Raw genomic sequence first — 60948 nt, 5'->3', positions numbered from 1 at the left:
GGGAAAAAATATTCCCATCAATTGCTGCTCTTATTTTTTGAATATTACAAGCGGCTATATTACTGTAAGTTGATTACTGCCTTGAATAAGCCTGATTTGTTTCTGTGTTTTATAATATGGCTTAAACATTGTTATACGATTGGTTTGGTGAAAGCGCTGTTGACTTCAACAGTAAATAAGCCTGGTAAACTAAAACATGGCAGTTGGGTTTCTTTAAAACAATAGATTTCTCTGTTTCGTCTTGCAGATATTGCGGTTCTTCAAAATAAAAACGGATCTGAACAAGAAAAGATTGCCATCAAAATACTCAATCCGGAACAAAAGCTGTTCGTCTTCTATTGTGAAAAGAAGCCCCTTTGTCAGAACCGCAAAATACAAAACAAAATACACTGTACGGCCCAAAAACGTTCACCAGCAAAGGGAAGTATTATCTGGCCAGAGGCACATGTTGAAAAAGTAATGGTTTATAAGTTTTTTGTCAGCTTTGTAAGCACCCTCGCAATTGGTTTTTTGTTATTGCTATCTGCGGAATGTGGTACTAGACGCAACTTTAAAAGAGTAAGTTGATCATGTCTGGGCAATATTACTTCAAAATGTAAGCGAATAATGAACGTCTACAAAATAGGTGATATGCATCGAAATTTTGCAAGCTTTAGGGAATTTTAGCTGCATTAACTAAAATTTTTAAAACCTATTTTTGCATGCAAGTCACGTTTTTGTGTCGTCGACATGTTTTATTTTATTGTTTATTATGGTTTCTAACATACTCAATGTTGAATAAGAACAGGGTTGAGAGCATATACAGTCACTGTTCTTCACAGCAATAACATGTTAGGGGTATGTGCTTGCTCGTAGCATAGTGTGAGCTTTCATTTGAAAGAGTGGCGTTCGTAGTAAACAGGTGGTTCGTATAGTTAGGCTCCACTCCCGAGTAGCGGACCACTTAATCCCTATTCTCTAAATGTTTTTTTTTATTCCTTCACGTACCGGACGTCTCTATGCATCCATGAGACGTACGTTAGGTTTCGCAAATGAAATTCGTTTTAAGTTGTGAAAAACACCTCGTTCTTAACAGCGGCAGTATAGTGCAGTAAGTTGGTGCGGTCCTTTGTGGTCCATCCGGTTATATCTTAATCCAGTCTAGTGAAATCAAGTATTGTTTCTTCATTTTCGGGAAAATACGGCAAGTGCGAAAAAACAGGTCGAGGACGATCGTTTTCTTGGTATGTTCCCCTCCATGATAACGAATGTAAATTGCCCCAGGAAACCATGCTGTGCACAATATACACTAGATTATAGGCGCTTTCAGCAATACTTCGCAACTTCTTCAGCAATAGTCGTAAAAAAAACGAGTAAACAGAAAGACCATATCTGATTAGTGTCAGCCCCTTTGTTGGCAGGAATTCACCCGATTTGATCGCGGCCAAGAAAAGAGCAGTCGGGGTAATATAAATCGTGTACTTATATATCTACATTCTATTGCGTATTTTCGCAAATTTAGGAAAAATAATATTCAGATATATTGGATAAGTGTGGAAGGTTGCAATTTGACAACTCACTTTAATAAGTCTGAGTTCGAGGAATGAACCATTTTTTATAGACATGACAATTTGTTGAAGTTGATAGAAGCCACGATTTACTTTCTTAGATTGAGGCCCATTTTTTCCACACATCAAATACATTCAATACCTTATTTTGTTGTCTCTCCGGAACCTCTCAGTGTGACTACACATGAAATGTAATGGGGTAGTATAGACGTAACAAAACATTGTCGATCAACACGTACAATACCGTCTGGTAAACAGTAAACGGTCAACCACCTTTTATGATGCTGTGAGCTAGTCACCAATGGTGACTGCTTTTAAGCGAAAATTTGTATACCTTACGCGGATGAGAAAGATCCGCTCAATCCATATTGCTGCACCAAACTAATTACTATAAAAGCCTGATCTTTGTATTGGAGCCCATACTAGTGCCCTAATTAAAGCCCCTATTTCCAGGGTACCTGTTAAAACAGGTACTCTTTCCTACAGAAAAATAGGCACAGAGCACGACTTTTAGAAATTGAAAAATAAAATAATACTGTTACCTAAAAATAGCGGATATGCATGGCCAGTCTAAAATATATTTTATTAAGGCTGTAATAAAGGGCAAGAAAAAGGCGCTTGGCCATGGACCATATTTACCGAAAGGTTATGAAAGATGTGCCAGCTGTTTTCTTTGGACACACCTTTCAACTGTGTAAAATATATTCGCTCATGTGAATCAGGATTGTTCAAGCGCCAATCCACGCGGCTTTTTCTTACTTCTCTAGCAGGTTGTACTATGTACGTACAAAAATGTAGTTCCCTACATATTGTGGAATAGTTTTTTCCTCGCTAACACGACCTTTTTTGTAAGAAATGCATCCATAGCGCGGATATACATTCATTCTGTATTGTTTGTGCCAGCGATCCGGGAGGAAGTCCGATTAATGCTGGTCGTTCACACGTGGTAGGAGTATTGCTAAACGCGGGTTACATGAAACACATTAGAGGGGAGTTATTAGGGGAGTTGAGGCAGGGAACTTATGCAACGTAGGTAATAGCGGGTTAAAAAATGCAATTATTCGTCTGCAAGCGGTCTGTTAAAATACCCTAATATAGGAGGTATTGGAGGGCTTGCAAAAACTACCGGAAGGAGTAACAAAGTTGCTTTCTTCTGTGGTGATTGACGCCGCCTGCTAGCTAGACATTTGCCGATAGATGCTGCCATCGAGGCGCTGGATTCAAGGAGAGGGTCACCACAGGAGTGCACAAGGACTTAAGTGTCAAGCATCGCATGGAGGCCCATTATTGGAGACCAGGGACGTAGTCATCAAATCCTCAGCTATTGTTAGCAAAATGTATAAAAATACTGAATGAAAAGAATACTTGACCAAGATAGTGTGAACTGGTAACTTCCACTTAAAATAAACAAAAATGTATATATAGGAAAAACGTCATCGAAACAAAGTTAGTTGAGATACTTTTCACTGTAATTCTACATCGCACGCTTAACGTTATTCGAATGATACATTTCAATTACTAATGAACAAATGTGACGCAAAAAGGCCCAGGAACGCTTTCATACAATTCCAATGAAAAAAGAACAAAATACAATTCTGACAGAAGAAATTACTTTGATATTCTGCGATTTGAATCTGCCGGAGGCACCGAGAGTTGCTTCTATTAGGTCACAGCGTCGAGCTTCAATTCTAAATTCGAGTGTGTTTGAAACACCGTTGATAGAGCCGTGGCAATCTAGCTCGCCATGACGAAATCACATGAACCAAACACGGTGGCAATTATTACCGGGCGAAAAGCTTGTAGAGCATCGTAATAAAGTGTCCAAGTTGCAGGAGTGCACACTCTGGATATTCTCAGTAAAAGTTCGAGTGTCTGGTAGCGATAAAAATAAAAAAGGGCAATTATTGGTTGATTGAGCCTTGAACCAAGCCCTTCCAGAACGCTAGGACACCGCAACAGTATAAAGCATCACTTTCTTTTCTTCGTAGCATAAAAAAATGCTGTCAAATGTAACTACACTACGAGGACTTTGGATAGTCTAGGAGAAAAGAGAGTATACAAAATTGAGCAAATCCCAAATAAAGAAACACTGAGCAAAAGCGTTCAGAAGGGGGCACTAGTCACGTCTTTGGTATGTAAAATAAACTCCCTATGTACAAGCCCACAGTTTCTCGGAAAAACGACTTTGTTTGTGTAGGTTGCTGCCAATGCCTATTGCCTATTCCACTGTAGCCAGATAATGTAGACCAGTTAGAGCAAGTGCCTTAGACAGCGTTTCAGCAGCGGACCCAAATTAAAAAAGAATTAGGAAGGGCATTATATCCATTTGTTGCGTGAGTGTGGGGAAAAAATCCCAGAATAAACAGCATTTCTGTGAACTGCAAAACTCAGATCTGTTATCACTAAACGTCAACTGAGACGAGACCTGCCGAATAAGCGGTAAGAATCCACTACGTTGCATCCAAGTTTTTACAGGCGTCGTAACGGTGTGTGAATAAAGAAAAAAATACATTTTGAGAATACTTTTTCAGATACTCTCTGAGGACGTCCTTGTATTGAAGATGCAATTACGGCTGAGTATTGGGTAAAATTGTCCGTAAATATTAAAGATCACCTATGAGCTACAGATAAGTTGAGCGAACTTTGGCTCCTGAAAGAACCTTAAAATTCACCAATGTCGAGAAGTGGTCAGAAATCCGGCGTAGACAGATGAGGCTTCGCCGAAATAAATACCACAGCGTTACTTCACTTATTCACTATTTTCGCCTGAATAGAAAAATTCATTTAGTTTAGGAGCATTGAAGATTAGAGAAAAACAATGTGGGGAAGCCAGTGCAAGGCAGCGCCCCTTTCTCTTTCACATCGTAATGGGAAGTACTGCGAAATAAAGGCGGCAACGCACTAGTCGCAAACAGCAAAAGATTCGCGGACACGGCCAAGCTGAGTGAACGGTTTACGATAAGAAACGGAGTGAGAGCCTGATTTAATTTCATTGATTATGGGGTTTTAACCCATCGACGCAACGCAGGCGATGATGTTCGCCGTAGTGGAAGGCTCCGGATTAATTTTGACCACCTGGGGATCTTTAACGTGCGCCGAAGTCTCGTACACATGGGCGTTTTGGCTTTTCGCCTCCATCAGAAAAGCGGCCGCCGCGGCCGCGAATCGAACCCGCGACCTCGTTTTCAGCAGCACAACGCCTTAGCCACTGAGCCTCCGCGGCGTGTAAGAGCCTGTTTTCTTACCCACTGACCTACAAGCCCAAGAGGAGGCAGGCAAGACAGGTGGTGCAGTCATCGAGCACATCTTCGTTCTCAATTGATGCCACATTATAGCGCCCCGCGACCTCTCGCGCCGCTGTGTGCTCAGTACGCGGCACATGTAGCGGCCGTGTGCGGGCCTTGGACGTGGGCTAGGGGATATAAAAATTAAAGAAAACTCGTACCGACGTATAGCCTCTCACTTACTTGTCTGTACTGCCGATGTCGTCGCCTCCGTCGGAGGAACAGAGACGAACGAGAAGTGAGATTGTCTTACACAGGCTTTGAGTTTCGTTTAATTTTATAAAAAAGTTTCCACTGATGTACCTCACCAATACAACTTAAACAACTATCGTTCATGAATCATGCATTGATATATTCTATGCTACGAATAGCTCTGTGAAGTGATGGAGAGTGTAATTATGCGCGTTTCACTTGTCGCAGGTTGAACTTTGTGTATAACCATGTGTGTGAATTTAGGGGACGTCACGCGGGTGATTGTTGTGGGTGTCGTGTACAGCTTCATCTTCCAACTACCTTCACGGGGAGATTTTTGCGCATTGTTTTCACGTATACGGAGTGTTTGATGTCCAAAGCTAGCACGTTTTGCCGGAAATACCTCGGCGCAGCAATGGTGCCCTTCAAAACATTTGATTATGGCACGCACTCGAACTTGGCGCGCAACGGAGCGGTTAGTTTGCTGTTCGCCACGTTTTCAACAAAAAGCCCTCTTTCATCAAAGCCCGGTAGAGGTGGGAATAGGTGTGCGTGCAAGATGCGTGTGGTTTCAGAATCGTTTTTGTTGGGTTTGTAAACGACGGTTACAAGCAATTCTTGGATGCGGAGTATTTCTAACGCTAGGAAGCCAGAGGGGTCTTTTATTTGGCAAGCGAGTACAGCGCACGCTTGTCTGTCAATGCCTTGAACGCTCGGCCACACCCCTATGCGGGTTGCTCAGAAAAAACCGATACGATAGTGAGGCACTCTACCAAAACCTTAGTTGTCTTCACTTCATTTCGCGGATTGCGGGTAGCATAGGCCAATAAGTGTTTCAGCGCGTTAGTTTTTGGACAAGGATAACAGCAATGCCCAAATCACTGCCTTCAGTGTGAGTTTCGGTTTTCGCGTTTTCGTGAAAATTTGCGGGCACAACAAGGTTTCGGCGGAGTTGTTGCAGCTCATAAAATGCTTCCTCATGGGCATCTTCCGAGGAGAAAATGCTGCTATACTTTGCAAATCGGGAGTGGCTCTGCTATCCACGCAAAAAACAGAAAGTACGCCCATAGCATGAGGAACGACGCAGGAGCTTCACCTTGTTCCGCATTCAAAATTTCGCTACTGCAGAAATGTTTGCCGTATCAGTCAAGTCTGCAATTTTTTTTTCCCGTAATTTTCAAATGTGTAGATTCACCGTCGTTGAAGTGGAAGGTTTGCGCCTGCAGTGTAAGCCCTAACATCAGGATGGCCTTCATGATAGACTCTGAGTCTGCAAGATGTTTTCCAAAATTCTACTTGAACACTAGAACGTTGTCGAGGTAGATCAAGCAGGTGTGTCAGTTTAAACCGGCAAGAACAGCTTAGGATCAGCCTTCTGTCGGTGTCTCTCCTTCACTATTTGCAAGTAGGAGGTATAGATTAGCTAGCTAACCCAGCTATTATGCAGCAATATTTTTAAAAAGAGCAGTGTAGTTACCTAAACAAAACCTAGGACATAATGTTTGTGGTGCAGTGGAGTAACGGCCAGTATTTTTTGCAATGAGCTTAAATTTATTATTTCTAATCATTTATCTGAATCAAGAAGTACTGTCCTAGTCTCATCAAAGTGTCAACGAGACACTTATCGGTACCCACTGGTGAAATCTCACTACGGTATTTTCTTCGACGAAACATATTTGTACTCAGTTATTCTGACTAATAGAAGACCCCGCGAATTATAAAAAAATATTACGTGAGGGTGCTGCGGCCCGCATCATAAACCAGCGTCCTCAAGAAAGCTGATCGAAAGCGCATACTTTGCCTGTTTGACGTCTGAAAAGACCGCACCCCACCTGGAAAAGAGCTTGCAGGAAAAAGCAACAACCGCAAGTTTTTCGGACGTGGGACAAATAAGGCAAAAACTCGATAGCAATACCTTCTTAATTTTTTTCTTCAGTTCATTCCAGCTAACTCCGACGCAGCTTGTTTGAGAGCACTGCTTTATGATCAGGACCGCAGCACCACAACGAGTTATTTTGCATGTACCGAGCAGGTTTCTTATAGGTCAAAATAAATGAGTAAGAAATTACTTCGTCGATGAAAATACCGAGCTTAGATTCCTTACGTGGGTACCTACAAGTGTCTCAATGACACTTGAGTGATTATGAGACTACTTCACGAGTTCGATAATTATTTATGATTGTGTCATTTTAAAAAAACACTTTCAGGCTGCTACTCAAAGGACCCTAGAAACGTTATACGCGTGGTTTTCTTCGAGTAACACCCTTGTTTGTTTGATCCACTTGATCCATCCCAGCTGCGACACACTGTATATTGAATAGCAGTACATCCCGTGGCAGAGGTGATAAAAGGCGTCGTCAATAGTTCGTAGGGGGTGCCAGTCATTTGTTTTGTGATTTTGGTGAGTTGTTCGAACTCAACGCAAAACCTCCGTGTGCTGTTTTGTTTCTTCACAATCACAACTGGGAGAGAACAGAGCCTTCACAGCTCGTGTGAATACACCCGGGTAGGTGTGTTACGCCGATTTCGAGCTCTATATTCGATGATGATTCGTTGCTCGGCCAAGGAATGTGTCTTAACTTGTAATTCGGCGAAAAACATTCGCTGTACCCCCGCACCAAGCCATTAACCTTCTTGTTTTTATTGCGGTAGCACCATCTTCACATCCACTAGGAGAGAAGTCTTGAAGCCTTCACACGGCACGTTTTTAAAGTCAGCGACAGCGAATACTTCAAGTGCTTCTAGAATTTGCCTTTGTTTAAATGCTCACTGTCCTCCCTAAATTTTTTTAGTGCAAAACTGCTATTTCTTCACTCAGCTAAGCTTGAATATGCAAGGCGAAGTCATGGCTTTGGCTGGTTGTCTTGTTGTCTGTTGATTAACCTTTGATTTAGGTGTTATTATTATAGTTTAGTATAAAACGATTGTATACTTAAGGTATGACTGCTGCGCCTTTTGTCGTGGCCCAAGTATGCCTTCTAGTTTGGGAGCCGAACTGCTCGCTCGGCCTTAGTGTCCGATGCTAGGTTCACTCCTTTGGCATTCCGTACAATCTCCAGTAAAGCAGCTTGCAGGGTTGTAACAGGCCAGACGCCGCTTGCCGATGACGGCTGAAAGCCTCCGGCTTTCGCCCCGTGCTCATAGCAGAGAGCCTGGTGTCGCTTTCCTCCATCGCGACAAGCTCGCACTGAGTAGGCAAGCGAAGCGCTATAGTAAGCCACGGCCGCGGAGAGTGACGTTGTCAGCTGGCGATACAGCTGGATCGGCAGAATGCGAAAAGCTGCCGCTTTTCAATATGTGTTGAATCACAATATGTGTTGCCAATACATTGGCGCAGCTGCGGTCAAATTGAAGGGCAATTTGATGGAGAAGGTGATGGGTGTCTCGACTAGGTTAGTAAAGCTTTCCTTCAAGATATGCAATTTTTCACTGCTTCAAACGTGCAATGCCTCTTGCGACGGAGCCAACGTGGTTGCGAAGCAAGCTGCATTGACTCCTTACGGAAGTAAGGAAGGAAGCAATTTTTACTGCGAAAGGATGTCCCGAAGCCGCAGGAGAAATGGAAGTGAGGTAATGGCGGTACTAGCAACGGTACCTTTACAGTCTACGGCTTTCATTCGGTTTGCAGAGGAAGGCCCTACAACAGTATTATGGGCAATCTTTTGACTTCACACGTTGTTTGGGAAACAGTTTCTTCGGAGGAACTAATAGTCTTCTCCTGAAATCAATTATAGCATCATCTTTGGGGAAAATTGTACTATAAAAATTACGTCGCTGAATCAGTCAGAAATATTACGAATGCAGCAGAGAAAGTAGTGCCGTTTTTTTTTAGGCACGATTTACTCGTTACATTATGGGCTGAAGAGATGGCTTTATGGTGTGGGTATGTGCGAACAATCGCCAGGTTTCGTTCCAGTTCCAGTTTTCTTTCGTTCAGGGGTACTACGTAAAACCCGTGGATGGAAAACAGTAGATTGAACGTCACTGTTTTTGAATTGCATATTTGTGTAGGCATCGTATTTCTTCAGCGGCCCCCTCACAGTTGATTGAGGGCATAATCTTTGTGGTACAGCTGAGTTCGTGGGTCACGTCACGTAGACGACGTGGCTTGTATTTATCGCCGTGATTGGGCCTGATAGCCACTCTAGCGCTGGGCGTCCGGGCGCTGCAAGCGGTGGTGCTATTCACTGAGCCGCTACCGTGTGCGTGTGCGCGTGGAGTTTGGTGCAGTGCGGGGAAACTTTTTTCGCTTTGCGCGAAAGCCACGCTCCTTTCACGCTTGGAGGCGGGTCGTAGTGGTGGGCTCCGGATTAATTTTAACCACATGGGGATCTTTAACGTGCGCAGAAATCTCGTACACACGGGCGCTTTTGCTTTTCGTATCCATCAGAAAACCGGCCTCCGCGGCCGGGAATCGAACGCGCGATCTCGTGCTCAGAAAGCCACGTTCCTGGAACAAGCTACGTTAAGCGGAATCGTGTCTGTTGCAAGGACGTTTGGAGGGGACTGTTTATGCTTGTGGCATTTGCAAAATGCGGAACAACCAGACTTTATTGAGGACGTGTTAAGGCGTGACTGTGCATGAAGACGGCGCCTCAGACGCAGCGTGCGCTGCATATCACGGGACCGGGAAAGTTCGTTTGGGCGTCTGTAAGTTGTTCGGGTCCTGTGCAAAACCCTCAAAGCAACACAACAATGGCCCTTTGTGAGCAAAACTTCCACCCTCTTGCTGTTTTTGTCAGTCGACAATGGGGACTGAACAAAGCGCGCTTCTCTTCCCGTGAACTCCACCCGGTATTTGTGTTGTATATCGTTCGCCATGCGGGGAAACTAGTTAGCGTTTTCTCTTGGCGCTCTCTTGTGAAGAACAAAGCAGCTAATCTGCTTGCCGGTCATCCACCACGCTCCGACTGCATGGCGGAAACGACAGAGATTAGAATGGCACGCCCTCACAAATGTAGTACGGGCCATGAATCCTGTGTAGGTAAGGTAGCGCTGATCTGTTCAAGAGCTCTGCACCTTGGTTGTTGTGAGGGAAGTGTTACTCAATATGAGACGCGCGCTTAAGGCCAGCGGGGTGGTTCATCAATGCAGGAACCTCAAATGTACATGTGTTTGTAGGGGCAGGCACGGTAGATGTGACCACCTCCTCTGGCGTTGCAGCACAGCGGACGACAATCAGGCCTTGGTCATATGTGTGCCTTCTCTGGGGTTACGTTTCGCGCGGCATTTCGTAGCACGCTCGGAAGGGGATGGAGGTAGTGCGCTGATTCCTGCCTACAAAATGCAGCAGGGTTCTTACAGGGACAACCAGGCGTGTGGGTCAGCGCCTCAGACTGCGTAGGTGTTTTCATTAGGGTAGATATCATTCGAGCTTGTTGAAGGTCTTCTCGAATAACCTCTGTGAATAAAGCGACTTGGGCCAGCGGCGTCGTCAAGAACAGTTTCCGCAGTTTTTTACGCACATCGTCGCAGACCATTCCACGCAGTGTATCCGTTGCAACAACAACTTCGTCACAAGATTCGGAGTAAAGTGCAAATTTGCCGGTGGTGCGATTTTGAGCAGTTCCCCGGAGTGTTATCGATTGCAGCGGTACCTAAGAGGAATATTTGGACGCTTTTTAAGTGCGAATACACTTTATAAGCGACCCTGAATTCCGTTGACCGCCGTCCGTCCACATAGCAACAGCTGCGGGTGCGCGCGCTCCTCGTCTTCCTTGGCAACGGGGGGAGATGGGCGCGCGCTGCCTGGCCGCTGACATGGCACATACCCACGTGGGGGATTGGCCAGAAATCTCCTCGTCTTCCTTGGCAACGGGGGGAGATGGGCGCGCGCTGCCTGGCCGCTGACATGGCACATACCCACGTGGGGGATTGGCCAGGAATCGGGCGTGAGAAGGGCTAATGCACCCGCTTAAAGGAGTACTGACACGAAATTTCAAAGCTGAGATCCGTTCTAGCAATCAAGTACAACGACAACACAAATAGGTGTCTGTGCATGGCACATACCCACGTGGGGGATTGGCCAGGAATCGGGCGTGAGAAGGGCTAATGCACCCGCTTAAAGGAGTACTGACACGCAATTTCAAAGCTGAGATCCGCTCTAGCAATCAAGTACAACGACAACACAAATAGGTGTCTGTGAATAAATGCACCTTTCTTTCTTTGTAGTTGTGTGTGTGTGTGTGTGTGTGATCTCTCCATCGCGAACATTACCGAACCGCGCAAATTGAACTCCTGCATTCGCACTTTCACATTCTTCACCTCGGGGAAATGCGGGGAAATGTTTTCGCGCATCAAACACCGCAGCTCAGGCAGAGGGGCCAAATCGAAAGAACGCGTGGCGTGGGCCGACGTAGCCAGCCCACAGGTACCAGAGCAGAAGGCAGTGCCTAAACAAGTGGCGAGTCCACCACAATCCAGCCCGGAGATGCTCAAGCTCAGGAACGAGAATGAGCGCCTGAAGAAGCGTATTGCTGATCAGGACGCACGAATGTTGGAAATGAACAGGAAGCTGGATATGCTCCTCGTTAACCAGCGGAGAGCACAAGCACCCGTGATTGAAGTAAAGACCAAGTCGCCGGCTGAGGAGACGACGGAGGAGGAGGTCCCGATGGATGGGCCCGGACCACGGGTCAAGAGGCGAGCTATCGAAACGCGAATGATCGACAGGAGAATCCAAAGAGTGGAGGAACGACTCGACAAGATTGAAGAGCGCTTTGAAAGATTCGAGGAGTCAACGAACCCAAGGCTGGCGGCGCTGGAAGCCACGACGGCCGACATCGTTGTCCCCCTCACCAAGTTCGAGCAGATGTTCCAGGCGATGCAGGGGACGCTGGTGCAGATGCAAGCGGCTATCGCGAGACTGAGCACAGGAGCACAATATCCAGAACCTAACCTACGACCAGTATGGCCAGGGCAGCAATAGCCCCCAGGTGAGAGCTCGTGGTTTTGCAATAGAATTCGAACGGACTGCAAGGCAAAAGGGCATCACTACAACAGTACATTGGGCAACTCACCCGACGGTCGGATGTTATATTACGGCAACAGACGCACAGCGAGGCTCCCCCGAACATGGCGGGGTACCGCTCGTGCGCCAGCCCACCCAGCACGTGAGCGATTGGGAAGAGAACGGGGTAGGGAGTGTGTACCCTGGTGAAGAAGGGGATCACCTACTTCGGGCACGCACTACTGAGCAATAGCGCCATCGAGTACCGAGCGGTCGAGATTGTCACGGGTAGGAGAAGGAAAGAGAGCACGTTCGTGATCAACATCTACAGCAATCCGAAGCACTACCAGCAAAAGTTCAGGACCCTCGTGCACAAGGTGAACCAGTTGGCTGGAGACAACGGCGCACTGATGTGCGGAGACTTCAACGCTGCACACACCGCGTGGGGGTACCCGAAGACGACGGCGAAGGGGCGAAGCCTGTTCGCGGAGACCACGGACGCTGGATACCAGTTGCTCAACGTCCCGGCGGCATACACGAGGCACGGCACGTCGGTACAGCGGGACACCAACCCCGACCTGGCGTTTTGCAAGACGGCCGGCGCAAGAGCCGGGGTGCAATGGCGGAATACGGACGAGACGCTAGGCAGCGACCATTGCATCTTGGAGATCGTCGTACCGCTGAAATCCAGGGCGCCGGCACCCAGAGCGCAGTGCATTCCGGATGGGAACGCGTATCGCGAGGTCCTGGGCGGGATCCCAGAACGGATTGACGATATTGACAAGTAGACGCAGGCCCTCAACGAGGCGGCGCGAATGGCCACCACGGAAGTCGAGCTGGGCGACACGGCCACTCAGGCCGACAGTCGGCTCGCGCACCTCCTCGAAGCGAGGAATTCCGTACGCGACAGGTGGAAGCAACAACGACACAATCGCATGCTCCGAAAGAGGGTGGCTCAGCTTATTCGGGAGATGAAGAAACATAGCGCCGTACTCTGAAGACAGCAGGGGAACGCCGTCTGTCAGGAGGCTGACGGTCAGATACACAAGAGTCGCACCTGGCAGCTGCTGCGCCACTTGCTGGACGAGACCAAGACCAAGGGGACGCAGCACCACGTCGTCGCCCGTACACTGCAAAAGGCGAAGCAAGAGCTCAGTGAGTCGGAGGTCCGCCGACGCCTGAACAACAAATACCTCCCGTCCACCCCGCCGGACCACCTCCCGTACTACGCGGGCACGGACAACGCCCGCCTCGACGAGGACATCGAATAGTGGGAAGTCCGCGCGGTGCTCCAGCCGATCAACTGCAGGTTGGCGGCGGATCCGACAAGGTGACGAACAAGCCTCTCCGCAACCTCAACGACGCGGCCGTCACGGCGCTGACGTGATACTACAACGAGTGCTGGCGTGCAACAACAACGAACATTTATTTAAAGGCAAGTGCGTGCCGGCAAGTTGCTCAAGAAATGGAAGGAGGTGAGGATGGTGCTTGTTCCGAAGCCGGGGAAGCCACCGCACATCGAGAACCTGAGGCCGATCTCGCTAACGTCCTGTGTGGGCAAAGTGTTGGAGCACGTGCTACTCAATCGGTGGCAGTCGTACCTCGAGGAGGAAGGGCTGTACCCGGACACGATGCTGGGTTTCCGAGCCAAGTTGAGCACCCAAGACGCCATGTTATTGATCAAGCACGAGGTGATTGACCAACCGACTCGCTCCATGGACAACCGTATAGTGCTGGGCTTGGAAGTACAAAGTGCGTTTGACCGGGTTCACCATTCGGCAATACTTGAGCAAGTGTCCCGTCTGAACATGGGACGGCGAACGTTTGCATACATCAGGGACTTCCTCACCGAACGAACGACGACGATCGTGGCCGGGGACATGGATCTCCCCAACAAGACAATGGGCAGCGTGGGTACACCGCAGGGGTCGGTGTATCACCCATACTCTTCAACATGGTGATGATCGGGGTGGCCGAGGGACTCGAAGGCCTCCCGAACGTCAAATACACCATCTACGCCGACGACATAACGCTCTGGGTGACGGGAGGTAATGACGGCCACATCAAGGCTGCGTTGCAACGAGCGACCGACGAGATCGAGGATCAATTGAGATGAACGGGGCTGGTGTGCTCGCCGGCAAAGTCAGAGCTCCTGATCATCCCGCGGCGCAGGAGGAGCAGGAGCGGAGCAACCGAGCCGGACCTCAATTCGAAGACGAATGACGGGATGGCCATCCCGCACGTCAAATCACTACGAGTGCGGGGCCTGCACATTGACGCACTCAGACACAACGAACTTACGATCAAGAAGCTGGATACCAAAGTGGCGATGGCCATTCGGCTCATCAGGAAGGTGTCCACCCGGCACTTTGGCATGAAGGAGGCAAGCCTCCTCAGGCTCGTGCAGTCGGTTGCGGTCATCGACGTGGCTTACGTTGCGGCGTTTCACGATTGGAAGGCGGCGGAGCGCCAGAAGTTAGACGCGATAATACGCAAAACGTACAAGGCAGCGCTAGGGCTGTATACGCACACGAACACAGAAAGACTCCTGGAGCTAGGGGTGCGCAATACGTTAAACAAAATTGCCGAAGCTCAGCGCACAGCGCAGCTAGCGAGATTAGCGCAGACGAGAATAGCACGCTCGATACGGAAAAGGATAGGCTATCGTGGACAGGGGTTGCAAGGTGAAGGGAGTCGGGCATCGCTGCCGTGTGGGTTGCTCCGCCAACTGCAGTTGCCGCCCATGCCCAAGCACATGCATCCCGACGTCAATCAAGAACGAAGGCTCGCGAGGGGAAAAGTTCTCACGGCGACGCATGCGTCGGACACCGGCGCCTACTACGTGGAAGTGGCCAAGTATCCAGACAGACCGGCCGGGTACGTACGCAGCGGTCGTGGTCACGGCTACCTCCGGGGAGCTGTACACGACGGGCAGCGTTCGGGCGCGGAGCTCGGATCAGGCCAAGGAGCTGGACATTGCGCTGGCGCTTGTGAACCCGAAGTGCTCTACAGTGATTAGTGATTCGCGAACGGCGATGATGAACTACGTTACAGACAACTTGTCCCCCAGCGCAGTGAGGGTGTGCGGGGCCCTACAATTCAGGCGGCTGCCGGTGACGGTGAAATGGTTCCCGCACACGTCGGCCCGGTCTGCACGGGCGAGAACCGCAACGAAGAGGCGTACCGAGCGGCGCGCGCACTCACCAGTCGCGGCGTAAGCTCGGACCCCCGACCTATGGGGACGGACGACGACGAGGTGATACCGCTCACCTTGTACAAAGATACTCTGAAATGGTATCGGGATAGCAGGCTGGTTTTTCCGCAACCCCCTCATAAGCTCACCAGGTAAGAAGCGGTAACGCTGCGACAGCTACAAGCGCACGCGGTTTGGATACCAGTGATAGCCAAGCACGTATGCCCGGAAGTCTATCCCAGTAACATGTGTGCGGTGTGTGAGAAGGAGAGAGCCAAGATGGCTCACATCCTGTTGAACTGTAACGTGAAAGAAGGTACTACAGAAACGTTACCACCGCACCTGGCCCGTGCGGTAGTTAGCAAGGACTACGACGCCCAGCGTAAGGCCATCCAGCAAGTGTTGGAAGCCCTCGAGTGTCAGCGGCCGAAAGCACTGTGTCCTCGGATGCTGGGTGTGAATAGGTAGCTGATGGCAAGGGACCGTCCAGCGGGACGTTAGGCCACGTCATATCTGCCGGACAAATAAAGACGTTTTCTCTCTGTCTCTCTTCTTTTCCGTCTAGTAAGCGGCGGCACGGGAACAAATTTCTTATCCAAAACCTTTTTGTAGTAGTATTGAGCGCTGATTTAGGGCAACAATTCTGGTTGTTCCTTTTTCGTGGTAGCTATTAAAAGTTTCGAGAATTCATATTTAGGTTGCGTACAGGTTATCAGTCAGATCTCGTAGTCTTTGAACTAGTGCCGGCTACATAAAAACACAGGCCGAAGAGTTTTTTCATCGTCCCACCTTTTGAAAACTTTCATGGGTTCCAGTGTCTCAAATACTTGTTCAGGGTCCTCGCCAGGTTATCTTCGGAACGCTTGTGATTAACGGAGCTAATGAAGCAGGGTGGAAGCAATGAATTTTCGCCCTATAGTGTTCATTGGCGGTATTTGTTTTTTGCACGAGACAACACCACGAATTGTTTCGGCATTTGGTAGCAAGATTACACTGGCTCACTGCTCCCAGAGTGCCTAGAAAGCTTAAACCACAACATATGCATAAAGGAAATATTAATATAGTCTTAAATTGCATCTCAACCAAATGTCACGTAGTGAAAAAAAAACAGAATCTTTTCAGGGAATAAAGTTTAGAAGAACTGCGAGTGGGGCTTGTTGATATGGGTTCATAATGGGAAACAGCGCAAAAAGAAAACTTGGACAAAAAAGACAACGGGACGAAGCGCTTCGTCCCGTTGTCTTTCTTGTCCAAATTTTGTTTTTGTGCTGTTTCCCATTATGAGTAAAGTTTCTTGCGGTGAACCTGTGCTCCACAAAAAAAAGTAACCATGCACAAGCATTCTAAGCAGTCACAGGAGTGACGTGAAGCGACAAACGTCGTCGAAATAAATGCCGGAAGGCTTTTTTATTCGCGGAATTATCGGCAGTGCTCTTTAAGGAACACATATTTTTGTGTGGACAAAATACATGAATAAAGAAGAAATTTCTGGCAAAGTGAACGAACGGAAGCACCCTTAACCTATCAAAACAAAGTTCACGGTACACCAAATAAAGAAGGACTAAAACGTGATTTGCTCAGAACACAAGATCAGAATGCCATTCGCAGAGCGGTTCAGGTCCCAATGCATGTAAAACTCAGGAGTCTTGGTTGGGGAACAAATGAACAGCAATAAATTGCAGAAATTAGCCATCATAAATATACTTGTCGGTAGCATTGAAAGAGTACCTTACCAGACAGCTACAAGCGAAATATAGTTGACGGCGTATTTTTGGGACGCGTACAGTTTTCGGACATGCTCGAGTATTCGGGGTTCTAGAGACAACCAGGACACACCTCATACACTCAATGTATTACGAAGCTCAAAATGTCCGGAAGGCTGGGTAGGGCTGTCCGATTTTTCGGACTATCCGAGCGTCAGCCGGACCGGCTCACAAGCATACTGAGGTGTTGTAGCGCCGTCTTGCTTGTTTTTTTCCTCCTATAGCGTTTAAACGGTGCCGGCCTTGCAAGATTCTTGTTGAATAGTGACTCAGTCAACCTTCACGGGGGTAGAGTAGTCTAGCATGTGTCTGGCACTGACCAGCTCATCAACAACCTTCGCACTGCAGGCGCTGAAATTTCCTCCACGGTCAGGCTCTCAGAGGTCCCAGACGTGGCCTAAGATTGAAACTGTGCGCTCGGCTCACGAATGAAGAACTCTTTGGAAAAGTGTTTGCGCAGTTCAAGATTGACGGTGACGACAAGTCAACTGCAGCAGCGCGACCGTGGCAAGCTGAGCTAATGCAAGTGGTCACAACTATATCGTCAGCTTACGGCGGCACAACTCTCGCTGAAATTCAGGTGGACCTGCTCGCACGGAAGCGAAGCATGGTTCCGGAGCGCATTCCTTACTTTTTCCTCCTACACACTCAATGGGTAGTAAAAAATTGAGCTTTTGGGGGTCCATTTCCTTTTCCGGACAGCCTGGTTTTCGGGACATTTTCACGTGCCCGCAAGGTTCCGAAGAATTGGCCGTTGACTGTTTGTGACTCTGTTTTTTTTTTCAAAAGGCTCAATAGGCTCAAGATTTCTGCAAAAAAACAAAACACAGTAATATAAAAGACAAATGGCCAAGATGTGTATGCATCAAAGCTAGCAAAATGGATGTTAAGCCTCTCGAAAGCTCAATAAACGGGAAACAAGCTGTTAAACAAAAAGGTTAACTAGCCCATGTTCCCGCCGCAGAAAAGGAGAAAAATATTTTACGACGCATTTGCTCACTACCCGTAAACTAAATGAACATTTCAGACATACCGTGAAAGGCTTGTATCCAGAGGCGATAGCAATGTAACACCTGAAAACACGAGGAAGCCTTATAACAAACCGGTACTACGTCCTACAACAAAAATGGCCGCGTATGCGCTCCTTCGGTTGCAAATGTCTACAAAAATGTATAGTCTTTGTCCACATTTGCCAAGTAAATGCCTACCTTTGCTTTCGCGCTCACCTCTCGTGCTTTTCATAATACTGCGTTCTTACCAAGGTAAACCCACTAATGTTTTGCTCAAGTAAATTTAAATTTACCGCGTTCCACTACTACGGGCCAGGGTTGTGGATGCCAGCGCTGTAGTACGGTTGAGACGAACGTCAATCGAGGCTACCTACTTAAACGTTTATAGAACCACGTTGCCCTACTCTACTTGCGCTCAAAGCAGAACTTGAAACCTATACTGGAACCCTTCGTTGCTGCTTCCGTGCGATTTCTGAAAAGCCACCAGGAACGCAGGCAGCAGCAGGCGAGGGTTTACTACAGTAGATGTAGTATATCATTTGCTATCGCTTAAACCAAGGCTCCATGAGGTGTTTCATAGACACCGCCAATATCACTTATGTATTGATGTTCTCCCATACCTTCACGTAATGTCTTTTTCTTGTTCAACATTGTTTACTAATATGAGCATTGACACCAGACATTGACGTTCCTATTAGTCTATGAGTATATAAGACAATTGCGCAGAGTTTGATCGACTTTGGCAGCGTGGCTGAATCGAGTCACAGACAGACAGACAGACAACCAGACAGACAGACAGACTGACAGACAGACAGACAGACAGACTGACAGACAGACAGACAGAGAGACAGACAGACAGACAGACAGACAGACAGACAGACAGATAGACAGAGAGACAGACAGACAGACAGACAGACAGACAGATAGACACACAGACAGACAGACACACAGACAGACAGACAGACAGACAGACAGACCAAAATTTCTGGGTTGAAGTATCGCAAGAAAGACTATGGTTTTTGAAATAAGGGCAGCTGCCGTTAAGGCCAAATTATTGGTTTAGCTCTGCCCCTCCCAGCCGCCACATTCGTTCTCAAAAAGCGGCGCTGCGGCTTTGAGACCGCGCTTCTTCCTGAGGGACGCTCTTCTGTCTCCCCATCTCCCTTTTTTTAGAAGACGCGGCTGTTGCAGCCCACATGGCCGGCCGAACTTGCTCTGACAGTTCTGTATGACAGGCAGGCACAGATCTTTTTGTGCGCCGGCTTTCACCACTCTCCCAAAGTGGACCAAGCTAGAACGCCATAGAACCTAGTACAACCGTCTTCGCGAACACGGCGTCTGTAGCTGAGCTTTTCTTTGCTTGGCACTTGAAAATCGCCCGCACGTGCACAGGCGAGGAGAAGAGTACGAGATAGATCACGCCACAAGCAATGGAAAAAGTGTTCTCCACGGTCCAGCAGTGCTGGCGTGCGTGATGATGTCATTATTCCGCCAGATCTTCCGGCGAACGCTGGCAGGCCCGTCATAAAATTAAATACCATCGCATTTATTTCCAAGTACGGGTTACAGAGACCTTAAGCCTAGTAGCTAACCTTAGCTAAACAAACAAGACTAGTGACAGTTTATACAATGATTTCGAATATCTAATAGATAGGGTGAACGCTCCATCCAGTGTTTCGATTAAAGCTTTGACGCCAACATATAGTAGAATGACGTAGCTAAAGACGGTGGAACAATTCTAATTTAAAAGACCTGGTGGGGGCGGAAGAAATCATCTACTAAGTGCAAGCCAAGCTAAAACTCTCGAAAGTAAAGCTGCACGCAAGAACTTTGGTTAATACTCCTGTGTGTCGTGGTTGGCAACGCAAACTGACCACTAATGCCCGGCATGTTGTTTGTATAAACGAAAATATTCAAAGGCTCTAATGACAGCTTTACAGAGTACATGACGCATCTCCTTTGTTTTACAGCTACCAACTGCCGGCCAGAATTCCACACTTCACAATTTAGCAGTATATTCGGCTAACTAGGGTAAAAACGTATTTCTACAAAATGCATATCTCATAAAAATTTGGGCTATTTTGGGTTAATGCTCAAGTAGCTTTGTGTATGCTATTTTTGGATGGCTAATGCTTTACATTAAATAAAGTTTCGCTTTAAAACATGGTTGTAACTTCCCAGCGCCAACGACATGATTTACGAAATGTGCAGGCTAGCATTTATAATATTTCAAACGTGTATACCTGCTCAATTCTAATTGTCCTTTAAATAATCTCCTTAATTCACTTTTTTTCAGTTTTATTCAAGAGCACCGTACGTGTGGACGTATCTAGGAGGTCCTGAAGACGAAGGAATTCGCTGCAAAGCAGATAGACTCACAGTAGCTTACAAAAATAAATTTGAATTTAGGAGAAGAGAAACAAAGGGTGCATGGAGGTAAGCAGTGGTTTTTAAACAGGCTTTTAAAGACCTAGTTTACGGTTTTTACAGGTGCGCTATCGTTTCAGTTGTACACAGCAGTTCACCGCAAAACTACGTAGACGCCGATCGCAGATGTTGATTTATATACGAGGTAAGATTAATTTTTTGCTTTCACGTATTTGTGTCTCATTCGAAATCTTTAGTGTAGGCCTTTATAATTCTGGTTTATTCAAGTTCCAACAAATATCTGTTCATTCATACATCACAATTCAATCAACACAATTTTCAAAAAAGGTCGAATATAAACACACGCATCTCCGAAGGCGATGGAAAACGCCGAACATAAACGAAGGTTTTATAATAACGAGAAGCATTTTATGCAAGCTAGCAAAGAATGTGCTATCCAGAACCGCTTGCTCGGGTTCTCGGGCGATTATAGGGCTATATATGCAACCGCTTAAACCATTAAAATAGTGGATGGCCAAAAAGCTAATTTGAGCAGTTATTGTGGACAAAACTGCGAACTATTACGTCAGCAATAAATCGGTTTGTGAGTACTACTGCAACTCTACTAGGGTCGCACGGAAAAAGTTAGCGGAATATGCCGAAATCTTACCTGACTCACCTATATTTCGCCTTTGCCACGAAAATATTCGGTCAACAGAAAGTGATATGCGTATGATTGCCGTGTTCATTAGGTTCGCTAAAGTGTATGTCAATACAACTCACTCTCTACTAACAGCAAAACAGCGCTAGTGCTTGAGGCTACATTTGCCGGCGCACACCTCACGACACATACACAAGAGAATTTCTTTGATTCTGCCATTCTACCCTCTAGAGCAAGCATTTTGCCTCATTCAGGTGCGTCGCGCAGTGCACTTGAATCATCGTAACAGTTAACTGAGGAAAGCGGTGTGCGATGTCCGTCACGTTCATTGTCGTATATTTTGGCTAATTTCTGGAGCAAAAATAATAGAAACAACATCTTGAGCAGCGTTGTAGGTTTGTGTGAAGCGGATATTTTCGCATTAAGAGAAACACGGCTAAGCGCGCGTATATGTGATTCTGAGGGGTTTTCTACCTAGACATATTTCAATGGGTATAGTTGCGATCGCGACGAAATGCAAGGTGGTGGCACTTTGCAGGCTGTTTCAGAACGTTTACAGTAGTTGTGCATGAATATTCCCACCAGACGTGGTTCGGTTTGGTGTTATATTTCGAAAATTAATATGAAACATATCTCTCGCGTTTCTTATTGTCCTGCTAATGCTGATGCCTCATTTCTTGACGACTTGCATGACAATTAACGATACTAAAACACGATACTCGATTTCCGCTGTAACATTGTTAGGCGACTTTAACTACCTGTCTATCGACTGGACGGTCGAGCATTCCGGCTGTACCACATATTCCTCCCCATTTCAGGCATTCTTGAAGTCTCGTAATGTTAAGGTTGACGGAAACCATAGCTAATCCTACAAGAGTACAAACACTTCTGCCAACGTTCTTGACCTAGTTTTAACGACAAATCCTGAACGTTTCAACGGCCTATCAGTTCTTCCATGTCATTCTCTATTGGATTTCTACTTGGACGCTAGTACTGTCAAGGCCCCCGCCAAATGTAAAATAATTTGATAACTTCAACCTTCAACTTTTCGCTTTTTTAGATGAGAATTTGCCTTACTTTGAGACACATTCTGTCCAAGATAAATGGAAAGCGTTTTCTAATAAAACGACGGAACTCAGGCGCATGTGCATTCCGCCCAAGGCAATATCAGAAAACCCGAAATCACCAAGGTGCAACGACTTCCTAAATGAGCTTTCCCCCCAAAACAAAAGATTATTTCGTGCGGCCAAACAACATTCGTCTGAGTACCAATGGAATGCTTTCCAAAGGGATGCTGATGCGTACATTCAGGCAATCCGCAATGCATACACAATTTTTTATGAACATGTTTCCGTCAATGCCCGCACTAAACCCTAAGGAGTTTTGGATTATTGCTAATAATAGACACAAATGAGGTTTCCTTGACTGATGCTCAAGCGACGGCTGTTTCACTCAACGATTGTGCCACTTTACTTATTACGTATATGTAAACATCTCTTCTGTGGCTCATTGTAGGTTCCGAGCTGTTTTATGAACTGGCTTCACTGTTATATTACCCATTACAATTATCCTGCCGGCATAGTTAAACAGTTAGATTCCTTGAAGTTGTCCTCTTCATGCGGTATTGACTGCATCAGTGTAAGACTTCTCAATGAAACAAAAAGGCTTCATGAAGTTTCAAATAAAAATTCTTTCATCAATTCCTAAATCCAGGTGGAAATAGAGATGACAGGCAAATGGCGAAGGTGGTCCCTATTCAAGAATCCGGCGCGAAGCATTCGCCTTTTAATAACCGACCAATTTTTCTTACAAGGGTCCCATGTACAATATTTTCAGATATAAGACTCCAACAACTTTTTTACACCGTGCCAACATGGACTCAGTCAAGAATTATTTTGACGTAATCCAACTAGTATATTTAGTATATTCTTTAGTATATTCCTTGCACATGTTGACCGACCGTCGATCTCAAGCCGGCTGAATTTTTTTACACTTCACCAAAGCTTTTGATAAAATAGTTGTTCACCTTTTGATAATAAAACTTTGAAGTATAAACATTGATTTGCCTTTGTAAACGTGGATTGAAAAACTCCTAAACAATCGATCTCAATGTCTATGTGTAAATGGTGTCGTTGTCCCTTGCCCCACTAACGTCAGGTGTGCCACAAGGCTCGGTCCTAAGACCTATACTCTTTTTAACATAGAACAGTAATAACTCCCCATGAAGTGTATCATCCTCTTTTGTTCATATATTCGCAGACGACTGCGTTGTCTATCGTAAAATGTTTGATAGTGCTAACGTCTCCCAGTTACGGGCTGATCTTAACAATATCGCCGAATGGTGTGCCACGTGGAAGATGAACCTTAGCGTAAATATATGTAGCGTCATACGCTGGTCCCGTACCAATTCTACCCCAGCTGATTACCTTCTTAACAATATCAGTGTGAAGCCAGTAGCCAGCGATAAATTTATCGGTGTATATAGCGCTTCCGATCTCAATCAGCAATGACACATTAAATGCATAATAACAACGCCAATCGCTCACTCGGCTACTTAAAATGGAACTTTCCTAAAAGCCTTCTTGCTACCAAATTATTTCTGTACAAGTCCTTGATTTACTCAAAACTCGAACATGCTACATGTCTGGAACCACATATTTGGAAAGTGATAAATTCTCTTCACTTAGTATCAAAAATTCTACACGGTTCCTTTTGTCGAACCGCACATCGCACTAGTACCTTAACGTCAAGAAAAAGGTTGTCTTTCCCTCCCTTGGTGTTGCGCAGCAAAATTTCTCCGCTATGCCCATCTCGTAAAATTTACCATCACCAAATATTCAGCCATGATTTTATCAGTCGCGTCTTCTACGTTTTATCCCGCCGAGTACAATGCTAGTAAGTCTATCTTACCACGTGTTATCACTATTCATTTTTTTCATTCAATCATACCACGCACGGCTGATGAGTGGAATTGCCTCCCCTCAGATTTGGTGTCAATTGTTGATAACGAATTCTTTCATGCTAAAATCAGAGATTTTATTCTTCAGCAGGATCTGTCATTTGTACTTATGATGCTTGTTCGCTGTAATATTTGCTATTCACTAGTACTTGTAATTGAACTTTTATGACCCTTGCGGTCTGTTTTCTGTGTCTATCTATTCACTGCAATTCCGACAGCGCCTACTTTTCTTTGGCGCTAACATGCAAAAGGAGTGTCAACATATTTGTCACTTCAAATGCACTGGGCCTTCTACTCATATCTTTTTCTTTCCCACACTCCTCTGCAATGTGACTGCGATCGAGGGCGAAATCGATGAAATGAAATAAAATCAAACACCAGTTATGCTGCGCCAACGTTTTCTTCGATGCAATCTTGTTCTCAATAGGTTTGCCCGATGCAGGTTTGGGCACGTTCGTAGAGCGAAACAGAACCGGAACCTTGGCGCAGACAAGCAGGTTTTCCGGGACTTTGTAAATTTAAACATCTGCACCGCCGGAGTATACTAACATGCGAAGCCATTTCCATAGCACGAGGCCAAACTGATGTTTCCATAGCTTTTCAATTGGCATTTCCATAGCACGAGGCCATAGCACGAGGCCAAATATCCCAAATTGAGAACTACGACATACATGTTGTAGAGGTGGTTGTGTTGCATTTTTTTGCCTCTCCCCCAGGCGCCATTTTCTGTAGAAGCGGCCAATAAAAAGCATTCGCCAACACATATGAACACGCGCACGCTCAATCGCCCGCACGGCCGCCAACCACCCCAAACAGACACACACGCACAGGCTCACACACACACGCACAGTCACACGCACACGTAAATACACACATACACATACACACACACGCACACGGCAACACGCGCATACACACACAAACCCAGACAAACACACACACGCACACGGCCAGCGTGCACACGCAAAGACAAACGCATCCACGTATACGCACTCCAACATGCCCATGCACGCACACACGCGCACGAACACGCGCGCACGTGCACATACACACACACGCATTCATGCATGCACACACCCACACACACGCACACACATGCACACACACGCGCACACATGCACAGACAGGCACAGCCGCATACACGCACACGCGCACGCACACACACACACACGCACACACACGCATTCACTCACTCACAAAAACGCAGACGCACGCAAGCAAGCAAGTACGCACGCACAAAAACAGAAGGTGTAACTTTTCGGAACACCTGAGGGTGCATTGAAAGGTAATGAAACGCACAGGCCTCAACGCCTCGCTTTATAAACGTGGTACGCTTCAATGAAGCATTGCGCCAAGTTTTTCATGGGGGTACGCAGGATAATGATGCACGACACACTTTATGTAAAGAGCTGAGCGGCAAAATTGAAGGAAACATAATACGGGGATTTGCGTCAAGATTCAAACCCAATAGCCGGAAAGCGGGAGTCCGGTGGGCACCTTCCGCTCAAAGACGATATTCGGCTATATTTATGTAAACGTGGACATACGCCTAGTGGCTCTTACATGGAAACGTGTGTTGGAGAAAAGTCTTGCGGCCTACAGCAGTTACTACAGCCCTGAAATGAGATAAGCAGGAGCGCATGTGAAATGTAGTAGGATACTTGAAGGGCTTACCTGGGGGAAACAAATTTGGAAGAGGGATGAAATAAACTTCGAAACACAAAGTCACATACCGTAGATAGCAATGAGTGAACTCATTCGCCCCATGGGAGGGAACCAGGAGTGAGATGGACATGGTAGTCAATGAAACAGCAAAGAAAGTTGAGGCCTTTATTGAATACGGAGGACTGGCAATGACAAGTGGTGAAGCCTCTCATACATAATCACAGCAAGATGACAAACCAGTGCAATTATAAATATTCAACCAGTCAAAACAGCTAACGGAAGCACATTCTGTCATTTCACCGCTGCGATGGAATCTGAAGCGTTTACCTAAATCATCAATAAATGTAAAGCCTGCCACAGAGCGGCGCTTCAGAAAAAATGCAAGAAAACAAAAAAAAAGCCATTTTACAAATTGTTAAAATTCTCCCGGTAAGTCAGGCAGCGGGAAGACGCATCCCAAAATTAGTTATTCGCTTAGTACAACGCAACCTCAGTCAGAGAAGGGTCCCGACCCGCACATGCGTAAATGTTTAACGCGTCTCGCGTCCAGAAGTGAAACCTATATGCACCCTGCCGTTTATAAAGAAAGAACTACAGTGAAAGTGAAATAAAGAGCAGCGTAATTTTACACTTCAGTTTCATGCTCAGGAGACACAGTCATTTGCCCCCAATGAATGCGTTTTTCATCTCTGGTCTCCCATAAGCAAGCAAACAAGCAAGCAAGCAAGCAAGCAAATAAACAAACAAAAAAACTGCAAATTTGGCATCAAACAAACAAATGCAGACTCACAAATGCCTCGCGCTATGCAGCGCTTTGTGTGGCAGCTTCAGATAAAAAAAAAGGCATACACATGAATATATAGCTCAAGAAAACAACTTGAGTTCATTTCCAAAACTGTGTACATCAAAGTGAATGCTGCACTGCTCCTAATATTACGCCCACTGGAGCGGCGTTTTCACCATGAAATTCTACGGGGGAATAACAGCGACGATATTTGCTTCAGGCCTTGCATGATTATTTTGGTCCCCAAGGTAGGCAGGTGCACCCATAAGGCCCCCAATATTTTTGTAACTTTTTCGCTACCAGCTGGAGTAGGGGCCAAGATACTTGCACCAAAAGTGCCGAGTGTTCTAAAAGATATAGCATACATCCAGCTGCATGCAGGTTTTGGAATAAACCATAGGAAAGCGTATTTTGTGCATTCACATTTTTTGGATGGAAGAAAAAATATTGGGAAACGTACACATATTTTTATCATCTAGGAATATACTTTTCTCGCAGAATATGCACACAGGAAATTCTAAAGATTACAACAGTTGCAGAATACTGAGCATGTACTGGGAATATTAGTCCATATGACATATCATAAATTAGCCGAATTTTGCCCTTTAGTGTTCAAAAAAGATATCTGACAAGGTGGAGGTTGTTCTCAAAAGACCACTGGTAAGAGAAATTGCAGTACCGATAGAAGAATTTATTTAAAGTGACGCTGTTTAGTGCCAACCCTATACATTTCAGCGTGAACTAAAACACGCTGTGGTGTAAAAGCAATATCACGCGAATGTTGTAAGCAGGGGCCGTTTCAGGAGGGGTTTATGGGCTCTTAGCTTTGTTTGCATTGAAGCGACAAGCGTTTTATAAAGCAATGCGTGCGTTATGTATATTTTTTCTTTGGTGCGCTAGCATATTTATAGGAACCTCATGCCGAATGAAGGGTCTAGCGGAGGGCGGTTTGAACGCTTTTTGTCGAGTTTACGCGAGAAAACAAGATAGACCTCGTTCCGCACGAACAAATTGACTTTTTTTTTCGCTTGAATTGTCTGTTGTATATGGCAGATAGTTGCAGCAGAAACACACGAGCTAGTTTACAGATATACGATCATAAATAAAGAGGGACAAAAAAGGCCACCATATAAGACATGATTAATGAATGCCAAACAAGTGCGGCAAGGTGTGCCGGTTCTTTAGTATCCATCATCTTAAGCGGGTAGCAAATATGGTTTGCAACACCGTAAACCTATGTGATGTTCCTTCTAGAATTCCTGTCGGTTTATCGAACGTTTCACGTATTGTAGTTCTTTGTTCCGCGACAAAAGCTCCCACGCATGTTCTTCAGAATGAGTTGTCACAATGTGTTTTTCTGTTCTCCTCCACTTACCACAATTTATCAATATTTGTTTTACCTATCACTTTTAAAAACCGACCTACCGTAAGCGTAGCACCCAGAAACATACAGTAGAAAAGGAGAAAGCAGGGCGCCGCTAACTCACTACACATTTTATAAAGATCCGCTGATGTACTCAAAAATATTAACAACGCACACGTGAGCTCCAACCAAAGTTTCTCGTGTGTCTTCAGGAAGCAAAAAGTTCCCCGGAGTGCTGTGCCATTTAAAACACTGGTCTAGAGCCAAATACACAAAATAACATTGACGCCGTTGGTACAAAGAGCACGCTATTTATACCTGCGGCAACATATCCTAGTTCTGCACGCTGAGGCCAAGCAATGTTTTTTTTAATTACCAGAACGTACTATTTCTTTTGGTTGTGCCCCAAAAAGCCCGTTATTACGATGAAGGTTCCATGATCCGATTCACTACAGTGAGAAGTTACTAGTTACTTCAACCTACAGTCTTTGCGCAGTAAATCAAAGTGGCGGAATTGTGAATGCCGCTTGTGGCAGCTGCATCACAACTATAATAGCGTAGTAATCTTATCCGTGAAAAAGGACACGATATTGTTTTAGGACGGAAAACTTAAGGTAATTACGTGTGCTGTCACTTTATTTAGCTTTTCCATTTCTTGGGAGAGTTGAAGTTAGGCTGTAGATTTGAAATTCCTTGCTTTCAGTGTACATTCATTTAAATAAGTAATTGTTTCTCATAGCTAAGTAATAACAAACGGAAAACGTTGATCGTTCTACAAACAAAAGATTCTTACCCAGATACACGCGAAAATAATATAGGTGTCTCCAAGCCTACATAAAAATTGAATTGGCATAATTGAGGATATGTTGTGAAGTGTGATACAGATAGCGTCTTGTTTGACGCGAAAGTACCTCAGTATTTCTATTTTAAATTGCGTAGTAGACAGAACGTACGATGATGATATGTTTCTCTTTCCTTGCGTGAACATCCCGTTTTATGGGTTATGGTATGTCAGGCTGTCGGCAATGTTATCACTATTCTAGCGCTGTTTGTCATAAGAAGCAGGTTTCCTTATTAGGTGTTACGTTTTGCCTGTGTGCACGGAAAAGTGAATGCTCTTCCCAGTGATTTCGATGAAACACAAACATACCTACAACATACAAGTGGAAAATTCCTAAGATTGTCGTGTGCAGCGCTCGACAGGAGCCTAAGGAGTATAACAAAAAGTTGGTTTACGGCTAATTTCAACCGGAAAGGCAAAATGTCATATTTTAGCTTGCACTATTCGTCCTAACAGCCTCGCCAGAACCTTGATGCTTCAGAGTTCCCTCTTTACCAACTATCCAGACCCCTTTGGAAAAACTCTTTCTCATCTTCTTTATAACGAACACGAAAGAAGTATATCGAGTGTAATGGGCAATATTTACTGTTGTTTTGCCGAAGTGCGGAACATTGAATTTCTTTTTTGTAGTAAGACATTGACCTTTTCCCAATAAAAAATGCTTGGACTGCATATTATTGAATGCTGGTAAATGGCTGACCAGCACAAAATAACAGCGTGTTTTTCTGCGGTGTATACACGATAGAGTTCTTAAAAAAAGCATGACATTGTTGTGGCTAAGTTGTTGTACTTCGGGAAGTTCCCCGTGGAGGGCTATCCTTGAGTGGTTCGTCCAGACATGTCGCCCTACATAATCCTGTAAGTGTTGTTTTGGTATCTATTATGCCACGATTGCTCATTGTCTGCCAACCATGTAGAACCAGTCGTGCCAGCCTCTAGTGTAGATAAAAAGAACTAATTTTGTATTAGCCATAGTACTTTTGTTCATTTACCACACAACTTATTTATGTCCCAGATATGCTCTTCGCCGAAGAGGAGATGGTATATATAAACGAGGACCGAGACTGTGGAGTATTTTTTACGGATTATTTTAATGGTAAGCGATTGCGATTGAAGCAAAAATTGTTTTCTGGATATCGCCTCTTTTGTGTGGACGATAAACATGTGGCCGAGTGGATACCTATGCGTTGCCGCACGAGTATTGCGTAAAAATAATGATTTAGGAACACATACATACAAGAATAAAGCTACAATTTCTGCAATGACCAAACATGAGTCATTGCGTGCCGCTACTGTAACAAGGCTAGCTTTGAAAAAATTGTATTTTTCCTTCAAAGACACAGACTGCCGCTTAAAAAAACTGCGTACCGAAGACCAGAAGTTTAAGAGATATGTTTGTTAAGTTGTCTGCGATCAAAACTAGACTGCCTTTTGTTTGATGGTATCTACGTTCCCATTAAGCATTCCATTTGCGAGCCGGATGATGATAATTCCCAAGCACAAGTAGTCATTCTTGAATACAACGTTTATGTTTCTCATGTTTTCAGTTTACGCAAAGGTGTGTGTTATCGGGCTTTATTTTTACAAAACTAACATGCCGACCTTTAATAAAATTCGTAATATTCAAATCGTCCTAAATAGTTGCGACATAATTCATTAGCTTGCAAGGGATAAAACATTTGGGGCAATCAAAGCGTTTATGTAGTTTAGCATGAAGCCGAAATTTTTAAAGAAGTAAACCGTTCTCGCCACCGCAAAAACCACCTCTCATTTTTTCTCGCATATCTGATTTCTGCGTAGAGAAAATCACCAGACACGAGCAGGCGTTTCTGCCGCAGTGTTAGATGGATGGAGTAATTTTCTTCCGTAAATTTTTGAATATGAAGCGCGGTAATGAGAATAAGTGACACTTCAAATGTATCCTGCTAATTACGCATTGCATATTTATTATTGTTATTGGTTTGTGCACATGTAGTCTTTTTTCCGTCGGTGCAACTTTGCACTTTAACGCATTGGAGATCACGGAAATGGCCGCAATGCGTATGCACAAATAACCCTCACTTGACCCACACAACCGACGAATGGCTCGGCCTCAGTTTTATCAGGGTAGTCATGCTAGCCTTACCTGTTGTCTTTATTATTCGCTGTAGCCTCACTCCTGCAACGCAGCTCGACTTTTCCGCCTTACAGTTGTTCGTGATTTGTATATTCGCAGCTTTGGTGCCGCCAGAATAGGTGTAGAAAAGGTTTGTTCGGGTTACCTCTATTGCTTTCAATATAAAAAAATGATGATGTCAAAGTTTTTAAATTTACAGCTGCACAGTAGCATTATTTAGAAAAAAAAGCCCCAGAAGCCCTCTAACACCAATGTCCTGCAAGGAGCTTTGGGTTTCCACCAATTAAAACAACGCAGAGAATCCAACACAGCTCGTCCGAGCCTATAGTTAAAAAGTGTCTACTCTGCTGCGAAGAAAAACCGGAAATATGATTGTAAAATAACGCGAAGGCTTCCGCGGGTTTATAAATTTTAAAATGTTGCGATTATATAACAGCAAAGCGCTATCGTTCTAACCAACTGCAAGAACAACGCACAATTTTTATTATTCACATTAGGCAGAAAAGAAAAGTAGCCGATTCTATTGTAAAACGCAAAGTGACTAGTTCATTGTCAGGGACCGGAAGTACTGTAATCTTTCTAGGTTCTCGATATTCTTCATTCTGAACACCGGGAAGGGTTTTAAAGTGTTTCGGCATGGCCGTAGTTTGTTCACCATTTTGTTGTGCGAAAGTACGGAGCCTAATAAGTGTGAATGCACTTCTTAAGCGAGCCTGAATCGTCCGCCGCCGTCGTCCGCATTGCAACAGCTGCGGGTGCGTGCGCTCCTCGTCTTCCTCCTCGTCTTCCCTAGAAACGGGGGGAGATGGGCGCATGCTACTCTCCTCCTCCTCTCTCCGCTCAGTGACTGCGGGTGTTGGGCGCCTCCTCTCCACTTCGGGCGGGAGAGCTCTCGCTCGCGTAGCGGGCGCTCCGCATTCCGACGCGTGAGGGCGCTCGTGTAGCCCTCGCCGTAACGGTGGGCGCTACTCTCCTGCTCCTCTCTCCGCTCAGTGACTGCGGGTGTTGGGGTCCTCCTCTCCACTCCAAGATCACGATATCCACCGTAATCGCGCAATCAACAACCGTACATTCGCACCTACACACTCTCCCCCTCGGGGTAGTGCGAGGGAATTTTTTCACGTTAGCCATCCGAGCGCGCCGTCTGGCTGCATGTCAGCACGTACCTCTTTTAGAATCTCCGTGATATCGTTCGTGTTAGTCGGTTAGTGCGATGTGGGGTACGCTTCACGCTACTGATGCGGCTTTTCCTTTGTTTGGGCATCGAGGGAAGTGGAATGCTCATGCCCAACATTGCTGGTGAAATCTTGACGTAGAGGCGGCTGATAAGAATCTTCTGATTTATCGGATGTGGCTGAAATATAACAGGCTGCTTAGAAGGGCACGGTGTGAGACTCCAGGTTGGAGGCCTCCAGTTAACCCTTGAGCTGCGCGTTCCCCTCTCGGAACTGGTAGAGTCAAGTGCGGCATAAGGAAGTTAGGACGTTACACTCTGTAAAATGAGGTCGCTTGTTTGGGAACGTGAAGTGAATGCTCGACTGTAACGGCATCAGGTGAGGACACGGCGTCTACGGCGTTGGCGCTCGGGTTGCCCTTTTAGCGCTCACGATGATGCCAGAACACGCCATCTTGCACTTTCGAATTGGTGCGAAGGAAAGAGGCAGTGCGGGCCAGACACGCGGATTCCACTGCTAGATGACCACCGTGCTTAATAGCCACGCAGTAAAGTGTTAGCTAGCAGGGTTGAGCTTCGGTATGTTCGCGCCCATATTTGCGATACACAAGGTAATGTGGCCAGTACTTCGCCATGGGTATGATGTCGGGGCACGCGGAGCAAACAATTTGCTTGGGCTAAGGCCACACCTGAACTTTAGCCTTGTATTGTTGACAACGTGTGGGGTCGTAGGAGAGGCGAAGGTTAGAACAGCTAGATTGGTTTTGCCTATCCGTTGTGCCGCCAGCACTTCAACTTGCTCGCAGCGAATTGTAAATGTCAGAAAGACGTAATGCGGATTCGTCGCCAATACCAAAACCTCCGGGAATTCCAACGATCAATTTCCATTGATGATTTTTGTAGTCTATGGGAAAAGCTTTGTAAATAACGAGGCATTTCAAAACTATGTAGCACAATTTGGAGCCTGTCCAGCAAGCCTGTCCCGCGAAAACCATCGTTGGTCATTTCCCTCTCTCGGACACATGCAAGAGGACGTTGAACATCGCCTTTTTACGACGTTTTTCCCTCACGCCTCTCTTTTACACCACACTCCGCAGCCGACCATTATGGTTCCGGACATGGATACCAATCTCGACGCCCAATTTACTATGCGGAATTTCAGGCAGCTCTTTAACAGCGCCAGCGTGATTCTGCCCCTTTCCTTGTTGTAACATGACAGCACCCGCGCAACTTTCATGAGTCTACTTTAATAAGTCCATGATGAACTTTAATGATTCTAAGAAAAATACTCACTGCACCTCGGGTGACGTTCCCGATGACCTCAATAATAACATAGTTCTCCCAATGACCAGGCCAATGAGCTTTGGGCTTAGTAACCATAGGACAAGTTCACTTACCCCGACCATCTGCGAACCTATTAATTGCAGAATCAACAAACGCGTTCTGTATTACTTGAAATACGTGCGTCCGTCGTTCCACTCGTCACACACCGCATTCCCTCCTCACTGAAGCAAACATGACAGCCTTTGGCTGCTCCGACGAGTTCTCGATAGCACATCATGGGCTAGCAGTTCGGATTACGTCCTCACTACTAACGTGCGAAGATATATGATAATGTTAGCCAAACGGCGATACTCGAAGAGCTCGCTGTGGCCTTCCGAAGGCGATGGCCAAAATTATGTCCGCAATTTCTATAAAAATGAAGCAACTTTTTTCACAGTACGAATTCAGGTTGGGGCACAAGAACCCTTTGTCTGGATAGCGGTGTTCCGTAGTTTTTTTTTGTATTTGAACCCTGTTCTCCTCACGTTGGCCAAGGCACATGTCACCTGCAACCTCAGAAAGGACACTTCGGCGCGTTTGTCTATCTACGCTGAATACCTCATAGTGGATTAAAGCCTGTGTATGAATCCAGTGATGACATGGCTATCGAATTGCCGACTGCAGCAAAAAGCCTCGCAACCACACTGCCAACTGTCGGCCTTGATCTGGCACCCGAAAAGACCGAATTTCGGGTGCCAGATCCGAATTTCGGGTGCCAGATTTGGATACCAGATTTCGGATGCCGGAATCATACTATCTACACCAGTGAAACACAGGCGACACGCCAGCCTCAAAATACGGCCATATTCGTCTTCTAGGTGTTCCCATTGCTAGCCACAACAGGGCTCGGCAATGAGTAACGCCGCTTCGCAAAAACCAGAAAACAAAGTTGCGCCTAATCTCTGGCATTTCTAACATTTTTGGCGGCGCTAACAAATCGGCGTGTCTCACCCTCTCAAGGCAGTATTTGTCGGCCGTACCACGAATGGCTCCCCGCTTAACACCTCTCTCCGAAACACAAAAAGCGCTTAGCTGTTTTTTAGTGGACCACGCTTCGTACGATCACTGCTTTTCAAAGGCATGTTCTACTTGACACTCTTGAGCGGGCTGTTTCTGTCCCTTAATAGGAAAGCTACTCGCTGAAGCCGTACAAAAACACGTTTTGGCGGTCCCCAACAATGCAAGATACTGCGCTTTGTTTCTGGGATGCACGCACACTTCCTGTACGTCCGTCCGCTCCACCTCCCCTCTACCCGTTGGGCACGCCCGCCAGTTTGTTTCTCCAAAACAATCCGAATATCCCGTTCGGGTCCTACGCCTCGTGAAAAGGCACTTCAAGGCCTCCGCTAGGCGAGGTTTTCGGGTGACGTGAATATAGTTAAAGATACCAACCTCTCCCCTTGACGCCACCAGTAGCCGCCACCAGTTGCTGCGAAATACCCTGGCATGGGGTTCCTGAGTTCGACCGGACCTGCACTGCTCCTTCGCACATCAATCTTCGGCAGCGGCAACAGCCAGTGGACGCACTGTCTAATCAAGTTTTGGTCGCATTTCAGTTTTGGTCGCATTTCAGCCGGAGAAGATCGTCATCAGCCCAGCTGACCAGATCGCGCACGTGGCCGAGTTCGAGCATGGAAATCCCCCTTCTGCCCAGGAACTGACGTAGCGCCGGAAGTGCTCCGTTGATGTTCTGCGACCACCGCAAGTGCCTATAAAAGGAGGACCCACACCGGACGACGCATTTGGCAGCGGCAACAGCCAGTGGACGCACTGTCTAATCAAGTTTTGGTCGCATTTCAGTTTTGGTCGCATTTCAGCCGGAGAAGATCGTCATCAGCCCAGCTGACCAGATCGCGCACGTGGCCGAGTTCGAGCATGGAAATCCCCCTTCTGCCCAGGAACTGACGTAGCGCCGGAAGTGCTCCGTTGATGTTCTGCGACCACCGCAAGTGCCTATAAAAGGAGGACCCACACCGGACGACGCATTTGGCAGCGGCAACAGCCAGTGGACGCACTGTCTAATCAAGTTGTGGTCGCATTTCAGGTTGGTTGGTGTCATTTCTTTTTTTTTTTTTTCTCACAAGACTGGATCCTTGCTGTTGCTGCTGCCAAATTGTGAAAAGTTGTGTCGCTGCTGTTTTTATTTTTATTTGTAGTCTTTTTATGTTTTTATTTTTCAGTTTTTAGTTTTATCCTGGTTGTTCAGTATTGTATAGCAATCAAATTTTTGTGTGGAAATGACAAAGAACGCTTCGCCAACAGATAGGGAAATTCGAAATGACCTGCGCGAGATGCGCAATGAGTTAAAGGCAATGAAAGAAGCAATGGACGAAGTGAAGGCGTTACTTCTTGTTGAGCGCAATGAACGAGAGGCTTTGAAAAAGGAAAATGACGGGCTGCGTGCGCAGTGCGCCAGTCAAAACTCCGTGATTCAGGAACTTCATAGGAGAGTTGTACAGTGTGAGCAGTATTCACGCAGGTCGAATTTGGAAATCCAAGGTCTTGTAGAAACCGAAGACGAAAATATCATTGAACTCGTCGGCAAGATCGGTGGAGCGATCGAAGAATCTATTCTGCCTGCTGACATCGAAGTGTGCCACCGAGTGCCGACTCGGGAACCAGGGAAGACAAACGTAGTTGTTCAATTTAAGAGCAGGCAGAAGCGAGACATTGTCCTTGAAAAGGCACGCACCCATCGCGTTAAGAATAGCGAACTTGGTCTGTCAAGTAAAGCCCAAATTTTTTTGAATGAGCATCTCTGTCCCTCTTTGAAGCGTCTTTTGTCACTGGCTATAGGAAGGAAGAGGCAGTGTCAGTGGTGCTTTGTCTGGACGCGGAACGGGAAAATATTTGCACGCCAGTCAGAAGGAAGCGGCTTAGTTCGCATCGAGACAGACCGTGACCTGAGCAAAATCTGCTGATTTTGCGAGTAGCTCCCATTCTCCTTTTTTATCTTCTTTGTCGCATGTTTTATCATGAATATTCCTTGCCATGTGAAATTGCAGTTGCACCAAAAGCGCAGAGCACTGTTTCTGCTCTTCACATTAATGCACGTTCCGCCTCGCCTAAACAAGATGAACTGACCATGTTTTTCACTGAATTTCAATTTCTGTTCGACATCATAATGCTATCTGAAACCTGGTACGATATACATAGTGACATGTTAATTTTAGATGAATATAATCATTACTTTATCAACAGAACTGGACTGCGTGGTGGTGGGGTGGCGATACATGTTAGAAAGCGTTTGCAGTGCGAAGTGCTACAACAGTACACACGTGTGACTCCGGACTACGAGGTATTGTGCTTGACAAATGGTAGCAACATTTACGCTGTCTTATATCGCCCCCCTTCTGGTAATGTAACTGTATTTTTTTAATTCTTAGCAGAACTGCTTGAATTTTCTTCCTTTCATCAGTACCAAATGCTGCTCGGTGGTGATTTTAATATCAATTTGCTAGATAATACCGCTAGTTCCCGGACATTTTGTAATCATATTTCCTCGTGTGGATTCCAGAACGTTATTTCAACGCCGACACGTGTAACAGAATCTGGTCAATCAATTCTTGATCTTTTTATCGTTAGTGCAGACACCGAGGTTCATTTGGCTGGTACGATAAGCTGCGGCCTTAGCGATCACTGCCCTATTTTTATTCGTTATTCAAGTAGCGTACTAGCAGAAGAACCTCGCAGGCTTAAAGCTAAAGCAAAGTTCAGATCGTTCTCAAACCACAACCTTAATTTATTTCGGACATGCATGATAAATGAAGACTGGTCATCCGTTTACGCTGAGACCGATGTAGACTCTAGTTACAGTAAATTCTTGTCCATCTTTTGTAAACATTACAATGCCTGTTTTCCATACATCAGTGCAAAATTTTAAACAAAGATAAGGAAGCCTTGGGTAGGACCACAACACATAAAAATGATCAAACGCAAGAACCAACTTTTCAAAACGTTTCTAAGCACAAAAAATCCTTCTGACTTTTCGACGTTCAAAAAATATCGGAAAAAAGTAACCTCTGAGCTAAAGAAGGCGAAAGCATTATACCACCAAAATCTTTTTGGTAACGTTTCAGAGCAACGACCTGATAAAGTATGGAAAATTATTAATGAAGCTCTAGGACGTAAAAAGGAAAAAAATATTCTTTCTAACATAGTTGTAGAGGGCCGCAATTTAGAAGGCGTTCCGTTGTGTGATCATTTTATTGAGCATTTTGTAAATATGGTTCGACCAGCAAAAAATCTTACCTTCTCCCCAACCCATTTTCAGAACGATGACACAATATTTCTCAGTCCAACGAATGAACTTGAGGTTTACCGCACATTTATGGGCTTAAAAAACAGCACGGCTAAAGATGTTAACGATATTGAAATAAAACCCGTTAAGCATGTAATGGATATTCTCGTGCCGTGCCTTGTACATATATTTAATCTCGTTCTGTGTTCCGGTTGTTTCCCACGTGCTATGAAGAAGGCGAAAGTGTCCCTCTTTTTCAAAAGTGGCAATGCTAATGACCCTAATAACTACAGACCAGTATCCATACTTCCAGCTTTCTCAAAAGGATTAGAAAAAATAATTTACTCACGCGTAAACAGCTTTTTGTGTAGATATAACATACCCTCGGAATGCCAACATGGCTTTCAGAAAGGCAAATCTACAGAGACGGCGCTATTAACCCAGAAGGAGCTTATAATCGCCAACATAGAAAGAAACGAAATGACGTTAGGTATATTTATCGATTTTAGCAAAGCCTTCGACTATCTAAATCATAAAATATTACTAAATAAGTTGTATGACTACGGAATACGCGGCGTGTCAAGTTCCCTTTTTACGTCCTATCTTTCTGATCGACAGCAACGCGTGGCGATCGGCGATTTTTATTCTTCTTTCAAAACAGTCTCCTGTGGTGTACCCCAAGAAAGCATTCTAGGGCCCTTACTTTTCAATGCATATGTCAATGACATCGTTAACATTCCTTGTGATGCTACCTTCCTGTTGTACGCAGACGACACCAGTCTTTTTGTTTCGGGCAGTAATATAGAGGAAATCATGTTAAAAGCTCAAAAAGCACTTACTCAAGTTTTTGAATGGTCAAACACCAATGGACTTAAAATTAACGCGGGTAAAACCAAGGCAGTTTTATTTAAACCTAAGAACAAAGCAGCAATGGTGGAAAGTATATTAACATTAGGGGGAACGCCTGTTGAAATAGTTGACAAACATAAAATACTAGGTATCACCTTTTCTGCAGATCTCACATGGACATCGCACGTTGAAATGCTAGCTAGATCCCTGTCATCTGCCGCTGGTGCGATATCGCGATGTCGCCATTTTCTCCCAGAACACATTAAGCTAAAAATTTACCACGCCCTCTTTGCTACCCTCATTAACTACTGCCACCTAGTGTGGGGAACAACTACGATGCATAACCTAGACTTAATATTACGCCTGCAAAAGAGAGCACTTCGATTTATTTCAAATGTCCCTTTCAGAGATCCTAGTGCACCGCTGTTTTCCCGACATGAAATAGTTAGCGCGAAGAATTACTATGATTTCCGTCTAATTAATTCGTATCTTTTTTCTAATGACAAGTTCAGAAACTTCATTACAACAATTTCAAGCATTACTCCTCAAGCAAGCGACTCTCGCACACGCAGCGGTGACAGGTGGCTCGTTCCCCTTCGGCGCACCGGGTATTTTCTGCAGTCCTTGCAATATTCATTGCCCTCGATCCTTAACAAATTTCAAAAAGATGGTATCGACTTCAGAAAGTGTACGAAGACGAATCTGCGAAAATATTTTGTGGATAGATAGTGTTTGGTCTAACTTTTGTGCACTTGTATAGGCTTTTATTGTTTGTACTGGTTTCTTTTTCTTTCGCACAGTGAAGTGTCGCATGCCTTGGATAAGGTATAGCTGGTTCTGTTATATTTCAGAATTGTGTTTATTGTGTCTATGTATTTTTTTTTATTGATACCTAATGTATGTCATGAATAATATTAGCTACGAGTATGTGCACTTATGCATTGTTATTGCATGTACACTTATGCATCTGTATATATCTGTTAATTTCACGTATATATTAGCATGTGTATGCTTTTTACCTTTGCCAGACAGCTGCTATGTTTACGGGCTGCCAGGCACCCCTCAAGTGGTCACTGACCGCTTTTTCGCCTGGTGGACCCCCAACACTGTAATGTTGGAAAAATAAACTTGAACTTGAACTTGAACTCGTCCCCCCTCGATAGAATACAGGCAAGCACCCTTAGTTGGATAGATGCTTTTTTTTAGTAAGCCTATCTACTCCCACTGCAGCAGAAAGGCCGCTCCCTTAGAACTCCAATTACCCCGGTCCTGGGCCAACGTCCACCAATTTACCCTCGCATACCACTTGAACTCATCTGCCCATCTAACTTTCAGCCACCCTCTTCCTTGCTTGCCTTCTCTAGTTAACCACTGCCTTAACCTGAATGACCAACAATCATCTTGCTTTCACATTACACTCACTACCCACACATTTCTTCTTCCTAATTTCAACTAATGAGTTTTTACCACGCGTTTGTTCTCTTACCACTCCGGGTAAGAGAATGGTAAAAGTAACATAAAGACAAAGGGTAACTTTAAGAGACTTGAAGAGAGCGGAGTGGTTCAGGGATGGATAAATATGCGTTAAGTATTACAAGGCCGCGCCACCCACCGATTCGCATTCTGACAAACTATTACCAGGCCCTTGAAGAGCTGCATAACCACTTCACTGATCACCCAACTGTGCTCGGATCCCGACATATGACCACCATTCTGGCACGTCATTAAACCATTATCTGTTTTGTATGAGTGCCGCGTCACACAGCCCCGTATGGGAGCAACTAGGATGCACATGATGTAGCAGGGCTGTGTATTTTTGGCACTGATTATGGCGCTTTATTCGCAGACACGCAAGAAGGTCTCTGCGAGATTCGAGTCCTGGGGGATCTACGAGCTCTTGACCCAACCGAGGATTGCTATGAAGCTTTTATACGCAAGTGCCCAGAGAAGGCTTACGTAAAAGTTTACAACAAGTCCTGTACAATTTTCCAATAACAAATGGACTCGTTGTCTCGTTACTAGACTATACAGTTGAAATTTTATTTGTATAAAGACTTTGTAAACTCTCGATTGCGTCTGACTTGATCCCACCATTGTTGCAGCTCATAAATGTATTGTTGGAAAGTAAAAGAAAAATGAAAATGCTGTGTACATCAGTATAGGAACTGTTGCATTTCTGAGAGAGTATTATAAGTGTTACATTGGTGGGTTGCTCTAAATTTTACACTCATCATAATGTCGTACACACTATTGTGCATTTACTCTGAATGTCGCAAAACATCTAAAAACAGAGCAGTTTACAGTAAAACGTGTTTTTCCTGGCCCTGAGTCTTGGCAATTATGTATTTATGCAAATACTCGACACAGGAAACGTTTCAAAAGATATTAATGTGTCTGTTACGCACTCAAAATATAAAGACACTGTGATTTTATAATATAGTGATCCGTAATTTATCCAAAACATAGGAGAGGAGTTTTGAGATACAAAGTATGTAATTATTTTACCGCCGAATGTGACATTACAAACTAAGAAGTGCGAAAAAAAAGTAAATGAGCTAGGCTGTGCGTAGAGAGAAGAATTTCAGTTACAGTTTTTACAACAACCCCTTTGTCAGCCCATGGAGGTAAACTAAAACGTTCAACTATGAAGTTTGTGACATCGGTTTATAATTTCTCTATTACGTTCATCAATAAAAGTAACCGCTGAATATATTTTTTAATACTGCTTGCTTAAGAATACCAATATGTGGAGTTGTTTTTAAATAAATACCACTGCATTTCTTGGAATTTTTCTATTCTGCAGGTTCTATGTGTGATTCCGCTTGAGCCTCCAAAATATAGTGTAAAGTGGCTATAGATAGAATGCGACTAGCTGGGCTCCACGCCCGCGCAAAAAGTCAAAGCTGGACACGGAAGAACCACACTTCTTACGGGAAACTTGCCTACACACCGGAGATGAAAATCAGCGGTGGGGCTCGGTTTTGCTCGTGCCAATCGTGCCCTCGCGCATGCGCAGCTCAAGAGTGTGCCGAGAAGCTCTATCCGGCTTTTGCTTGTTTTAAAAGGAGCTCGAGTGCAGAAGCTTTCGACAGACTGACCTTGTTGACACGCAGATTGAAGGCACGCACACTACCGCCGATCGCAGCCGGTGGACTCGGGCGGTTGTAACACTTGCGCTCTCATGCAGATGATTCTGCCAGTTTTCTCCCGATTGTCAGGGAGTGAAGGCACACTTCGGCTCATCGCGACGGAACAATTCATGGGATGGGTTTGTGTTCCCACTGAGAGTTCGCAAGGTCAGGCGATAGTTAGCAGCAGCGCGCTATGCCGGATTTTTGGTTCTATACTAGAAGTCAGTTGAATGTACTTCGGAAAGGGCACTACAGGGGCACCGTTGGCGGCTTGTAGCACCGGGGAAAACGAGATCCTGAAAAAAGAACAAGGAGTACAGAAAGCGGTTCTTGAATACGCCGTTGTACTGATGCTTTGAAGGGCCACTTTCGGGCACTGCAGCTGAGTGCACAGCGTCTGACGACTTTCCTACTAATGAGACGTCATACGTGGTGTGTAGGGGCTAAGAATGACAGGGTTTCCAGGATTGCTAATAAAGGCGTGCTGAAAGCCAGGATCCTGGATATAGGCAAGAAAGCAAGCCCCCACTACTGCTAGAAACAATATTAGAGTTTGGCTCGGGCAAAACATGTGCGTAGTGTCTCAGTACCTTTCTAAGGAAAACAGAACTGGCGACCACTAAGGAAATGTCACACCCAATAAGCAGAGCACCGCATTCAGAAACATGGTACGGTGGCATTCCTGCCACCTTACGGCTATGAAGACAAAGCGCTGCTGAGACCATCAGAATTCACGTGTACGAATGTGTTTCTTTGTTTTACTGTAAACAGATGGGATTACAGGCTCAAGGTCCAACGGACCCATCTCCTGTTTTTATTTTAGATCTGCTGAAAAGAGTTGACAGGTGGGTAATTGGTAATGGAAACTCATCCGGAACTCGTAAAATATTAGATCACTTTCACCGCAAGAGACATCGGGCATATACACTCTTTTTCGGTAGAACTCTAGGCCTGTTCTCTAGCAGATAACGTTTAGCTCACCTAGAGAATTGAGTGTCCATACCCGTGTACATCTTCCTGGTCTTAAGCTATACCAAACTTTTTTAGCTCGCGTCCCACTGCAGTAAAAATGCTTCGAGTAGCATGTGCTTTGCTCGGCGATGTTTGTGCATTTTGATTTATAGTGCGGCGCACCAAGCTTCATAAAGGCGTGGCGGGCCGCCAATTTAACTCTTCCCCAAGGTTTCTCTGAACGTATCGATGGCGGCAGCACAGCTCGCCATTGTCTGACTGCCCGCAAAATTACGCATGCAAAACTCTGCGTCGCGAGAGTTTTTGCTGTCCTCTGTGCTGTACCATGACCTGATGTCCCGACACATGCTGTTCGTCCTAAACGCGTTGGCTTTGGTGGGGCAGATACTTCGGTGTGTGGCGCCACCGGAGTTTACTGAAGCAAGGACACGGGTTCGCAAATTTTTTTGTCATATATAACTCTAAACGGCAGCTCTTTGCAAGATGCGGCAACAAAGATACGTTGAACATTTGTATTGAGAAGCTAAATGGAGGCCGATGGGAAACAGGAAAACTTTGAAGTTGTTTTGCTTCCTAAAGCTGGCAGTTAAGCACCGGTTTTCGAAGATGATATCCCTCTTACAGTCGAATGTAACTCAGTGTGCTGAATTTATTTAAATTATAGGCTAATGCTGTTGACGAAGTGGTCAGGTAAATGGGACGTAAAGTTTGTATCCGTTCATCTAATAATATTGTAACGCCTCACATACTTGGACATGTGCATGACGGATGGGCAATCCCTGGGCTAGAAGAGGAAGAGGAACGATCCTCAGGCGTGTGCGTTTGGAGCACCGTTCGTTCCTGTGAAGCTTCTCCGTCCTGTCCAGGAAATAAACCTCCCTTTTACCGTAACAGACTTGGTGGAGGTGCGGGGTAAACCCAGCGGACAACGGCGTCACTGGATCTTCGCCGAAGCCGTCGCGTAGCTGGCCTCTCGCCCGTCCGAGAAGTCATGGCGCCCCCGGCTCAAGGCAGCTCTTCGGCGACACCGCCCGGCGGCTGGCAGCTGCAACGAGAACCACGGAAGTTTGAAGGCAAAGCGGAAGAAGACGTCGATGAGTGGCTCACCCATTACGAACGAGTGAGCAAGTACAACCGTTGGAATGCGGCAGACAAGCTTGCAAACGTCGTATTTTCCTTGGAGAAGACCGCCCTGGTGTGGTTTGACAACAATGAAGCGAAATGTACGACGTGGGATCGGCTAGTAGAGTTAATGAAGGAAAGGTTCGGTGACGCTGAATCCAAGAAGAAGCGAGCGGAGCCGACTCTTCTGCAGCGAGCTCAAGTCCCAGGGGAAAGCTGCACCACCTACATTGAAGACATTCTGCAGCTGTGTAGAGTAGTGAACGCCGAAATGCCTGAGGACGACAAGGTGGGCCATCTACTGAAGGGAATTGCTGAGGACGTCTATACATTCCTCATTGGCAAGGAGCATTTGGACACCGTGTCGGATGTAATTCGGCATTGCCGCAAGTTCGAAGCGCTAAAAAAACGCCGTAAAACTCCAAAGTTTGGCCGCTTCTCCAACGTGACTACTGTCGCAAGCGTTGACAGCACGTCTCCCGCTGATCTCGCGGCTACCATACGGCAAATAGTCCGTGAAGAGTTGCGACTACATGAAGACGTCCCAAGCAAGGCAGCAAGCTTCTCTGAACGCTATCTGACGAAAGAGGCTGCGTGCCGGTGCCCTTGTGTCCACAGTGAATGCAAGAATCCGTCCATCAACGCTGCAAGCATTGAGCCCTACCGAGCCGCGGGAAATCCTAATGGTCCCTATCACAGGGACGCAGATTTTTGGCGGCCAGGTCGCTTTCCTCGTAATCTATATGCCGACTCTTACGAACAGAATCTACAACTGGATCACTCTCACTCGAACACAGGAAACTGCGAGGTTGGCCAGCGTGCCTACCAACCAGATACGCGATATGCGTCTTTTGAACGGTCAGATACGGGGCGTCGGCCGCCTATTTGCTATCGCTGTGGCATGACGGGGCACATCCAGCGATTCTGCCGTCGTCGACGCCAGCTGCCAACATACAGGGCCCCAGACGCATACCCTCAACGTTCTTCCTACAGGCTTGACTCATCGTGGCATCCGGGAGTACTTCCGACCCCCTCCGGACAAAATGCGCAGCGAAGTGGTTCTCCTTCATCGGATCGCAGCCTGACACCACCCACAATGTGCCCGAGGAGGTCGCCATCGCCTCGCCGCCGCCCGATGTCACCACCCCCGGGAAACTAACCAGTGCGGCCGATGGGGGTGAGGTCGCTGGACCGTCTGTAATCGATAAACCTCTGCCTGTTTCTATGGACAAAAACAAAGTTCAAGTTTCGGTCGATGGAGTTTCAACAATGGCTTTAGTGGACACTGGAGCCACCGGTTCTGTAATCAGTTATGCGTTCAAGGAAAGACTTGGCCGCAAAGTAATGTTCAGCTGGGATCAGCCTCTTTCTTTCCGGGGAGTTGGTGGCGAATGGCTCCGACCTATGGGTGTTTGTAGTGTGAACGTCTCGGTGGCCGGGAAAACGTTTACAGTGGAGTTCGCGGTGCTTCCCAGTTCCACACACGACGTCATTCTCGGGATGGACTTTTTACGGGACTGTGGGGCAACCATTGACTGTGGTGCCGGTGAACTTTCAGTGAGCAGTCTTCTCTTTCCCTTGTCTGGCGACGATTCTCCAGCTGAAGAAATTCTGATTGTTTGTGACGACGTGGTTCTGCCAGCACACACAGCATCACCCATCACGGTGACCGCTTCTGAAATCCCTGTCAGCTCCCTGGACGCATTTGTGGAGCCACTGGCCGGGAACTGTGCGAAAAAAGACATTTTGTTGCCGCGGTGCCTTATTCGCATCAACATTGGTCACACTTTATTGTGGGCGTTGAACTGCTCCGCTCATAACGTAGTTCTACCTAGAGGCATGAAACTTGCCCGTTTTGAGGCTTACGAGAGCGCGTCTGTTGCTGTGGTGTGTGAAAGTGAGCCTCAGGTTGCCACTAGCGGCGTGCCTGATTCTAAATTTCTGGGCATGATTGATAAATCCCTCTCCTCAAGTGAGCGTGCTACGCTGGTGACCGTTCTATGCCGACATGCTTCTTTGTTTGACTTCGCCCAAGACGGCCCCAACATCCGGATCCCGTCTTCACGTGCGCGTCACACAATTGAAACTGGCTCGGCACATCCAATTCGACAAAAGCCCCACCGAGTCGCCCCATATGAACGCAAGGTTATAGCGGATCAGGTCAAAGAAATGCTGCAAAAGGGTGTTGTACAAGAGTCATCTAGTCCGTGGGCTGCACCTGTCATCCTTGTCAAGAAGAAAGATGGGTCATGGCGATTTTGCGTGGACTATCGGCGCCTCAATTCCATTACGAAGAAAGACGTATACCCGCTTCCTCGAATAGACGATGTAATTGATTGTCTGCACTCAGCGTCCTACTTCTCGTCCGTGGACCTACGATCCGGATATTGGCAAATCCCGATGGAACCTGCACACAAGGAAAACACGGCCTTCGTCACTCCTGACGGTCTTTTTGAATTCAACGTGATGCCGTTCGGATTATGCAACGCTCCGGCAACATTCGAAAGGTTCATGGACACGATTCTGCGTGGATTGAAGTGGGAAATTTGTTTGTGTTACCTTGATGATGTAGTAATTTTCGGGCGAACGTTCGATGAGCACAACTGCCGCGTGGATACCGTCCTGAACTGCCTGCAGAGTGCCGGCCTCGTGCTGAATTCGAAGAAGTGCCGTTTTGGCGAGCGTCAAGCGCTGGTTCTTGGCCACACATGGTTGACAAGGATGGCGTCCGGCCTGATCCTCGGAAGATTGAAGCTGTCGGCAACTTCAAGCAACCACGCTCAGTGCGCGAGCTCCGCAGCTTCCTGGGGTTGTGCTCATACTTTCGTCGCTTCGTTCCTCGGTTCGCGGACTTGGCATCGCCACTTACGTACCTTTTACATGACAACGTCCCATTTCATTGGACACCGGAATGTGAGGCTTCGTTTTCTCAGCTCAAATGTCTTCTGACATCAGGCCCTATTCTGCGTCACTTCGACCCTTCCGCGCCCTCTGAGATACACGCTGACGCGAGTGGAATCGGTGTTGGCGCGGTGCTCGTTCAAAAACATAATCATGTTGAGCATGTCGTCTATGCTAGCCGATGCCTGAGCAAAGCCGAGCAAAATTATACGGTAACGGAGCAAGAGTGTTTGGCAGTTTTTTTTGCCGTCCAGAAGTTTCGCTCATACATATACGGACGCCCATTTACTGTGGTCACTGACCACCACGCTTTGTGTTGGCTCACTGGACTTCGCGATCCAGTTGGTCGTCTAGCCCGATGGGCCTTGTGTCTACAAGAATATGACTTTGTTGTGCGCTACAAGAGCGGCCGCCAACACGCGGACGCCGACTGCTTATCTCGGCTTCCGGCCTCTGAACCCGAAGCAGACGCTGACAACTTTGACGATTATCTGGCAGTGGTTAGCTCCAACTTTCCTGATGCTGAAACTTTCATCGTGGAGCAGCAAAACGACTCCAGCCTAGAACCGCTATTTGCAGTTGCTCATGGTCCCAATTCGTCTCGCCGCTTCGTTATGCGGGACCGGCTGCTTTGGAAGACGAACTACCTCCCGTGAGGTGCCCGTTTTCTTCTTGTTGTGCCAACACGCCTGCGCTCGCAAGTTCTGCGCACAATGCACGACGACGCTACTTCCGGTCATTTGGGAACGGCGCGAACCTTGCATCGCACAAAAGAACGCTCCTTCTGGCCGAATATGCATCGCACTGTAGCGCAGTACGTAGCCAGTTGTCAAGAGTTGCAGAAATATAAGCGCCCTACCCATGTTCCACCGGGACTTCTTCATCCAGTTGCACCTCCAAGTTCTCCGTTCGAACAAGTTCGCGTCGACCTGCTAGGTCCGTTTCCGCGCTCTTCCACTGGTAATCGATGGGTCATCGTTTGCGTCGACCATCTTTCGCGATACGCGGAAACCGCGGCTGTTCCGACCGCCACCGCTGCTCAAGTGGCACTATTCATGTTGCACTTTCTCATTCTTCGGCACGGTGCTCCTCGGGTGATAATCAGTGACCGCGGTCGCCAATTCGTTGCAGACGTCATTGAAGAGCTTCTACGTCTTTGTACTTCTCGTTTCCGCCACTCCACACCATACCACCCTCAGACAAACGGCATGACCGAACGCACAAACAGAACTCTTACTAACATGCTCGCCATGTACGTCGACTCGGATCAAAAGAATTGGGACGAGCTGTTGCCTTTTGTCACATATGCATACAACACTGCGACGCATGAAACCACAGGTTATAGTCCGTTCTTCTTGCTGTACGCTCGTGTTCCTCGTAATACTCTGGACTCCATCTTGCCGTTTTCGCTGCATTGTGAGCCCTCGGTTGCGAAGACGCTGTGCCTTGCCGAAGAGGCTCGCCGCCTTGCAAGACTCCGAACTGTGGCGTCGCAGACGCGTTCTAAGAAGCGCTACGACAGTCGGCACCAATTCGTCTCTTATGCAAAAGGTGACTTGGTGTTGCTATGGACCCCAATACGAAAGCGCGGCCTGTGCACTAAGTTTCTGTCACGCTACACAGGCCCATTCGTTATTGTTGATCGCTTGAGCGACGTCACGTACGTTCTGTGACGGCTCACTACGACTGGACGCCGGAGCAACAAGACGCAACTGGCTCACATCGCCCGCTTGAAGGCATTCATTCCACGCTGTGAACAGTGACTCACCCTGCGGGTTTCGTCTGTGAAGGGGGGAATTGTAACGCCTCACATACTTGGACATGTGCATGACGGATGGGCAATCCCTGGGCTAGAAGAGGAAGAGGAACGATCCTCAGGCGTGTGCGTTTGGAGCCCCGTTCGTTCCTGTGAAGCTTCTCCGTCCTGTCCTGGAAATAAACCTCCCTTTTACCGTAACAATATTATATGACTGCAAAAGGTTGGCAAAAAGAGCAACTAGCTTCTTCTAATAAATGCAAGAACCTTATTGTGTTTATCTTATTCCCTGCGCTATTTTTAGCAGTCGGACAAATAAGGCCTGGTCCCCAAGTCATGAACGAGCAGCCGCTAAGTGGAACTGGAACTGGAAGTAAACTATCATTGGTGACAGCCTTCTCCAAAATATTTGTTAAAAGGAAAGCTTACGCAAAGGGACAGGCAAAGTGTGAAACCAATAATGCACTTGATCGTTTAGCGGGTGCTCAAATCAATTGCTCCGCTTAGAACTCTGGACACCCAGGCGTAGGAGAAACAGGCCTTACATTGTGCCAATAGCGCAAATTAACGATTCTGGATAAGACAATACAGGATTGATTATGAAGAAAGAATAGAGTAGTATGCTTTTACATCACAGATCACTTAACTGTGTGCATTGAGGTCGTCCGTAGATGCGTTTACTTTGCTTGGCGTAAAATTGTCGGATGGTTTCGTGCTTCTTTTACAATTTCGGCCCCTGAACATCTCCAGATTGATTTCACGCATTTTCCGCGAAGGCAGAACGACAATTGGGTTTGGGCTTGTATAACGCCCTTAGGAAGGGGTGTGATAAATAATCTGTTCGATGGCAGTGTTTCACGCCAGTTTGGCAACCAACGTAAGCGAATCTCTTTAACGTATATACCTTCCAACAGATGTAGAAATGAAGCCTAAATAAAACATTGGCGCAGCTGGCACTAGTGATGCAAGGCTGCAGAAATAGCCCATTTGGCAGGCCTACCTTTAATTGATGGTGACGCGGCCGTTGCTCCTAATACGGATTTGCTAAGCTGCTGGTGAAAGTTCTGCATTACTGCGAGGCATGCACCTTTTTGTAAGCAGGCTTCCACATTTCTCCCAACGTGGACCGCGTTTCCATGCGCTACATCCGGCGGCAGCTGGCTTCATGAAATCGGCATCTATGCCGCAAGTTGGTGAGTTCTCCCAAATTCAGAGGCGAAGGTATGTGAACAGGCGAAAGGCTACACGAGAGAGATCACGCCACGTACGCTGGGCAGAGTGTTCTTTAAAATTGAGCAGTGCCTCCATGTGCGATTACTCACGGCTAGGCAAGCGAGGCTAGGCTCTGCTTCCGTGCCCTGGTGAAGGTCGTACAGGGCGGTGCGCATCGACAAAGTGTTTTTTATCGGTGGTGGGGCGCGCTTTATCAGCGTAGCAACGCAAGGGAGGCTTGACTTAGTTTACGCAGCTGCCTAATATGGTGCAATTTCGCGCGCCGGAGGATTTTTCAAAGATGGTAGTCTTTCTTGAGGTGCTTGAATGATGAAAATTTTGGTCTGTCCGTATCTCTTTGTCTGTCCCTCAATTAAGCCCCAAGGTCAAAGTAAAATGGTTGTGGAAGCATACGTTTGCATAGGCAAAGGCATCCTAAACATCTAAATCTGCTGGAAATGTCGACACTGTGAAACGAGACGAAAAATATTATGCACGTCTAAAACGGAAGAATACTACATTAGTAATATTTTTAGTGTTCTACAATAAAAATATAGTTGATTGCTTAATTTGTGCACGACCATATAAAGTACAAAAAACTACACACATATGCGAATTCAAGGGCGCACCGCCAGCGGCGCCACCTTGCAGTTTACCGGGGTTCGCAAGTCCGTGCGTTTCGAGATGCGACTGCCAGATGTTGCTATCAGGGTCGCCTGCAGTATCGTCGATGGCACACTGGGAAAGAAAAGGCAAGGTTAGGCGGTTTTTAAGTGCGAATGCACTTCTTAAGCGAGCCTGAATTGTCCGCCGCTGTCGTCCGCATAGCAACAGCTGCGGGTGCGCGCGCTCCTCGTCTTCCCTAGTAACGGGGGGAGATGGGCGCGCGCTACTCTCCTCCTCCTCTCTCCGCTCAGTGACTGCGGGTGTTGGGCACCTCCTCTCCACTTCGGGCGGGAGAGCTCTCGCTCGCGTAACGGGCGCTCCGCATTCCGACGCGTGAGGGCGCTCGTGTAGCCCTCGCCGTAACGGCGGGCGCTACTCTCCTCCTCTCTCCGCTCAGTGACTGCGGGTGTTGGGCGCCTCCTCTCCACTTCGGGCGGGAGAGCTCTCGCTCGCGTAGCGGGCGCTCCGCATTCCGACGCGTGAGGGCGCTCGTGTAGCCCTCGCCGTAACGGCGGGCGCTACTCTCCTCCTCCTCTCTCCGCTCAGTGACTGCGGGTGTTGGGCGCCTCCTCTCCACTCCAAGATCACGATATCCACCGTAATCGCGCAATCAACAACCGTGCATTCGCACTTACACACTCTCCCCCTCGGGGAAGCGCGAGGGAATTTTTTGCCTTTTGAGCGACTACTGAAGGGGTCATAAAGTGTCAAGTTCAGACGCAAAGGTTTGCACAGAAAAAGGAAGAAAATTACCGGAAGGACATTTTATCGAAGAAACGCACGTGCCGATGCCCTTAATCTCAAGGGTGCCCAAAAAAAGTCAGAGCCACGTCCCGGGCGGCCTGCGAAATACCACGAAGCCAGGCGCACCCGTAGTCAAGAGAACCACTCCCAGAGGAGTGACGTGCGAATCATCAGCGCCAAAGTGGCTAAGCGAGCCTACATGCCCATAAGAAACTTTTAGCGGAAGAGCCTCATGGCTGAACGGGGCAGAGACGATAAATGATGCTGTAGTGGCGCAGAAAGCTATCGTCTTGCGAGGATCTTTGACGCGAAACAAGCAGTTAGCGGCTATGTTTTGGTATTTATTTTGTGAACGTCCATGAACCCAGTTCAAGCGCCCACAGCTGTGTTGTCCAAAAAGCAACAGAAATACTGTTCTTGCTTTTCTCTGAATAGTATTGATATTTACAATACGCAAACACATAGACAGAGTGGTAGATTTCTTACCCTGAATGCATTATTTTTTCACTGCTTGAAAACGTCAAATGGCTGCGCAAGAGGCAATTTCTGTGTCCCAGCCGCCCCTGCAGCCACAGTTCTTTCGGGTTTGTGGCCGCTCGCGAAGAAAAACCGGCGGGATTAACAACTGCCAGCGCGGCGGTGGTAAGCTGTGCCGACCAGAAAAAATATAAAATGCCCTAACAAGAAATGGAACGTCAGGTAACCCTGTAATTGCCTTTCCAGTTATTACATGACCATTCATGCGACATTTCCTCGAGTGTGTCGCACTACAGGGAGATGGTTTCCGCTAATTTCCGAATTACATGAGGCCATGGTAAATGCTACAGATACACTGAGTGTTCCGGGCTGGCTAGCGACGTGCCGGTGGCGCCTTCAAAGAAGAAAAAAAAATGGCAGCATCGCCACTCTTTGGATGACGGCGAGGGTGAAGAGTACGGGGACCCGAAATAACATGCATGTTGCGCCCCGAGTGACATCCGATTTGCGCCCCAACCGTCATTTGATTTCAGCCGTGAGTTTAACCTTGATTATTCCCAAAATAAAACTGTAAGTCATGGCTCAAATCAAATTTTGCTGGATTTTCGCTTTACGGTGATTTGCACACGGATGTACTCGGGAGGACATTGGGAGGTCGTAAGGTACACCGCGCCGTTACAGGCGACGGAGTATGCCATTTGACGCACGGGTACTAACTCAGGGTTGTAGCCCAATAAGTAAGACGACTGACAGTAACTCTGTATAGTCTACCAGACACACGCCTAAATCCTGCCGGTGCCTGTGTAATTTTTTGCGATTTTAAATGCTATGCGCACGGACGCGGACGAACACTGTGCGGTTCTAAGGTACTCCGCACCTAAAATCAGTTTGTTTGGCTGCGTCCCATTTTACCCGATAACGTTCGTCATTCTTAAGGCCGTGTTTACGCAAAATACATGACTTAGTGTAGACCGTACCCCCATCTATAAGAGCGAGCAAATTTTTTGGAGGTTTCACAGCACTTCCACTGATTGCTTTCATGCTAGGCTCCCGGTACGCCGCCTTCACTCGCATACGGTGTCGTTCGGTTACAATAACAGATGTGCGCTTTCACACTACAACTAGGCATTTGACTACGTCTCAGTGGCTAATGTGGTTGCGTTGATGGGCCTTTATTGCACTTCTGACTTGTTCCCTGTCGAAGTGCGTAACATAAGCACCTTTCCCCACAAGGAACTGCCGCAGTCAGGCGTTGTTATTGTAGCGCTTTTTACTGCAAAACAGTACATGTCTATCTGCCCCAGACTAAGGTTAAAACGAGGAAAAGAAGCCCGTGTACTAGAAATGAACTGAAGCAATACCGCAATATCTAAGTTGGTACATAAGTCTGAAAGACTGAGCTTAGACGTGTTCTTCACGATAAAAATGCACAAGCCTGACCAACCTCTGCGCGCCATTGTGTCGGAAAGAGGAACATGGGAGGTTGTGGTCTCGGCCTTTCTAAAGAGGGAGCTGCACAAGCTGCGTGTACATGATCCTTTTGAGCTGCGAAATTCTGATGCTATTGTTGATGACGTGCAGAGTGGTGTGTTAGATGGTTGCAAGGAATTTAGTGTTGATGTTGAAAACCTTTATTATTCGCTCCCGCAGTAAGATCTACTGATCGGTGTCAAGGCTTGTATTGTTAAAGACAATGACGAGCAGAAATTTCAGCCTGAGAGTGGTATAACTGTTGGTGGCTTCATGGAGTGACTTACCATGTATTTGCGGTCGACGATCACAGTGTTCGAAGGGCAAGTCATGCTCCAAAGGGCAGGCGTATGCATCGGTTCGTGCGTAGCCCCTGTACTGAGCCGTATTTTCCTTGGGAGAGAGGATGTTATCATAAACGAATGCCTTCAGGATGATGGATGCCGTATCTACAGATATGTGGATGAATATTTGGTTTTTGTGCGCTGTGAAGAACCTAAGTTTGAATTACACGCTATCTTGAAGGTGTTCCACAAGTGTGGGACGGGCCTAACCTACACTTTTGAGCAAGCTTTTGAAGGCTGCATACATTTTTTGGATTTAAAACTTGACGTCTCAAATCCGCACCGGTGTTGGCGTTACCACCGGCGTTCGGAGAAGCCGTTGCTGAACTACTCATCTGGCCATTCAAAGATAGTGAAAAAAAGAATAGCCATGTCATGTCTTGGGTCGGCTGTTAAGTAGTCGTGTGAGCATTTGGTGGGAGGGAGTTTTTCGGAGCAGATCACTCGCCTTATGGCGGCGGGTTTCCCTCCGTCTGTACTGTCGGCAGTGTGTGGTGGCCTTCTGCTCCAGATAAAGTGCAAATCTTCAGAGGAGGAGGAGGACCGGCGTGAAAGAAAATGTGCTGTAGTCCCGTACGTCCATAAAATGGCGCACGGTTTGAAGAAGGTATGGTCCGGATACGACCTAAGGGTGTTGTTTACGGCAAAAAAAAAGTGGACAGTCTCTACCGCAATTTTAACACCAAGGACCTGCCTAGGAAAAAGAGGAACAACTGTGGCGTCACCCATACGCAGCCTTTTGTTCGTTGTGCGATTGGCGTCGTTTACAGAATCCCTTTGTCACGCAATTCTGTGTATGTGGGCCAAACTGGACGCTGTCTAAACATTCGTTTGAATGAGCATGCGTCAACTGTAAAAAATTCAACAGGCGCCAATTTGCCTGCTCATTGCAAAAAATGTAAGTGTCCCCGGTTGGTTGGTGGCATAGAGGTGCTCTACAGGCATAATGATCAAACTGTCAGGGAATCTGTATAGGCATACTTTATCAAGGAACATAATGACAAGTGTATAAGCAAATCATCCATTTCTCTTCACGGGAAGGAACACGCTGTAATCCGCGGAATGTTTGTTTAATCCGTTTTGTGTTCATGTATAAATTTGTGTTTTTTTAATAAAACCGGTATTTGCGAGTAAGCGCGTGTGTGTGTCCCTCATCTTTGGCCCCGTTTTTTGTGGGCTTTGAAGTTTTTCGATTTTATACAGGTGCCAGAGGGCAGACAAAAAGCCTGCGATACGGGGCTTGACGAAGGTCTGCGCCCCCTTAATGCTAACACATTGCTGCATCATGTAGGAAGATAGAAAGAGAGATAAAAAAGAGCAATAGAAAAGAGAGAGAAAAAAAAATAAAACAGAACATAAATGAAAACGGGCACATAAAGTCGAATGTTTATTTCTTACAAAATTATCCAGAGAGGAGATTAGAGTTCGAGTTCGACCGAGTTCGACCTACCCGGAAAGAGCACATTATTCGTTATCAGCTCCAAAATTTTTGCATCACGAAAGAAATCTAGCGCTGTGTAAACTAAATCGTTTCAATTTCTGACCAAAAATAAAAGCGACGTTCACCTTGTCAAACGTCCGCAATTTACCTACCTAACAAATTCATTGGGAATCATATGTGGAGAACTGCACTATGTAAACGTAGGGTATGCAACAGCTTCTTTATTTCTGGTTGGTGTTTTATACTTGTAGCAGCTCCAGCGGCAATCCTTCATCGAGTGCCTGCCCTCATTCGGGCGCCCGAGTCAGATGTTTAGGCAGGGTGTGCGGCCGAACGAGTGCACGAGAACACGGGTTCTATCAGTTCCGACAAAATGGAGTCTGTTTTGCCTTGCGGATGAATGGTCGTCCTGTCAAAGGCTCCGTTCTTTCACCTAAACACTGCGTCCTTCACAATCACACACGAGTGACCGATTAATGCAAATGCTGGTGTGGTTGTGCGGCAGGGGCTAAGTTTATTTACGGATGAGATTCGGAGACAGCAGCCTTCTGCGCTACCTGCCCGCTACTTAAGGGCTATCCTTCGTTCTCCGGACTCCTGATGTCACCGAATCTCCCCCGTAAATAAATGAAGACCGCGCTGCACGACAACATCAGCGCCTACAAGATAAAGGTCACTTGATACGTAGCGCAAAAAGCCGAGCCTATTAAAACCTAAAATAGCGTTCACCAGAAGAGCTATTTCTGATTCTTTGTGTCTCAAGAGGCTGCTGGAGATGATTCATTTTATGACTCGGCACTAGGGGCGGCGACTTTTTGCGGAAATGTTTCCATGTCGTTTCCAATCTTTATTTTAGCTATGGTGTGTGGTTGGAACTTTAGATTACTTTTTGGGCAGTGGCATGCTTCTTCGTATAGTTATAGGAAGGATTGTTTTGCTATGGTTATTTTTTGCCAACTCTTTACATTGCCAGAACTGGCATCTTTTCAACGCTATTCCCGTGGATATACGATCGGTAAGTAGCATTTTATTTCCTACAAGCACTGTTAACAAGCCAAGCATTTCTCTCTTTGCAACCATTACACGAAACAGCTTTTCGCACATGTTTTTAATATTTTTTCTTCCCAGAGAATTTTGAATTTACTCCCTAATGAGCACGTATCTAGGGGAAAATATCAGCCGCTTATTGAAATGGCTTGGAGCCACGTCGGCAACCTGAACAACATCATCTTGTTGCTGCGAAACAAGTACACGAAGCAGTGTTTCAATGCGAAGATATGTATTTAAATAGTGTCTTTCAAAACAGCACTCAGCAAAACTTAGGAAGACGCACATAGCTTAGTATCATAATAATATAGCATGGCCCCGTAAAGCCCGAGCGTTCCATTTGAGGCAGCAGTGGACAGTCTATCGAAGAGAATAAAAAAAAGTCGGACAATTGTAAACCGTTAACAATCTTTTGCACCCAGGATGAAGGTGAAATCCTTGATGTATCATGACCTATAAACAGCGATACCCACTCATGCATCTCAGAAAACCTGAAGTCTCTGGGTGAGGCGCTACTGTATTAGGATGAAGAAGCCGCGTCGTCGTGTGTTCAAATCATAGCGGACATTTCTTAGCGGGTTAAAGGGAGGCCCAGGCTGCGGAAAGACGGCTGTGTATATGAGCGTGTCTTTAGAGCGAAGTACAGAGGCCAGACGAATTGATCCAAGCATCCTCACGAACACTTTCAAGAAAATAAAGCGGTGTAGAATTGGGGACAGGTACCACTGAAGTTAACTTGCGGCAGGAGGAACGTTGGGAACAGGGGTTGAAAGCAAAGCGGCATAGATTTATGGTTTCGGCTATCACAGAACCGGGAAAAAGCAAGCACGCCGCACCCTGACTCGTCGTGATTCTGTTACGGTATGAACTGCTTTTCCTGCTCCTGAAACAACAAACAGTTCAAATGACTTGAGATGCACAAAGAACTCCGTTTGACAAGCTAGTTTTCTATGGTATATCTACTAACGAAAGCGTGTCGTTAGCAATGCAGCCTGAACACTTTTATTTGGGTATGGCGAGGTGGTAAACAAATATGTTTTTTGTGAATACACCTTAGTATGAGCGTAACGTTTTATTTCATCAATTTCATACGTTTATCTGCCATAGAACCCTCCTAATTCTAAGCAAACAAAACACGCATTTCTTACTAAAAGAACACTAAGCTGGTAAAAATTGCTCAAGTACACAAGCATCAGAGCACCCGTAATTTACTGTACGATATAAATTGCGTGTTCCAAAAATAAACCTCAATGCCGCCATTTTATAAGATATTTCATGTAAGTGATTATAGTATATATTATTCCTATAAAGGCATACCCATTTCATGTGGTTTGCCTTTCTTTGTTGCTAAAAATATAATAACGCTTGTAAAGTACTCCGATGTTCTTACCAGGACATGTATTCCTTTCATATTTTAAAGGCACCTATAATATACACAATGATCTTCGGGACGGGTAAAATTGGCTGGAGGCTAGTGCGCTCCTCTGAAAGTTTCTGCATTAAATACGTCCTAACGTCGAAATTGTATATATTCCAAACATTTAACTTTATTTCCCTAAAAAGTATGTTAGTTTATTTAATTTCATATAACCTCTCCCTGTTCACCATAATACGTCATATTAACCATTTTTAGAGCGTTCTCCTTCCTTATCCTACCTTAATCTGCACCATCCGGTTTTATATACCGTATAATACCCAAATGTTTCCGCTCCCTTTTAGTCTTTCATGTTCCCAAAAATACTTTACTTACTCTATTTTAACTCGCCGTTTGTATTCCACCATAATATTATTTTGTTATTCCTCACTGTGAACACAAAATTAATTATTACGCTATCCTTAGGTTGCCTCACTTCACCATATTCTGGGTCAATTGATCAGTGACCGCGCAAGTGTGTCATTATGTATCTGAGCACAAGACATGCCTAATTGCAATTCTTTATTATAATTATCTGTTAATTATAAATCATATGGAAGAAACCGCTTTCACTTCTTGGCTCGCTTTTTTTCCTTCGTACTATTCGGTTATTCACTCATTCGCGTCGATGACTGAGTAATTTGACGAGAACCCTCATGTCAGACATATCACAATCGCCCCATAATAAATACGCCAATACAGGACCATTACAATTAAACAGCACTGGCATGTAGCCGCTCGCTCCATTCAAAGTACAAAAACCAATATTGAAGGGTAGTTGGAAACAATTATTGAAATTAACTGAGCAAAGATCCAAGGTTGTGTTGAAAATGTCGACCGGTAATATTGGTATTTTTTTATTGTGGATACGCAGAATTCTATGGAACTGATAAATACCCGATTGCTTTTATTAAGATGTTTTCAACTCTACTTCTTAGAGGCGTGAAAAAAACGGAAAATCATTCCCGCAAGTAAACAAAAACTTTGATATTTAAAAACACGCGAATCTTTTACGGCATTATATCGCTTCCAAATACCTCCGCAGGGCAATGTCAGCACAAGAAGCTTTATGAAGCCACTAGTACGTTGATTATCTGGACAATAATAACTGTAAATGCCCATCGAAGATGGCCACAGGCCGAAAGCCGTCTCTCCAAACTGAAATAGTTACTGGTCGCTTTTACGCGAGAGCCTTGCGACATTCACCCTGTCGATAAAGATTAAAAAAACTGTCCACGTGTTAAACATAAACACACCGTTGCTTCATTATGCCTAACAATGTCAGTAAGTGTACATGTCTCAGAAATACGTTTCGTGAAGCGTTGTAGAAAGCAACTTTGTTTGCAAACAAGTTTATGTAGTGCAATATGAAATGTATATTATAAATCAAAGCTATTTGTGGGGGCGAAAGTAGTCCTGTGTGCGCAGGCAACTCCACCTTTACAACACGATAAGAATATGTAAAAACAAGCTTGCTGTTGAGATTTAATCAAGCAAACAGAGTGCACCTGTGGTTATGTCGCTCGTGAACAGCGGCGGGTAGCGGGTTAGCACATAGCAGGAGCTGGGTTATGTGCTTAGTACGTGAGGAGCTTAACAAAAACCTCGGCATAGCCATTTATTCTGCCTACTCTCGAAGTTGGTTTTTTAGGAGCTATCAAAATTTTAAGTAAACCAAAGAAATGCCAGAAACCTGCAAGCACCTGTTTCAGGCCGGTGTTGCGAACGGGCGGGGGCAGCCGATCCGAGCTCCGTGGCCTCCGACATACGAGTGGTTACGTGTACGATGCGAGCGGCCAGCCGCTGTTGCAGCCGTGAAGAAGTCGAAAAGCCGTAGGCTAACGTAACTGTTTACTTCATAGCGAGAGGTGAGCCAAAGCCAAAAAACAGTGCCCTGACGGGCGAGGTTACAATACATGACTCGAGGAGAGCGACAGCATGGGTTCGCTGCTCAAACAGGAATGAATTACAGCGCTTGGGCTGCTTCTATTTATACCCCAAAAGCAGTAATGGTCAAAACGTCAACAAGCGGCAACACGCCACGAACGCCACAGACACACACAATGCTCTTTCCAGAGTTCGTAAGTCGTCGGTAGCCTCGGCGCACGTTGAGTCCGTGAGAGGGGAGAGAGAAGGACTCCGTTGCGATCGACGGGGCCTCTGTGTCCTTGAAGAGCGTTGAGACGAGCCTCGCCGGCAGCCGCCGAACTTTCGAAATGCGCCGAAAGCGACGTGTCTCACTCGGCTCGTCGAAACTTGTCACCGGCATGGTGGCGCCTGGTTCCAAAGGCGCACGCAGTTGCTTCGCCGCACAGCCGAGGAGTGATGCGGGAAAGTACGGCGGTGCTGGACGATTCGTAACACACCTGGCACTGACGAGGGTGGGAACAATTTAATATGAGAACTCCAAGTATATCGACTTGCCTAGATATGTACACCCGCCTTATTGACTATGAAATTATAATTGTTCTTTGGGTGGACGGTTCGAAGAAACCTCTTACTGCGAAACATTTACGTAACCCGGAAGCTATTACAAACCTCTTTGTACAAACTTTGGGATACGAGCAGGTTGTGGTATGCGTCGAGAGGACCACTCTGATCAAAGACAACTATTCCGGGGCTAGTAGAAAATTATAGCAGCGCATAGAAAGTCAGAGGTTATAAACATCCCTATGTCCAAGTAAGACGACCAGAGAAACTAGACCTCAAAAAACAAGTGAGTTGTACGCTGGATCTCTGAAGTCTCGGCCGGGAACGGGACGCAGTACGGTCACTGGGAAACAAGTATATCAATTCATGTAGGTGTCTAACTTTAAAACAAATGAGCTCGGTTTCTTTGCCGACACCAAAAAACACAGTAACCAGAGTTATTTCGCGTGCACACGCTGTATTTCACCCTACAACTTCTGGCCCGAGGGACGGCTGATCCCCTGTATGGTCTCCTGGTGGGAAACTTACCACGCGTTAGATTGTTACAAATCCTTGCCGGATGCGGTGGGTGGACGCCCTTCTGCAATGTTGGAGCTATCTTCCTTCGACAGTAAAACCCCGATGACGTCAAGCATAAAGCATCTTGTGTGCGAAAAAGCCAAGCAATTCCAACCATGCTCACCGGCGTTACGATCAAAAAAATTCAGCGTAACTCCATCCAGCAACAACTACGTATTGAAGGATTGGTGTTGTGTACTGTTTGCTATTGAGATATAGCGTTTGTAGTGTCGGTAGTGGTTTCGCCAGGGAACCCGATTAAGCCAATTACAATTTTGAACAGTTTCGTTGAAAGACGAAACAATAAAGCAGTACCATTGATAATAGAGTGGCCATCAGCACGTGAGAAATCATCATTAAATTCCATAAAGAGTATTTTCTGAGCATAAATACGATCATCAAATTTTTTGTACGACATGTCAACACAACAAATGGCTAAACCAGACAGATAATTGTACATTAGAACCTCCAGAAGCATGCTTTCAATTGTTACCTATGCGTTACTTTTCGAGAGGTCGAACCCAGTACAGAACCAATGTTGTTTTCCCGGCAAAGAATAGGCTCAGCTGAATGTGTCCAGCTGTTCGAAGTCGGTTGCAAGCAGGAAACGATAACCTGCGGTCAGATTGCACGGTGAAACACGTGAAGATGTTCGTCAATTGCGTATGCGGTGTCGTGTACATGATTCGTCTCTCATGCGGACGGATGTATATCGGACAGACCGGTAGGTGTTTGAACACAAGGCTGGAGCGATCACAAGTACAATCTGGGATGAGTAGTCATGAACTCGCACTGAGCCGCACACTGCAATAACTGCCGGGACTGCGCATGTAGATCTGTAGTCTACTCAACAACCGTGCTGTTTAGAAACATACCCCTTGTCAAGAAAAATCGTGGAGGCATGTTACATTTGCAAAAACCACTACTGTGTAAGCCATCCGTCCATGCCCTTCACGAGAACGAGATCTCACTTCTTGATTTTC

The 60948-nt window shown here is 46.2% G+C and overlaps 2 long non-coding RNA genes across 2 annotated transcripts in view; both read left to right on the top strand.

The window, feature by feature from the left end:
- Positions 1-411: 411 nt before the first annotated feature.
- On the top strand, positions 412-40971 carry LOC144141859 (uncharacterized). The gene is made up of 5 exons (XR_013316720.1): positions 412-558; positions 20235-20374; positions 20446-20510; positions 29594-29674; positions 40127-40971. It is a non-coding gene; the product is annotated as an uncharacterized LOC144141859 (long non-coding RNA).
- Positions 40972-55317: 14346 nt separating this feature from the next.
- The window catches only part of LOC144141858 (uncharacterized), a 33344-nt gene continuing 27713 nt past the window's right edge, over positions 55318-60948 (top strand). Inside the window, exon 1 of the long non-coding RNA XR_013316719.1 lies at positions 55318-55531. This is a non-coding gene — a long non-coding RNA (uncharacterized LOC144141858). The remainder of the gene's footprint in view (positions 55532-60948) is intronic.

Source organism: Haemaphysalis longicornis, unplaced genomic scaffold (genome assembly GCF_048455015.1).
Source record: "Haemaphysalis longicornis isolate Haplotype H1 unplaced genomic scaffold, Haemaphysalis longicornis Haplotype H1 scaffold_6, whole genome shotgun sequence".
Classification (NCBI taxonomy): Eukaryota; Metazoa; Arthropoda; class Arachnida; order Ixodida; family Ixodidae; genus Haemaphysalis; species Haemaphysalis longicornis.
This window is presented reverse-complemented; position numbering and strand designations above follow the sequence as displayed.